Below are 72,089 nucleotides of genomic sequence, written 5' to 3' on the forward strand. Positions count from 1 at the left end.
GATTTATAGAAGATTAATCGACTATGATTGCTTAATTTCTTACAGATTCCGGCATAAGTTAGTGGTTACGGCCTGCATAAACCAGGCTTAAGAATTGATCAATCACAGTTGAATATTCTCTTCATATTCGACTGTGATTAGTCAATTTTTATGGCTTACAACTTATGCCATCGACTAATGGCTTATTGTAGGACTCATAATGACAAGTTTAATGACGCCATATGCTAAAATCGTTCAATTAGAATTTAGAAATAGAGCATGTTTTAGAGCATTATTAATCCAACTCGGGTTGGGTTAAAACCCGCTGCAATCGAAAACGCTATTAGCATTTTCAATTATTTTTAGATATTTCCGTGTTTCATGAGCGGAAGCTTACAGCGGAACAGAACAACGCGATCAATTACAACCGCAGAAAAGAAAACCAAGCAATTATTGTACAATTGTGATTGGTTACGCTATTCCTGTAAATTTCCGCTCGTGACACATTAGCCTCAGTGGCCGGTATTCATAGTCGATTCTTATTTCAAGATTATCTTAAGTAATGTCTTAAGATGCTGATACAGCTTTCTGATTGATTGATGACACCTTAAGATGATACTTAAGACGATCTTAAATATAGGAACGGACTATGAATACCGGCCAGTGATTGGTTCTACTTTTTCTTATTGTGAATGCGCTCTAATGCGTTCTATGCGCTGAGGTGACACATGTGTGAGCCACTATTTACATGAGTGATCTTCGGTGATTCTGTGCGTGCGGAAGTTTATGTTAGGTTAGATGTTACTTGAGGCTGCGTGCATCCAGAATTTAAATACTGCACCTGTAAAAAGAAGGATATTGGGTAAGTAAATTGAGAAAAGCTTTCCAGCAAGTGACAGCGGCTGAATTCAGAGAATTCGCACGTTATCAGGAGTGCGTTCAGAATAAACGTCCGGGTGCAACCAGGTATCATTTTCTCCTTGTTTAATATTCAATAAACAAGAAGAATAAAATGATCTCTGGGTGCAACCGGACGTTCGTTCTGAACGCAGTCCAGCGCTCTCTCCAAAGCCAGCTAGGGTGCCTAAAATTTACAAATCAAAACATTATAGCAAGAAAGTTCTTGAAAAATTAAGTAAAATATTATTATTTGTACAGTTTTATTTCATGCTGTAGATACAACGAAGCTAGTCAATCGCAGACCTTAGACGATTGCGCGTCATGCAGTTATAAATATTATCGAGTGACTCACGGAGTGTCTAAACGTAATACTTTGCAAGTTGGGTAAGTTAATATTTTTTTAAAAATTTGCAAATAACTTGATTTTCGAAAAAATTCCTTAATATTAAATTTTTAATTTCGGGACATCCTGCACATAAAAAATAGAAATTTTTATTTAAACGTCATTTTTATTTAAACTCACCATTTTTTTCTATGTTCCACAATAAGATGAAGTTAATTTGTAGCTATTTTTTTAGTCTCTCGCTACCCTCTCTCTGTACTTCATCTTCCTACTGCACAAACGCCATTAAAAGATATGCAGAACTGCGTGCATCTCCAGAGTGAGGAAACAGCATCTATAACTGAGAAAATAAGGTATGAATTATTTTGTTACTTAAGTTATTAAGAAGATGTTAAGAAGAAATTCCTTTTATACGTAACTTCTGTGATACACATTGCAACCGCAAATAACATACAGCGTTTAATCATCACAGCTCGTGATTTTATTACATTCTTTATTCTTTTTTTTTTAGTGGACGTAGAGGTAGCACGCTAACCCACAAGTGGAACCCACGAACTTGCAGTATCTTTGCGTAGCATTTCCGTACATCCCCCATCCTCTTAAGAGATTAGGGGTTCAGGACTACGCACTTCCCGGAACGTCTTCGAAGCAGCCTCTGTAATTGAGAAAGAAACAATAAGGTAAATTACTATTTTTTATTACTCAAATTTAATGCTACGAATGTGCTACAGTACATTCAGAAATTTTGTGTGTGTGTGTGTGTGTGTGTATGTGTATACATACATACATACAAAATTTCCTATAATTCTTTACAAACATATATATATATATGTATATATATATATATATGTTTGTAAAGAATTGTCGCTAAAGAGTTACAGAATAGGCCTACTGAAAAAAATTTTTTATATACAATTATATTTAATTATACATAAAGCATACATAATTATAAATAATTATATGTATATAAAAATGTATTCCCGGGTAGTCATTACCCAAACTTTTGTGTATGAAAAAAGAAAAAATATTTTACTTACATGAATTAATCCTCTTCATCATGTGAGCTTATAATAGATTCTGCATCATCTTCTTCTACTGCATTTTCTAGATCGTCGTCGCGCGAGTCTTTCCAAAAATCGCGTTCTGTTCTGGCACGTTGTTGCCTGTCACGCTGTACGTGGGTAGCCATCCTGTGTCTTTGTTTCGCCGAACGCAAAGCCTCTCTCGCGTACGCTTGGAATTCTGCTCGAGTCGGTCTATTGAAATGTCGACTGTTGCAAGCAGCATCTACATGCCCGTGAGGAAAAGAAGAAAGTATGATTATTAGAGCGAAATAAGTTGTGTGCGTGCGTGTGCGTGTGTGCGCTTGTGTCATATACACGGTTGGATAAGTTGATATTTTTTTAAAGTTAAATTTAATGGCATATTAAATTAACACAAGCACTCATATCGTACCCCTTCATTTTATAGAATACCCTCACTACAGCTTTGCTCGCACAAGTACACGGTTATTGGTAGACTCGTGCTGTAGTCAGAGGTATTCTATAAGTTTGGCATTCCGCTCTTATCGCCGCATACGGTCAAAGTTGAGAAAACTCTACTGTACTACCCAACCCTGATCGTGTGTGTATATGCGGACGTACAAATTCTTTATATTATTAAAATTAATTAATACACATTCAAAGGGTCTAGCCGGATAAACATGTGAATAAGCATTGAACTTGAGAAGATCAGATCAGGGTTAGGATCTTAATTTCAGATAGGAAGAAAAAAATTTTTCATCAAGTTTCGGCCCTTTATCCCTATTATTTATTCCTTTGGAGCGTTTAACGTGTTTTTCAGTTTTTAATTTTTTTTCTGCTCTTCTAGTTAAGTGATTCGTATGGTAAAAATTTATAATATAAATATCATTAACATACATTTTAACATCATGAATATATAAAATATATAATTAAAAAACTTTTGAATTTTTTTAAATATGAAGACAAGCTTTCAGAGAAACCAAAATATTTGTTAAAATATATGTTGATGACAATTATATTGTAAATTTCTTCCATGAAAATCGCTTAACTACAAGAGCAGAAAAAAATGAAAAACTGAAAAACACGTAAAACTCTTCAGAAAAATAAATAATATGATAGAGGGCTGAAACTTGGTGAAAAATTTTTTTCTTTCTATCTCAAATTTGGGTTCTAGCCTCGATCTGACCCCCTCAAGTGCAACTTTCACATGCTTATTCAGCTCGACCCTTTGTGATATTACCTATTATATTAAACTTTGAGATGAGACTAAGTTTAAAGAAAATAGAATAAGTTAGAGTCGTACCATAAATTGCCATTATTATACGCGTCTTGTATAAGGGCTGTAGACCCTGTTTAGAGCCAAACCAGGTGTATGCCACCATTAAACCGTCTTTGATCTCTTCTTTAAAGGACATATTAATTGCTTCCTTTACCGCAAATCCTCCCACATATTGAAGATAATTCACCTATGTTACAACACGACACGTTAATTATTGTTTAATTGCTGAAAAGATATGTGCGAGGATAACTCTAATAATTAGTCGTACTCTAAAATTGTGGCTATAATATTATAACATTGATTTATAAGCACATAATTATTCATTTTGACTGAGAGATAGACAAACATTTTTTGCTCTAAAGACATTAATAAATTTGTAAAACATTTAATCAAGTATGCATCGAGAGAAAAGACTTTTTCATACAAATACATTTAACAATATTACTTTCTTATGTAAACTGTTAAATTGACGTTTTAAATAATTTTTGTAATCACTTTGTAACGCGGTTATTTATCAAGTCATTCTCCTGTAGTACTAATTTATTCTCTCGATATGTAATTGTTGCTATTGTAAATTGAAAATTATTTTATATGTTATTGTTTTTTCGTAGACTTACAACTTCGTCGTATTTTTCCTCGTCAATCGATTCAAAGGTTTGCATCTCTATCTTAGTTGAAATTGGCAAACATTTTGGCTTTTGTAATGCGCGTCGTCGGTTTTCTCTCACCTGTACACATTTATGAATACGTTCCATAGTGCTATTCAACTTTCTGTAAATAAAATATAAATGTACAATTAAATATATGTAAAGTAAATTTAATAAAATCTTTTTTACATTACATACGCATATAGATATGTATGTACTACCTCAATTCCATGTCTATACGATCCAATCGTTCCTGAGTGCTATAAAAGTTATACTTAAATTAAAAAACAGTAAACGCGTATATTTTAAAAGATGTTCAGCTTATCGAACGTATTAATTCCCTGTAAGATAGAACGACATAAAATCTCAACCGGAAAGAAGAGTTCCCAAGTCTGTAGAAATTTTCTATCCTGCAGCAAATTTACACGTTTGATAAATTTGTCGTACGACAAATGATATCTCAGCCTTAGACTCACCGATGCTCAATATTATTTCGTTCTGCTTGCGCTCTATATCCTGCTGTTGCCTCTACCGATTCGCCTATATTTGAATAAGGAAGCTGAAACTTATTATAAGCATTAATAATATTGTCAAACGCATTATGTTCACTCGGTATGAATGTTGTCGTAGGTCTGTGTTGTGCATAAGGAGTGTTGTTTGTAGAGTACGATATTGGATGTGGTTCTGCATTACTTGTTGATGGTGTGTGTAAAGGATACTGATAATCAATTTGTTCCACTTGATGTACCTGAGTAGATGTTAGCATAGGTGTTTGCGGTTTATTATGTATTTGAGAATTTGTGTTATTGTATTGTGTTGTTAATATATTATGAAGATTATGTTGTGTGTTAACGTCATTAATAGTCGAGGAATTGTCCTGTATAGTTCCTCTTAACTCCCTCATATCTTCTTCCATCGTTGTCGCCGTATCTATCTCCTGCCCGCCAGTTTTAGATGTCTTGCTGAAGGGAGCTTCTTCAGAAGACGTAGTCTGGTACCTCGATGGTTTTACTATCGGTCTTTTTGGACGGCTTTCTTTCAATGTAGTGGACATCCTTAAATACATTTTTAATATATACATAATAATTATGTAAGATAATTGAAGGGTTTTTCTGCGCGAGCGTGCGACAGTGTACTTTTTAAGTGTACATTTTTTAACAACAATACAATAACACAATGAATACAATGAAGATAATGAACTTTAAAGTTAATTACGACAATTAACTTTAGAGTTTATTTTCTCCAACCATCAAAAGCAATTTATACTTAATACTTTAATTATATTTTATATAATTGGAATGTGAATTTTAACTTTTATTATGTATTAAAGCAGCTACTATATATTGAGAAGTTTGCGTATTATTTTCGTCATCACTACTGTCATCATGAAATCTATGATTCCAGAGAGGCATCCTGTAACATTTCACACGTATTTCACTGATGTGAACGGAAAAAATGTCGGAACTCAATTCAGAACATTTAAAGATACCTAACGCAGAAGATGAAATACCAATATCATAAAAGTCATGTACTTGTAAAAATTTATTTACTACCAAATAATAAGAATCATTGGCCATAAAAATATTAATAATGGTGCAAATAGATCCGTCATTCAAAATGCAACAGTTATCACGTTTGTCTAAAGTGAACAAAATTCCTTTAAATGTAATTTTACGGTACTGAGAAGGATTATAATCGAGATTACGTGGCAGAGGACCTGAATTATGCTTCATGGATACAGCAATATTAGAATTGTTGTTGCCACGATCAATAATTTCATGTGCTTCCATTTCAGCAATTCTGTTTGCAAATTGTTGAAGAGGAAGGCCAGGTTTCCTGTACAATTTTCTAAATACTGTCATGTTATTTTCGTATGGAAAAGCAGAAAATGAATCGAGAGGACCTAATTGTCGCACGTCATTAGTAAGATGAATGAGACCGTGTACATTGTACGAATTAAATGTTGGACCATAAAAATTTTCCGATCTAATAACAAATTTTTGCAGTGCACAATCTGCGAATTTCAAATACGCTTCCGATGGTGATGTGGAAGCTAAAATTCTTATTGCTGCATGCAAAAATAAGAAATGTACGTACATTTCCTGTTTCAATATACCGTTTGTTACAACTGGACCTGTATATAATAAAAATTGACGAAACTCTGTCGCTTTATATTTTATACACGCATTGAGTGATCTAGGCCGTCTGACAAAATTGGATGGACAGTAAGTTGCAAGTGTCTCCAATTGTTTAGACATAGAAAGAATAGCTCTTGCTGATAATTTTGAAACTCGTGAATATTTTCCATGTACCCATGCAATTAATAATTTTTTCATGACTCCTAGGCATACGAGATGCATATATTCAAACGGAACCTGTGTAACCATTCCTATTGGTAACGCCGACAACGGACTCTTGCCATCTTTATGATGATCCTCATCTAAACACGCGACATATTCCTCATTTGTGCGAAGAGAATGATTAACACCACGAAAAATATAACGGCTATCACATCGTATACCACAAATTTTACATTTGGAGCATGGTTAGCTGGATGTAAGGCCAACGATAGACTAAGGAGGGAGGTGGACCTCCTTAGGACGGAGCTGGCTGCAGTGAAGCAGCAGATTGCCAACGTGGGCCGACGAGAAATGGAGGAGAAGGCTACACCCCCTGAACCTAAAGGGAACATGTGCGTAGCTGAGGCACCCCAAATGGGGAGGAAAAATGCCAGGAGGCCCATCATCAGCTCGTCGGAGGACGAGTGCGATGAGCCTCCCCCTTCAAAGCAAAAACCCCTGCCGCCGTCGGCTACCCCGGCCGTGCCCTCCCGCCGGGAGCCGGTCAGGGTTGGCAGGGCACAGGCGAAGGCGCCTCTAGACCCTCTTCCGGGGGTCCCTAATGAAAAGGACGAGTTTATAAGGGCGGTTCTCGTCCAGGTCGGGCAGGTGCTGTCCGCAAGGTTCGATGCCCTGGAGGGCAGACACCTCCCAGAGAAGCCGCTGAGGCCCCCTCTGGGAGTGAAACAGCTTGGAAGTGGAGAGCCAAAACCCACTGCTCCAAAAGCGGGCTGGAAAAAGGTGCCGGCGCCTAGTTCGTCCTGCGCCACCGCACACCCGATCCCCTCCGAAATGGAGGGGTGGACCGAGGTTGTAGGGAAGAAGGCCAAGGCCAGAAAAAAGAAGGAGAAGGCCAAACAAGACGCTACCCTGGCAAAAAGCCAAGGTGGGTCGGTGGCTAATGCCGCTCGACGCGCAAAAGCGACTCAGAAAGGAGGGTCCGCGAAGGCTGCCCCAAAAGGGCAAAATGGCCAAGGAGCCACCGGGAAGGGGAAAAAGATTAAGATCAAAGTCCCCACGAGAGCGGCTGTCGTCTTATCGGCGGTCGACAGCGAGAAGACGACAGTAGCGGCTGCCCTCTCAAAAATAAGGGACAAAATCGGCCTTAGGGTGCTCGGAATTGCGTCCCTACGCCCCAAGAGGGCCCAGACTGGGGCCATCATATACGAGGTCCCAGGGGAGAGAAGCCAAGAACTGGCTGAGCAGCGAAGCTCCGTGAGGAGCTTAGCAGTGAGGAGGTTAAGTTAGCAAGGCCTGTCAAGACGGCTGAGCTCCGTGTCTCGTGTCTAGACGACCTCACCGGTACCCGGGAGGTGTCCGAGGCGATGGCGGCCGTCGGCGGCTGCAAAACGTGGGAGGTGACGGTCGGCACTATCAGGCGGTCGCGGATGGGACTCGGATCGGTATGGGTCCGCTGCCCCGCTGCGGCCGCTCGAAAGCTGTCAGAGGCGGGCAGGGTGCAAGTAGGCTGGGTCATGGCAAGGGTGGAGGCCCTCAGACCCAGGCCTATGCAATGCTACAAGTGTCTGAAGACAGGCCACACCATTGGTGCCTGTGACTCCCCTGTTGATAGGGGTAGCAGGTGCTATAGATGTGGCCGCGAGGGGCACACCGCCAGCCTCTGTGAGGGGGAACTAAACTGTCCCCTGTGCGCAGATCTGGGCAGGCCAGCCGGTCACAGATTTGGTGGACCGGCCTGTACTCCTCCACCGGAGAAGAGGGTCGGTCGAAGAGGAGTCAACGGCGCGGCTGCGAAGTCCCAGAACATAGCCGCGGACAAAGCCCCCATCACAGGGGACAACATGGAGATGGAGGCCGCACCTGCGGCTAGTTCCCTACAACCCGGTGATGATGGACGTAGCCTGGAGGAGGCGATGGACACGGCTCTTTAATGGCCTGTCTTAGCCTTCTCCAAGCAAATGTGAACCACTCCGCCAGGGCACAAGACCTTCTGGTTCAGACCATGGCGGAGTGGAACATAGACCTGGCAATAGTGGCTGAGCCCTATGCCGTCCCTCCTGCAGACTCCAGATGGAGGGGTGACACGGCGGGGCTGGTCGCTATTGCGTCCGGGAACAGTGGCGCCAACGTGTCGCTGACTCCCGGCGAAAGAGGCGTAGGCTATGTCGCCTGCCTCTGGGGTGGTCGGGCCGTTGTGGGGGTCTACGTGTCCCCCAACATCTCGCTCGAGGATTTTGAGTCCAAACTGGACGAGATCGGGGGGGTCGTCCGCCGACTGCGCCCAGAGACAAACTGGGTCGTAGTCGCGGGCGACTTCAACGCGAAGTCTGCGGACTGGGGTTCCCCGGTCTCGGATGCGAGGGGCGAGATGTTGGGGGACTGGCTCGTTGCGTTAGACCTCCACATCGTCAACCGAGGGTCGGAGCCCACCTGCGTGTCTGTTGGAGCTCCATTGTGGACTTGACCCTCGGCTCAACGGTGGCCCTCCGGGAGATAAACGGATGGATGGTCTCGGACGAGGAGACCCTCTCGGATCACAGGTACGTCGTGATGGAGGTCTCCTCTCCGGGATCAGGAGGGCACCGGCCCGGCCGTTCCGTGAGTGACGAGGGGGCTCCTCCCAGATGGGCGCTAAAGCACCTCGACATCGACATGGCGCTCGCGGCTGCTGTCGCCAAGTCCTGGGAGGAAGCCCCGCCAGAAGGGCAGGGTGACGTTAGGGCCGAGGCGGCATGGTTTGGGGAGGCCCTGTCGCAAATTTGCGACACGGCCATGCCCCGCTGCCGGTCGTCTCCACGGGAGGGAAAAAAGGCGGTGCACTGGTGGACGCCGGAGATTGCGGCACTCTGTGAGGCCTGCAACTCCGCGCGTCGCTGTTACACCAGGCACCGCCGTCGTAAACGGAACCCGGATCGAGAGACGATGGCCGACCTGTACGAGGCTTACAGGGCGGCCAAGAAATCCCTCCAGGCGGCCATCGCTGCTGCGAAAGCCAATGCCTGGGGGGAATTTCTTAATACTCTAGATGGAGATCCGTGGGGGCGCCCCTACCGGCTGGTCAGAAATAAACTCCGGCCAGCGGCGCCCCCCACGACAGAAACTCTCGATCCGGGATTCCTGCGCGACGTAACGTCCGCTCTCTTCCCGGGAGACGACGAAGAGGAGAATCGCGCTCGGGATGACCCCGCTGCTATACAGGCCAGAATAGCCTGGGATGAGGGCCTCGGGGTCTCCAGGGAGGAGCTCGACAGGGCGGTAGACAGAATGAGGAGGAGAAATTCCGCACCGGGCCCGGACGGCATTCCTGGCAGGGTCCTTGCTATCGCCCTGCGAGCTCTGGGGGACCGCCTCAAACAACTGTTCAGCAGATGCCTGCGGTCTGGGCGGTTCCCCACCCCATGGAAGGAGGCCAGGCTGGTCCTCATACCCAAGGCGGGTCGTCCCGCGGGCGACCCCTCGGCCTACCGCCCTATCTGCCTATTGGCGGATGTGGGCAAATTGTTGGAGCGGGTGGTGGCGTCTCGCCTCATGAGCCACCTGGAATCGGGGGGCCCCAACCTATCGCCCAATCAATTTGGGTTTCGGCCCGGGAGATCGACCGTCGGAGCCATCCGACGGCTGAGATCCCGGGTCGAGAGGGCGGTGTCCCGGGGCAGGGTAGTGCTGGCTGTTAGCTTGGATATATGCAATGCCTTTAACACCCTGCCCTGGGGCAAGATTAGGGAGGGACTTAGGAGATTCAATGTCCCTCCCTATCTAGAGGAGGTGATCAGGGCCTACCTCGGTGACCGGGTGATCACGTGCCGCGACCGGGATGGCGACATTACGCGCTGCATAGTCAGCAGGGGGGTGCCACAGGGCTCGGTCCTAGGACCGATCCTATGGGACGTGGGGTACGACCGAGCACTCGATCACCACCTCCCTGCGGGGGTGTCGTTGGTGTGCTACGCCGACGACACCCTGGTCGTCGTCACCGGGGACGGTTGGGGCGAGGCGAGACGCCTGGCCAGGTAAGGCCTCGGTCTCGTGTTAAGGCGCATTCGCCTCCTGGGCCTAAAGGTGGCCCTCGAGAAAACCGAGGCCATCTGGTTCGGGAGGCGCGGTGAGACGGGACCGAGGTTTCGGTCTCTAGTGGTGGAGGGGACCCGGGTCGAGGTGAAGTGCCAGATGAAATATCTGGGGCTGATCCTCGACTCAAAATTGAGTTTCCGGCCCCATTTCGAGAAGCTGGCCGTCAGACTGGGCGATGCGATCTCCAGCTTTGGACGCATCATGCCCAACCTGAGGGGCCCGTGCGAGAGGGTCCGCCGCCTCTACATGGGGGTGGTGCGCTCAATCGCCCTGTACGGTGCACCCGTGTGGTGCGACGCCCTGGTGGCCTCTGCAGAAAACTGCAGGCTCCTACACAGGGGCCAGCGGAGAATGGCCATCAGGGTGGCGAGGGCGTACAGCACCGTCCCCTGGGAGGCGGCGTGTGTTTTGGCCGGCTCGACCCCTTGGGTGTACGTGGCTCAGACGCTCACTGAGACGTATGAGTGGAAGGAGGAGCTTGCCCGAGGGGGCGGGACGGTCACGCGGGCGATGGTGGCGGCCAGGCGCGCGATATCCCGCAGGGATGAGATCCGGCACTGGCGAGAGCGACTGCCTCACGCTAGGGCTGGTCTCAGGGTGACGGAGGCCTTCGGGCCCGTACTTGAGGAGTGGGTTGGGAGGGGGAGCGGGGGCCTTTCCTTCCACACAACGCAGGTGCTCTCCGGGCACGGATGTTTCGGAGAGTACCTGCATGAGAAGGCTGGGCGGGAGGCCTCTACCAAGTGCCACCACTGCCCGGAGGAGAGGGACACGGCGCAACACACTGTTGAAGTGTGCCCAGCATGGGCTGTCGAGCGCCGTGCCCTCACCGACGCGGTGGGGGCGGACCTCTCCCTCCCCACTATAGTCAGGAAGATGCTGGACGGGCCCGAGGGCTGGAGCGCTGTGACCTCCTTCTGCCTCAATGTCATGAGGCGGAAGGAGGAGGCGGAGAGAAGGAGAGAGGAAGATCCCTCGGTTCCGCCGGAGAGGAGGAAAAGAGGGGGGAGACGGAGGAGGGTGTACCTACAACAACATCAGTAGGTCCTCCTCCCTCTCCCGTAATGGGAAGATCTGGGGGAGAGAGGGGGCGCTCCCCCGCCCTCCTCCCACCCCCACAGGAGACTCGCTGGCTGCCCTCCCCACCCCGGCATCGGCATCGACTTCGTCGGTGTCGGTGTCGGGTGGGGGGGGGGCAGCCGGCGCGATGGCTCACACATGCTCCCCACCCTCGAGAGGATTTGACCTGAGCCGAGAAGGAACGGTGGGAAGGGGGGACCCTCACAGCGCCGGCTAGACCAGACAGAGGGTCCTACCCTCCCCACCGTTGAGGAGGTACGCCTCGGGCGGAATCAGCGGCGGGGTAGTTGCCCGGCTGACCCGTCTCGGGGCTTGGGACGCGGGAGTGCGTCAGTAATAATAAGAATATTTAAGGAGAATAAGATATAAAGAGATATAAGGAGGAATAAGGATACTGGACTGAGGATATTATCGAAAAAAGGAATAATATACGTAACTATATGGATTCTGTTTATTTAAAACGTTCAATTTTGCGTAAATGTTTTTATAAATTATGTAAAAGGCAACGCAGAAATATAATAAGTGAAATTCGAAATAATATCCGCAGCAAAAAATTGGTAAGAAATAGCACTAAACAACATTGTAAAATTGATAACATTTTAGATTTTTGTAATGCTTCTAACATTCCTAATAATGACAATGATAATATTAACGATAATAACAATATAAATGGTAATAATGATATTAACGATGGTATTGGTAACGATATTGACAATGATAAGGAGAGTAATACGTATATAAATGTTGAAAGTAACGAGATTCCTTCCGATAATAATTCATGTAACAATACTTCCGATACTTCATCTTCTGTTAGTGTTTCCTCGCATGAATCATCATCATTTCGAGTCACATTCGCATCCTGTATTGTCGAAAATAATTTGAATCATGTGCAAGCTAATAACGTTCTATCTCTTCTTCGAACACATCCTTGTTTTCATAATTTACCTAAAGATGTAAGAACACTATTAAATACTCCGCGAGGAAAAGTCATTGTATATAAAATAGAACCAGGTGAATATTTACATTTTAATTTAGAAGTAGAAATTTGTAGAGTTCTCTCGCGTTTTTCGGTTATATCACTTCCCAATCAAATAAACATCGATTTTAATACCGATGGTTGTTATTTAGATAGATCAGGTAGTATTCACATTTGGCCAATTCAATGTCGGCTAGTAAATATCAGTCATTCAAAACCAATAATAGTAGGAATATATAAGGGTTCTACAAAACCAAATGATCCAAATTTATTTATTTTTAAATTTGTCGCAGATATTGAAAGAATATTGAATAAGGGGGGTGTATCTTGCCGTGGTAGCAAAATAGCAATCCGTCTTAGATGTTTTATAGCTGACGCGCCTGCTCGTGCTTTCATTCTCAACCATCGAGGCCATACATCCAGCTAACCATGCTCCAAATGTAAAATTTGTGGTATACGATGTGATAGCCGTTATATTTTTCGTGGTGTTAATCATTCTCTTCGCACAAATGAGGAATATGTCGCGTGTTTAGATGAGGATCATCATAAAGATGGCAAGAGTCCGTTGTCGGCGTTACCAATAGGAATGGTTACACAGGTTCCGTTTGAATATATGCATCTCGTATGCCTAGGAGTCATGAAAAAATTATTAATTGCATGGGTACATGGAAAATATTCACGAGTTTCAAAATTATCAGCAAGAGCTATTCTTTCTATGTCTAAACAATTGGAGACACTTGCAACTTACTGTCCATCCGATTTTGTCAGACGGCCTAGATCACTCAATGCGTGTATAAAATATAAAGCGACAGAGTTTCGTCAATTTTTATTATATACAGGTCCAGTTGTAACAAACGGTATATTGAAACAGGAAATGTACGTACATTTCTTATTTTTGCATGCAGCAATAAGAATTTTAGCTTCCACATCACCATCGGAAGCGTATTTGAAATTCGCAGATTGTGCACTGCAAAAATTTGTTATTAGATCGGAAAATTTTTATGGTCCAACATTTAATTCGTACAATGTACACGGTCTCATTCATCTTACTAATGACGTGCGACAATTAGGTCCTCTCGATTCATTTTCTGCTTTTCCATACGAAAATAACATGACAGTATTTAGAAAATTGTACAGGAAACCTGGCCTTCCTCTTCAACAATTTGCAAACAGAATTGCTGAAATGGAAGCACATGAAATTATTGATCGTGGCAACAACAATTCTAATATTGCTGTATCCATGAAGCATAATTCAGGTCCTCTGCCACGTAATCTCGATTATAATCCTTCTCAGTACCGTAAAATTACATTTAAAGGAATTTTGTTCACTTTAGACAAACGTGATAACTGTTGCATTTTGAATGACGGATCTATTTGCACCATTATTAATATTTTTATGGCCAATGATTCTTATTATTTGGTAGTAAATAAATTTTTACAAGTACATGACTTTTATGATATTGGTATTTCATCTTCTGCGTTAGGTATCTTTAAATGTTCTGAATTGAGTTCCGACATTTTTTCCGTTCACATCAGTGAAATACGTGTGAAATGTTACAGGATGCCTCTCTGGAATCATAGATTTCATGATGACAGTAGTGATGACGAAAATAATACGCAAACTTCTCAATATATAGTAGCTGCTTTAATACATAATAAAAGTTAAAATTCACATTCCAATTATATAAAATATAATTAAAGTATTAAGTATAAATTGCTTTTGATGGTTGGAGAAAATAAACTCTAAAGTTAATTGTCGTAATTAACTATAAAGTTCATTATCTTCATTGTATTCATTGTGTTATTGTATTGTTGTTAAAAAATGTACACTTAAAAAGTACACTGTCGCACGCTCGCGCAGAAAAACCCTTCAATTATCTTACATAATTATTATGTATATATTAAAAATGTATTTAAGGATGTCCACTACATTGAAAGAAAGCCGTCCAAAAAGACCGATAGTAAAACCATCGAGGTACCAGACTACGTCTTCTGAAGAAGCTCCCTTCAGCAAGACATCTAAAACTGGCGGGCAGGAGATAGATACGGCGACAACGATGGAAGAAGATATGAGGGAGTTAAGAGGAACTATACAGGACAATTCCTCGACTATTAATGACGTTAACACACAACATAATCTTCATAATATATTAACAACACAATACAATAACACAAATTCTCAAATACATAATAAACCGCAAACACCTATGCTAACATCTACTCAGGTACATCAAGTGGAACAAATTGATTATCAGTATCCTTTACACACACCATCAACAAGTAATGCAGAACCACATCCAATATCGTACTCTACAAACAACACTCCTTATGCACAACACAGACCTACGACAACATTCATACCGAGTGAACATAATGCGTTTGACAATATTATTAATGCTTATAATAAGTTTCAGCTTCCTTATTCAAATATAGGCGAATCGGTAGAGGCAACAGCAGGATATAGAGCGCAAGCAGAACGAAATAATATTGAGCATCGGTGAGTCTAAGGCTGAGATATCATTTGTCGTACGACAAATTTATCAAACGTGTAAATTTGCTGCAGGATAGAAAATTTCTACAGACTTGGGAACTCTTCTTTCCGGTTGAGATTTTATGTCGTTCTATCTTACAGGGAATTAATACGTTCGATAAGCTGAACATCTTTTAAAATATACGCGTTTACTGTTTTTTAATTTAAGTATAACTTTTATAGCACTCAGGAACGATTGGATCGTATAGACATGGAATTGAGGTAGTACATACATATCTATATGCGTATGTAATGTAAAAAAGATTTTATTAAATTTACTTTACATATATTTAATTGTACATTTATATTTTATTTACAGAAAGTTGAATAGCACTATGGAACGTATTCATAAATGTGTACAGGTGAGAGAAAACCGACGACGCGCATTACAAAAGCCAAAATGTTTGCCAATTTCAACTAAGATAGAGATGCAAACCTTTGAATCGATTGACGAGGAAAAATACGACGAAGTTGTAAGTCTACGAAAAAACAATAACATATAAAATAATTTTCAATTTACAATAGCAACAATTACATATCGAGAGAATAAATTAGTACTACAGGAGAATGACTTGATAAATAACCGCGTTACAAAGTGATTACAAAAATTATTTAAAACGTCAATTTAACAGTTTACATAAGAAAGTAATATTGTTAAATGTATTTGTATGAAAAAGTCTTTTCTCTCGATGCATACTTGATTAAATGTTTTACAAATTTATTAATGTCTTTAGAGCAAAAAATGTTTGTCTATCTCTCAGTCAAAATGAATAATTATGTGCTTATAAATCAATGTTATAATATTATAGCCACAATTTTAGAGTACGACTAATTATTAGAGTTATCCTCGCACATATCTTTTCAGCAATTAAACAATAATTAACGTGTCGTGTTGTAACATAGGTGAATTATCTTCAATATGTGGGAGGATTTGCGGTAAAGGAAGCAATTAATATGTCCTTTAAAGAAGAGATCAAAGACGGTTTAATGGTGGCATACACCTGGTTTGGCTCTAAACAGGGTCTACAGCCCTTATACAAGACGCGTATAATAATGGCAATTTATGGTACGACTCTAACTTATTCTATTTTCTTTAAACTTAGTCTCATCTCAAAGTTTAATATAATAGGTAATATCACAAAGGGTCGAGCTGAATAAGCATGTGAAAGTTGCACTTGAGGGGGTCAGATCGAGGCTAGAACCCAAATTTGAGATAGAAAGAAAAAAATTTTTCACCAAGTTTCAGCCCTCTATCATATTATTTATTTTTCTGAAGAGTTTTACGTGTTTTTCAGTTTTTCATTTTTTTCTGCTCTTGTAGTTAAGCGATTTTCATGGAAGAAATTTACAATATAATTGTCATCAACATATATTTTAACAAATATTTTGGTTTCTCTGAAAGCTTGTCTTCATATTTAAAAAAATTCAAAAGTTTTTTAATTATATATTTTATATATTCATGATGTTAAAATGTATGTTAATGATATTTATATTATAAATTTTTACCATACGAATCACTTAACTAGAAGAGCAGAAAAAAAATTAAAAACTGAAAAACACGTTAAACGCTCCAAAGGAATAAATAATAGGGATAAAGGGCCGAAACTTGATGAAAAATTTTTTTCTTCCTATCTGAAATTAAGATCCTAACCCTGATCTGATCTTCTCAAGTTCAATGCTTATTCACATGTTTATCCGGCTAGACCCTTTGAATGTGTATTAATTAATTTTAATAATATAAAGAATTTGTACGTCCGCATATACACACACGATCAGGGTTGGGTAGTACAGTAGAGTTTTCTCAACTTTGACCGTATACGGCGATAAGAGCGGAATGCCAAACTTATAGAATACCTCTGACTACAGCACGAGTCTACCAATAACCGTGTACTTGTGCGAGCAAAGCTGTAGTGAGGGTATTCTATAAAATGAAGGGGTACGATATGAGTGCTTGTGTTAATTTAATATGCCATTAAATTTAACTTTAAAAAAATATCAACTTATCCAACCGTGTATATGACACAAGCGCACACACGCACACGCACGCACACAACTTATTTCGCTCTAATAATCATACTTTCTTCTTTTCCTCACGGGCATGTAGATGCTGCTTGCAACAGTCGACATTTCAATAGACCGACTCGAGCAGAATTCCAAGCGTACGCGAGAGAGGCTTTGCGTTCGGCGAAACAAAGACACAGGATGGCTACCCACGTACAGCGTGACAGGCAACAACGTGCCAGAACAGAACGCGATTTTTGGAAAGACTCGCGCGACGACGATCTAGAAAATGCAGTAGAAGAAGATGATGCAGAATCTATTATAAGCTCACATGATGAAGAGGATTAATTCATGTAAGTAAAATATTTTTTCTTTTTTCATACACAAAAGTTTGGGTAATGACTACCCGGGAATACATTTTTATATACATATAATTATTTATAATTATGTATGCTTTATGTATAATTAAATATAATTGTATATAAAAAATTTTTTTCAGTAGGCCTATTCTGTAACTCTTTAGCGACAATTCTTTACAAACATATATATATATATATACATATATATATATGTTTGTAAAGAATTATAGGAAATTTTGTATGTATGTATGTATACACATACACACACACACACACACACACAAAATTTCTGAATGTACTGTAGCACATTCGTAGCATTAAATTTGAGTAATAAAAAATAGTAATTTACCTTATTGTTTCTTTCTCAATTACAGAGGCTGCTTCGAAGACGTTCCGGGAAGTGCGTAGTCCTGAACCCCTAATCTCTTAAGAGGATGGGGGATGTACGGAAATGCTACGCAAAGATACTGCAAGTTCGTGGGTTCCACTTGTGGGTTAGCGTGCTACCTCTACGTCCACTAAAAAAAAAAGAATAAAGAATGTAATAAAATCACGAGCTGTGATGATTAAACGCTGTATGTTATTTGCGGTTGCAATGTGTATCACAGAAGTTACGTATAAAAGGAATTTCTTCTTAACATCTTCTTAATAACTTAAGTAACAAAATAATTCATACCTTATTTTCTCAGTTATAGATGCTGTTTCCTCACTCTGGAGATGCACGCAGTTCTGCATATCTTTTAATGGCGTTTGTGCAGTAGGAAGATGAAGTACAGAGAGAGGGTAGCGAGAGACTAAAAAAATAGCTACAAATTAACTTCATCTTATTGTGGAACATAGAAAAAAATGGTGAGTTTAAATAAAAATGACGTTTAAATAAAAATTTCTATTTTTTATGTGCAGGATGTCCCGAAATTAAAAATTTAATATTAAGGAATTTTTTCGAAAATCAAGTTATTTGCAAATTTTTAAAAAAATATTAACTTACCCAACTTGCAAAGTATTACGTTTAGACACTCCGTGAGTCACTCGATAATATTTATAACTGCATGACGCGCAATCGTCTAAGGTCTGCGATTGACTAGCTTCGTTGTATCTACAGCATGAAATAAAACTGTACAAATAATAATATTTTACTTAATTTTTCAAGAACTTTCTTGCTATAATGTTTTGATTTGTAAATTTTAGGCACCCTAGCTGGCTTTGGAGAGAGCGCTGGACTGCGTTCAGAACGAACGTCCGGTTGCACCCAGAGATCATTTTATTCTTCTTGTTTATTGAATATTAAACAAGGAGAAAATGATACCTGGTTGCACCCGGACGTTTATTCTGAACGCACTCCTGATAACGTGCGAATTCTCTGAATTCAGCCGCTGTCACTTGCTGGAAAGCTTTTCTCAATTTACTTACCCAATATCCTTCTTTTTACAGGTGCAGTATTTAAATTCTGGATGCACGCAGCCTCAAGTAACATCTAACCTAACATAAACTTCCGCACGCACAGAATCACCGAAGATCACTCATGTAAATAGTGGCTCACACATGTGTCACCTCAGCGCATAGAACGCATTAGAGCGCATTCACAATAAGAAAAAGTAGAACCAATCACTGGCCGGTATTCATAGTCCGTTCCTATATTTAAGATCGTCTTAAGTATCATCTTAAGGTGTCATCAATCAATCAGAAAGCTGTATCAGCATCTTAAGACATTACTTAAGATAATCTTGAAATAAGAATCGACTATGAATACCGGCCACTGAGGCTAATGTGTCACGAGCGGAAATTTACAGGAATAGCGTAACCAATCACAATTGTACAATAATTGCTTGGTTTTCTTTTCTGCGGTTGTAATTGATCGCGTTGTTCTGTTCCGCTGTAAGCTTCCGCTCATGAAACACGGAAATATCTAAAAATAATTGAAAATGCTAATAGCGTTTTCGATTGCAGCGGGTTTTAACCCAACCCGAGTTGGATTAATAATGCTCTAAAACATGCTCTATTTCTAAATTCTAATTGAACGATTTTAGCATATGGCGTCATTAAACTTGTCATTATGAGTCCTACAATAAGCCATTAGTCGATGGCATAAGTTGTAAGCCATAAAAATTGACTAATCACAGTCGAATATGAAGAGAATATTCAACTGTGATTGATCAATTCTTAAGCCTGGTTTATGCAGGCCGTAACCACTAACTTATGCCGGAATCTGTAAGAAATTAAGCAATCATAGTCGATTAATCTTCTATAAATCGATTATGATTGGTCAATTTCTTACAGATTCCGGCATAAGTTAGCGGTTACAGTCTGCATAAACCAGGTTTTACGGCTTACGACTTATGACACCGACTAATAGCTTATTGTAGAAAGCTCATTAAGCGGCACAGTTCTGACAGTGAATTATTTTATCCTTGTTGTTTGTTAATATTAAGTAAGGATGAAATGAATCACTGTTGCTACATTTATAGTTGTTTTATAATAGCCGTAACCATGAGAAATTAACCAATCATAGTCGATTTATAGAAGAATAATCTACTACGATTGGTGAATTTCTTACGGTAACGGCTATTATAAACCAACCCTTACGCGTCATTAATCGGGTTTATCAACATTCGTAGTTATAAAATTGCCCAATTACAGTCATTCCATTCTTCAAAGGAATACTCGTGATTGGTCAGTTTTATAACTACAATTATTATTAAATCCGATTAATGGTGAAGCGTAAATCGTAGTATGTGTTGCACTGTCTTTTCGTGTCTCTCGCTGGAAGGTTTACTGTGCGCATTGTAAACAGACTATTAGGAGTCAATTCTGGGGCCCTATTCATGAAAACATTCGAATAATTTTCGTATACCAAAGTGGCAGAATAGCAAATGGAATTATTCAATGGCATTCTCCCAATGATTATTTTGCCATTTTCGTATGTACAAATTATTCGCATGTTTTCAAGAATAAGGCCCCTGTCTTAAGATATGTTATTAAGATAGGTTATTGTAATATATTGTACAATATTATATTATTGCAATGTGTTTTTGTAATATGTACCTCATCAGTAATAATTATATGTATCTCGTCGGTAAGATTATTGTGATGCATATTTTATTCAAATTAAATGTAATAAATTATGTTTATATATTTTTGAGAATATATAAATAAATAAATATATATATATATATATATACATATAAAAATCCTTTCACATAAGAAACATTTATATTTATTTCCCTAATTCCTAATTAAGGTTAAATTTTAATTAAAAGCTATTAATACGTCATTTCTTGCTCAATTTTTGCTTCATTTTTGCAATTACTTCTGACAGCAACTTGTGTTCGATATCTGTTGCGATTTTGCCGTCTATTACTGATTAATCAAATCGTGTTCTATATCTGTCGCGTTTTAGCTGTCATGTCGTGACGGCACACTGTGCTCGATTTCTGCAACAGTTTTGCAATCAACAACTGATAAAGCAAATCGCGTTTCATATCTGCCGCGTTTTCCTCGTCACGCCATGACGGCACGTCGTGCTCGATTTTTGCTGTATTTTTGCTCTCAGTACTTAATGAGACATATCGTGCTGCATCTTTGCCGCGGTTCTGCTTTTATAACGTGGCATCGTTTAATGCTGTATTTTTGTTGTCTTTCTGCTGTTAATTCCTGATATTGCAGACTGTGATCGATATTTACTATGTATTTGTTGTCACGACGTTGCAGCAGATAATGCTCGATTATTGCTGCGTTTCTATCGTCGTTCTATGTTGACAAATTGTGCCGTTAGAAACTATGCTTAATAAGGAAGCAGCAGCTTGAAATCTGCTGTTAATTCGTGATCAAATTTGTTGGCAAACTGACGGCAAGCTGCTGGCATTTTGCTATCTGGGTAATTAAGATGTTAAATTGCGGAATACATGCCCGGATAAACGGTATGTGGTTGAGTAGATATTACAATTGCGGGATTGCGAAGAAATTGCGAGTGTGGATTATATGTATGATATTGTTATTATTATAGAACAATCGTAATAAAGCAAGCTTGATAGTAACGCGCTTATATACAAGATTGCTAGGTTACATTTAGGCTAAAACTCAGCGTGGGAATCGCTGGAATGTTGTAATATCTGTTTAGTTAATGCTGATTTTAAATCTTAAGGGAATCTTTGCGGTTACACTAAGACTGGTAGTATCTTGGTACAGACTATCGACCACATAAGGTACAAGTAATGCTGTAACGTATAAAGATATAAAGTAGATATCGAAAATTCTTGGTACATTAAACTAACAAATAAGAAAACAGCATAAGATTAAGAGTGAGTTGTGTTATATACATTTTGTAGAGTAGGAGCAGTCCGATTTCTTTATAAATCAGCATTTAATGTTTATCAATGTTAAGGGTGATAGTATAAAGTACTCAGCCTGCAAATGCCACTGGGCGTTGGATTGCTTGTGGCCTCAACATTGCAAAATATCATTAAAAACTGCTGGAACATATATACATGTATGTAGGGTTGGGTGCGGGAAAACACAGGTGTGTGCGATTTAGTATAATATATATCAAAAGAAATAACATTAAAGTGGTTTGCTCGCTTATTAACACACGTGCTCGCCCGTTACCCGCTACAGCGGTTGTTCCTCAACTAACTCTCTTCGCACGCGACTCGCACGCCCCCGCTCGGCGCTCGCCCTTTCTCCAACTAGTGTGGCGGCTGGGTAATCCCTAGGCGCGCGTATGTTAAGATCGCCATTCCTACGTATGTATGTAGTACTTGTAATTTTAGAGGTAACGCGACATAATTGAGTCTACTATTGGTTGCACTACATTTACAAGACAACATGTGGTAAATTATATATCTGTGGTATTTGAAATCCAAATTGTGTAGATGTTAGATAAAAACACGTCGAGTTGATTTCTTTTTTCTTTTTTTATTGCTGACGTGCTAACGCAGGGTAAGATGTTCTTTAACATGAGGGTTTGAAAGACCATTATATATACATATAAATTGAGGAGTTTTACGTGGGCGTCCAATTTAGGTTAAAGAAAAGTGTAATAAACACTGAAATCCGGCGGGTTCACTAACTTATGTAACGTCGGTTTAAGGCGGACTGGTATGAGAGTTCCGAAACCCATCACTCGAGTACTCTCAAAGATCTATAGAAAGCGTTCCAAATAAACCTGGAGGAATTTCTAATAATATTAATAATTTTAAGTATCATGTGACATAGATCTTTATGGGTGTAGTTATATGTGGATAATTTGTCGAACGCTTTGCGTACTTGCGGATTAGGCTGGAGGGAAGTATGTTGAACGTGTGTTCAATGTGTTCGTAAATCTATGTAGCGTCGATGCGAAGCGGGCATTTGCGAACGTTCTGAAACTCATAACTTGTGCGCGTTCTAAGTCTCGTGGGAAACGTTCCAAATAAACCTAGGCGAATTTCCAGTAGTATTAATAACTTTAAGTATCCTGTAACAATAGACCTTAACAGGTGCACCCACATGCGGATAATTTGTCGAATGCTGTGCGAACATGCAGATTAGACTGGAGAGGAGCATGTTGAACATATATTCGATACGTTCGTAAATCCATGTAGCGTCGGTGCGAAACGGGCACGGACTTAGGAATAGAGGGACGATGCATAACCTACAGGGTATGGCACGTTCGCAGCGGGGAAGGGGCGCCATGTTGGTTTCAAAGATCGCACACATTAAAACATGTACAGTGTATGTGTGAAATAAATAGTACAGAATAATAAAGTTTAAAATTTTGTTAATCTTTTACATTAAATTTTTCTTTAAATATTTAATAACATATAATACGTTTAGCAATGTAATAAGCTAGTAGAACAAACATATTAAATAATATTTTGCATATAAAAACGAACTAAAAAATAAACTATAATAAAATAAAAATAATTTAAAATAATTTTTTTTGCTTTAAATAAATAAAGTATCAACAAACACATACATTAATTGTATCAACAAAGAAAATATTTTTTTATATTTATAAAAATAAAATATTACGTATTAATAAGTTTAATATAATTTTTTTCCTGTGGAAACTAATTTTTATATTTTGTTGCAATACTTTCTGAAATTAATTTTTGTATCTGTCTAAAGAATTTGTCGTGAAACATCCTGGTACTATGCATTTTTATTTTAAAGTGAATTAACGTTGATAAATAAGACGAATGAGTTCGACTATCTAACCTAACTTTATAGCTGTCACACTAACCAGCGCAAACGGGATGTCACTGACACGTATCTATGTATAAGTTTTTTGAAACCAAGATGGCGGAGAACGGTTTCCCCTGCATGCTTGAGAGAACACCCCCTCTTGCCTAAAGTAGGGCTTTATGCTTCGTCCCTCTATTCCTAAGTTCGTGGAAACGGGCATGTGCAACCGTTCCGAAACTCATCACTTGTGTGCGCTGAGATTTGTAGGAAGCGTCCAACATAAATTTTGGCGAATTTCCAGTAGTATTAATAACTTCAAGTATCGTGTAACAATAGATCTTAATAGGTACAGTTACATGCGAATAGTTTGTCAAATGCTGTACGAACGTGTAGATTAGGCTGTAGAGGAACATTGTATAAAATAAAAGTCTGATCAACAATAAAATTTATATTTACTCGTTCCTTCACGGTCGCCATGTAATTTTACCTGCTAATTACCAAGGATGATTCTCGATTTTCGCCATCTTTCTTTCTTCTTCCGTTTTCTGGACGCTGATTGGCCAGCTTTTGCCTGTCATCAACCGTCGTCGTAACCGCGTCTCGCGGCAGTTATAATTTCGTTGATTGACCGTTGATTGTTAATTTTGTTTTACGCACGTTATTAATGTTCACTTCGCGCGATTGTAAGTTTCACCGTCTGTTCCGCGTATAAGGGACGCGTTTGGGTTGGTGCGCAAGTCACTTTTTCACAGTTCGTTTACAAAATTATCGTTTATTACTCAATCACACAAATCACAAATAATAAATTTAAACAACTTTCCTTTTCTTGATTATATTGAATTTCTTACAGTTCTTTCTTAACGTAATACCAAATAAAATACATTATATTGACGTTGCGCGATTTTTGCCCGCTGATACAATTATTGCACCACCCTCTCTGATGTCCGAAGACATCGACCTCTTATCACCTCGGGTCTTCACCAGGCCCAATGAACTCTTATGGGAAAATTTCGTCTAGTATTTCAGCGCCATCTAATAGTTTACCCTCTATAATTGTGAACTACGTATCCGGCCATGCGGTGCCATGCGGGATCATTTGGGATCATTTGGAATTGTTTGGAATCATTGTGCAGTGCGGTTGTGTTGTGTTGTGCAGTGTAACGTGGTGTTTTTAATTGCCCTGGCAGTTACTGGTGTATTGAAATCGACTGAATCGAATTGAGCGTTAACGATTATTAACGATTGTTAACGACATCGGTAAGTATAAATGAGCAAATGGATTAATTTAAAGAATAGGTTACATATTTGTATTTGTTGATTTTGACACGAGCGAATTATGTCTTAATTATTTATTAGTTGATTTTTAGTATTTTTAGTATTTTCATACATAAATTTCTTCATATTTTTAACATTTTTATTCATGCATATGTTAATTTTAGTCATATATGTTTAAAAAGAAATATATGAATTTGATTCTTTAGATTTTTGGATCTTGGAGTACAAAGATTCTTCAGGGAATCTTATTTTGGAGATACCTAATATCTACTTGGATAACTAATAGCTGTGGAACCAGATACAGAAAAAAATTGGGTAAGTCATCATGCATAATTTTGTTGAATTTATTATATATTGAAAATTATATAGAGTATATAAAACCATTCTTCTTCTGCACTAATTGATTTTTTTATTGTTTATTTATAAAAAAATTTATATCTTTTGTCTTTAGAAAAATGGTGAAAGCTTGTTGCGTTCCTAACTGCAAGTCAGGTGTTAAAGTTCCTTCGCATAAATTTCCCAAAGATGCAGAAAGATGCTCAGCATGGATAAAAAATTTGAAATTGTATGACTTGCAGAATTATTGTGCTAATGAATTGCAAAAATATAAAGTATGCCATAAGCATTTCTCGGAGAAAGATTATAGCTGCTCTCAACGTAACCGATTTCTGCTGAAAACAGCAGTACCTGCTTTGATAATGGAAAATAATGATGTGGACAATATTGCAACGGATAATAATGTGCAATCCGTACCACCACAGATTGAACAGGCAGATATTGAACAGCCGCAAAGTGAACAGCCACAGATTGAGCAACCACAAATTGAACAACCACACATTGGTCAACGTGTAATAGACATGGAAAGAACATTGCAACAGCACAATGAATTATTAGTGCATCATGACGGTCTGTTGCAAAATGAACAAGCATCGTTAAACCAAATGTTTGAGAAGAGGATACAAAATTTGGAAACACAGTTCGCAAATACATCCAAAGGAAGAAGACCAAATTTACGACATATTACACGTGTTGTTCATCTCAGTCCGAGAGCAAAGTCATTGCATATTATGAACGTAAAATTGAGACGTAAAAATAGAGACTTGAAGCGTCTTGCAATAAATTATAAAAAAAACAAAGGCACAATTTCTTTCACACATACAAACGCAAGTAATACTGTGAAAGAGAAATTCGTCAATATGATTTTAAGGAATAATGACGTTCCTGTTCAGGTACTTAACATTCAGTATAACAGCTAATATCCTTTCATGTTCCTTTACCTAATAATGTTTTATTATAATTTGTATACACACACACGTTTTATTATAAATTTGATCAGTTTGATAAAATCTTTTTCTTCAGGCCCGAAGATATACTATTGAGGATAAAATATTTTGCATAAATATATATAAGAGATCCCGTGCATGCTATACTTTTTTAAGTAAATATTTAAGTTGCCCATCTATTTCCACCTTGAATTCACAACTGAACAACATTCCTATTAGAGCTGGATGTACTCGTTTAATAGTAAAGTATCTGGAACAAATAGCGTTGGATCCGAAAGACAGCAGAGACAAATATGTTGCTCTCATTTGGGACGAAATTTCATTACAACCAGCTTTATACTACAATAAAAAGCAAGATCGAATCATTGGCTTTGAGGACTGGGGAATGAGAAGAACAAGAAAAATTGCTGACCATGCTATAGTTTTCTATCTTCGGTGTCTTAAATCTGGAAACAAGATGCCTTTGGGATACGGTTTTTGTGAGAGCACTACAAAAACGCATCAACTCATTCGATGCGTGAAACAATGGCTAGTGAACATTTCTGCATCGGGATTAATACCTGTGGCTGTTGTATGCGATCAGGGTGGTACCAATATGGCTGCAATTAACAGTTTAATTTCTGATTCCAATAAAATTCGCATTATGAAGAATTTACCTACAAGTAAGTACATAATTTACAAGACAATGTACACTTTTCTATTACTTATATCGCTCCATATTTATGATTTTTATTAAATTTGTTTCTAATATGTAATAAAGACTTTGAATATTTTCGTTTGTTTCAGGTAATAGTTTTATGATAAAAAACCATAAAGTAATACCTGTGTATGATTACGTACACTTGATAAAGGGTACCAGAAATAATCTTCTCACAAAGGATTTAGATACTGACACAAGAATATCGTGTGCTTTAAACAAAAAATACGCATCTTGGGATGATATTCAAAAAGCGTACGACATTGATAAAAATTCTCTTATGAGATACCGACAAATGGAGAAAATAACTGAGAAGCACATTATTCCCAAGCTAATCCCCAAAATGAGGGTTAAATACGCAACTCAAGTATTTAGTCGCACAGTGTCAAATTTTATGGATGTTATATTAAATGTAAATGGAGGTAAATAAGTATATGAATAAATAACTATAAGTAAATTTTAAAATAATATCAAAAATATCTAAGAATAATTTTGTCTGTATTTTGTTTGTTGCAGGAGTTGTCCCAACACAACAAGGAGACATGATTATGTCCAAAAGTGCATCCACAACTTGCGAATTTGTCAGATTTATGAATGATTTATTTGATTCATTCAATGGCAAACATCAGCAAGGATTAAGTAGTATAATAACGGCTACTAGTGGACACTGTGCATTTTGGCAAGAAGCCTGTAAAAAAATCAAAAATATGCGTTACGTTGAAAAACTGACTAAAAAAATTCCTAGTAAGACTGCACCTAATTTAAAAAACTGGATTTGGACTATGAAAGGCACACAAGAAATATGGAAAACACTTCGTGCTGCTAAATTTGAATCGCTCAATTTAAAATTTTTGAACCAAGACCCGGCTGAAAATTTTTTCAGCCAGATAAGAAGCAACGGATTTGCTAACAGAAATCCAAGTTGCGAACAATTTGAAGGTGGATTTAAAACATTACTTATTTGTAATTTATCTTCCAAACATTCCATCGGAGCTAACTGTAAAGATACTACAGAAGGCTCGACATTGGCTTTGACTCATTTGATGAATCTGTCTCAGACAATGAAAGAAATGAACGATTCTGAAAACACACAATATGAAGAAGTAGAATGTAATGAGTCAGCAATACCAAGAAGTGATATAAATGAGAAATTACTTAACGAAAAAAAAATCATTGACATTATTAGACGCAAAGAACTTGTTGCGCAATGTGAGAAATGTGCCAAGAATCATACAAACGCACAAACTTTAATTGAAATTGAAAAGGCTATCGAAATTTTAGAGCAGCAATTTCCTGAGATATGCCATAAAATTAAAATACTAGAAAAAACAAGAAAAATTCTAGAAAATCAATGTTTTCTTACGTGTTCCGTACAATGTACACACTTAAAAGAAACATTAATATTGATAACCGCAGAAGAATTTCTCAAAGCTTGGTGCAAATTTATGAATAATATTCTGTGCCGAAAAATCAATGTCCACTCTGATAATTTCATGTATAAAATAGCTGCGAGAATGTCAAACAAATATGGAAAGAAAATGAAACCCGAATCTAGAATATAGATAAATGTTCCAATGTCTATATGATTAAATATACAATCAGCATAGTATCTTTGGAAAGGAAAGGTAAGTTAAATTGCACGATTTATCTAAGAGTATATGTTACATATATTACAATTTACTAACAATCTTGGAATATGTTGACAGAATCCTAAATATAATGTGAGCGTAATACTTAGCGGAGATTTTAACATCGGATCGGCCCATGATCGAAGCTACCAGAGACAGTGATAATTGGCCCATGATTAAAACTACCAGAGACAGCGATAATTGGGACATGGAGATTCATGAATCAACGAGATTAAGAAGTAGGTAGAATTCGCAACAGATTACGTAATTGTGTTATAAAATACAATTTTTTAAAATACAATTTTGTCTTTAATAATAATAAAGAAAATTGAGAGCTTAATGAATTTGTCATTTTGAGAATACAAAGAAGGATATTCAAAATTTTCAAATATAATTTGGTTGAAAACTACAAAATATTCCATGTTTTCCATGACACATTACGTGTCTGTCTGGATCATAAATTTTTATTAATTTGTGTTTTCTTTTTGCAGAGCTGGACGTATTATTACATTTGGTACTGCAGCATGGTAATAACAGCCTGTCGACGGAGAACCCACGCGATGACACGCCAAGGCGAAACGAGGACGCAGAAAAGAGAATATTCCGGAAATACTCAGTGGGGCTTTAAGAGTAGTTTTTTTAGTTTTACCTAAGAGAGAGAGAGAGAGAAAGGACTAAAGTTACACGAATTAAATAAAAATATAAACAGTCAAGTATATTTAAATTGACATACCCAAGTCGCTGGTTTGTACAAAATGCATTATGTTATCTCATAATTTTCATAAAGATTTTGGTTAGATTTCTTTTTAAGGAATACGTTAATTCTTTTTCTTTTTGAATTATTATACTATATAAATAAAATGTATTTATAAATTTATTACGTGTTTTTAATTTTACCTGATTCACTAATAATTTTTATAATTTTAATAACAAAAAAGGGTAAAAATGCCATGCATTTTTATCGACTATTCATGCTGTTTTACCTTGTAGTTCACACTTATAGAGGGTAAACTATTAGATGGCGCTGAAATACTAGACGAAAAAATAACACGGGAGTTTGACGACTCTGGTCTTCACCGACTAACTCATGTTTTATTATCTTTTCCTGCTTCCCTGTTTTTACGCATGCGCCTAATGCTTCTTTCTCATTTTCGTATATACGCCATTTTTTGGCGCAAAATATAAAACTGCTTATTATTGCTTTAACGCCCTTTATGGCTAATGAAATAAGATTAGACTATGATAAAATAACATAAAATTTGTTAAACATAAAGTTGGTATAAATTAATAGCGTTACTCTAGTAATGGAATAAATGAAAATGTTCTGCCTTATGGCTATAATCATGTAAGCGATACTTGGTTCATCTTAATTTTAATTGATGTTGTTGCTCTGCGGTGACCTCGTTGGCGCCCTCCTAGGTTCCTCGAGGCTGCTACCACTCCCCGGGATATTCCCTCGATTGGAGACCACCTCTATCGGTTGTCCGCTCAGGAGCTCGCCTTCCTTGTCTGAGTCGACCCTGTCCAACTTTTGCTGCTCAATCAGAAGCCGATCCGGTGTTGCTGCACGGCCAAGCCTCTCCAGCGCCACTGTGATCCTCGGTTGCAACATGCTGAACATAATGCCCGGTGCGTTCGTAAGCTTATTAGTGCTGATGCGGGGCAGACTTATGAGCAGTGTTGCTAGATGGGTCGCTTTTTTCGCGCATGCGCAACAGTAGAGGCATTTAATACAGTACCGTATAGTAATACATATGTATAGGTGGGAAATCTTGGCAAACTGTTGCTGCAAAGGTTAAATGTAAGCTATATTTCAAAACATTCCTTTCGAGAAAAATTTTACTCAAAATAGTATAGTATACGTTACGTGTATTATATATTTCAAGTAAAATTTTTTTCTAAAGGAACGTTTTAGAATCTAATCTTAATAGTGTAAATTATTTTGTACATCAATTATTTAATTTTTTTATAATTATTTTTGGGCACGTGCATGTAAATCTTATTAATGTCTAAATAACTAATATTTTTTCTTTTTAAGAAGCTTTTTTTTATTATTATTGAAAGACAGGCTCTAGTAGTACCCTTTTCCGTATGGTTATAATACTTTACTGAGGCTGAGTTTTATGCGCATGTGCAAAAAAAGCGACCCATCTAGCAACACTGCTTATGAGCGCCCTGAAATTCATCGCTCGGATCCGCTTGGAGACCTATAGAAAGCGTCCCAAAATAAAGTTGGATGAATTTCTGATATTTATGATAGTTCTGGGGGCACTGAGGCATGACACTTTGATAACTATGGTTGTAGCCATATATGGAAAATTGCTGAATTCTATACGAATATATAGACTGGGATGTAGAGAAACATGCTGTGCGTGATATTCGGTGCCTTCGTGAACCTATACAGTGTTGACGCAGGGCAGGATGTACGAGTACTCCGAAATTCATCACTCGGGTATATTCTAGGGTCAATGGGATCAGAAACTTCATTTGAATTTACGACCACTCCTGCGACCTTACGACCCCATTGTAGACGCCGCTTTAGTGCAACAAAGCGTGCGTTTCGAGTTGCGCATGAAACGCGTTAAAGGGCCTCGCACATGAAATGCATAACAGAGCATAAGCGTAGCATAAGGCCTCTGGACCAATGGGAATCTTATGTAAATCAATATGGTGACTTTATGCTGTATGCTCATTGGTTCATCGGTCTTATGTTATGCTTTGTTATGTTACGCATTTTATGTGCGAGACCCTTTTTGCATAGCTGCATAACCGTATGCATAAAAAAATTGATTGGTCTATTTCCTTATGCATGTGCTAACGAACCAATCATCTTCCTTATGCATACGGTTATGCAGCTATGCAAAAGTCTGTGTCGCGGCCTTAAGGGCCTTGCACATAAAATACATAACATAACATAAGCACAACATAAGACCGATGGGCCAATGAGCATCCAGGATAAAGTCGCCATATTGATTTACATAACATTTTCATTGGTCTGTCGGTCTTATGTTGTGCTTATGTTATGTTATGCATTTCATGTGCGAGGCCCTTCAAGTTTCGAGGGCCTAGGGTAAATGTTAATAATTGAGTCAAGATAATGATCATCGAATTTAACTATGTACAGTCGTGAGCTAAAAGGTTGCAACACATTTTCCTCGATTGTTTTTGAAATGTAGACTTGCTCATCGAACGGCGAACGTCATTGGTTCTTACCTGTGGATCCAACCAATTACGTTCGCCTATCGATGAGCAAGTTTACATTCCAAAAACCATCGAAGAAAATGTGTTGCAATCTTTTAGCTCACGACTATACAGTGAGATATTCATTTTCTATTCTAGATTCCAAAGTAATGAAACAAATCATACTATTGAGTCATATTTTGCCACCAAAGAGAAGACTTGTAATAAACAAAAAGCATTGGAAATTTTCGATCCAAGAATGTATAGATTTTATTATAATTCACGCAATTATGAGTATTGTCAGATATTACTGAAAATTATTTTGTTCTCTGAAATAATATTTAAGCGAATATTTGAATGTTTCTTATCGTATCAGAGTGCAGCTGATATTAAAGCCGAAATTGATTTGCAAAAAAAACAAACGAGCAAAAAAACGGAACCTACCTTTACAACCATTTTATTTTAGTCAAAGGTCCAACATACACTGATATTCATAAAAGTTTTATTGTCATAAATGAAGTACGAATACGAAAATTGTCTTAAAGTATTAGATTTATTGCTCAAAATTTTTCACGTTATGGGTATTAGCTATCCTCCACAAAGCAAACATAATTATGAACTTATAGAAATAATGATCTTTAACAGCCAAAGAAAAAGTTTAAAAAATATCCTAATATTCAAGATATTATTCTAAATATAAAATTTGATCAATAATTTGATTTTTAAACAGCCAAGAAATTGCATTATTAAAATTGAATTGTCCTGATTGTGGTATTAATTTTAATCATATTGAAAAATATACATTTTATTTAAAATACGTTCACAAAAAAGATATTTTTATTTGCCATATTAATAATTGTCTTAGATCATTTCATAGAATAGACAATTTTGCAAAACATATTTTAACTCATGGATTTGTTACATGAAAAAAAAACTGGTAGTACGTACCTATTCCAATCACAATACAAGTGCCCATTTCTAATACTTCCATTCCTAATACTTCTATTCCCAACTCGGATACAACATTATGTTTTGAGACAGAATCTTCTTCAGAAAATGCAAAATATACATTAAAGAATATTACATCGTTTCTTAAACAAATTGCTATAACAATTTAACATTTAGTTGCTCAATTATATGATAATTTTTCTTTAACAAAATCTGATATTCAAAAAATTATAGAAATGATTCAAAATTTTTGTTGTTCGAAATCATTAAATTGACTTGAATAAGTTATTTTAAATTGTGATTTGAATGAAGTTATAAGTTCTTTTAAAATAATTTCTGAATATTTTAATAATTTTAATACAGAGTATAAAAGAGAATTTTTTTTTAATTTAAAGTATTTTCTTAAGCCATCACAGACTATTATAGCCACTTCACCTGATGAATCCAGACATCATAATAGAATATCAATTAAAATAAAAGATTGAGTAAAAGATAGAATTTGTTGTTATACTCCGATCCAAACTCAATTACAGCAATTTTTTACACTGCCCAATGTTTTACAACAAATTTTGGATTATCAGAAACATTTGGAGATTAATGATTCAGAATTTTATAAAAATATGGTACATGACTCTTTGTGGAAATCCATAAAAACAATTACAACTTCTAATAAGATAATTTTACCATTAAATCTATATTTTGATGATTTTGAAGTTTTAATCCATTTGAAAGTCATGCTGGTTATTATAAAATTGGGTGTTTTTACTATAGTATCCCACTAAAATATAGTAGTCGCTTAGAAAATGTATTTATCTCTACATTATTTTATAGTACAGACAGATGCCTTTATGGAAATGGTACTATTTTAAAGCATTTGTTAAATAAATTAAAAGTTCTGGAGAAAGATAGTTTATACGTAGAAAATTATAAAAAGCATGTATATTTTATAATATCTTTTGTAATAAGCGATAATTTAGGAGTTCAATACTTGGGTTAATCAAAAATTTTTCTTCTAATTATTATTGCAGATTTTGCTTAGCAGACAAAACTGTAACAAAACAATTGATCACAGAGCAATCAAAACTAATAAGATCACAAGATCAATATGTATTTCATTTGGAAAACAAAGATTTTGGAGTAAAGGACAGATGTATCTTCAATGATTTAAAATATTTTCATATTTATGAAAATCAATGCGTAAATATTATGCACGATTTGTATGAAGATGTTTTAAGATACGATATGGCAAATATTATATCAAAACTAATATATTCAAATTTTTTTACATTAAATTCTCTTAATTTCAAAATCAAATACAACTTATATAATGCACATGAAAAAAACATACCGCCAGCTATTAAAGAAAGTCATCTAAAAAATGGAAGAATAATCTGTTCAGCTGCTGAAATAAATGCATTGGTAAATCACTTTTGTTCTATAGCCGGTGATATTGTTCCTCAAGGCAACAAAATTTGGAATTTTATTAGCTTTGAAAATAACAGAAATTTGTTCCAGTTTATGTATATCTAAAACAGCAATTCAACAACTAAGTTTTTATATTTCTGAACACAACAAATTATGTGTATCTCTTTATGATAATCTTAAACCAAAATATCATTTTTTGACACACTATCCACGAATTATTGAAAAAATTGGACCTCCTCATTACTTATCATTTATGAGATTTGAAGCGAAACATAAAGATTTAAAATTGAATGCCCACAGTTGCAGAAATCGCATGAATTTGCCTTTTACACTTCCTAATCGAATCCAGTTTAAATCTACGTCGATATTTGAATAAGAAAGGATTTTCTGATAACACATAGTAGGGTCATATAAAAAATTTTAGAACTGAATTTAACATTCAAAAATTTTTTATTAACTACATACTACAAAAAAAAAAATTTGTTATAAACCTTTCGTGAGTAGAATTGCAAATAATATTTTACCACAATTCAGTAAAATAAAATATGTTTTAAAGAAAAAACTGATAATAGTTGTAACCTGTATTGTGAAAAATCAATAACATTGAATTATAATGAACACTTTCATGGTTATGAAGTAATTAATGATAAACAAAAAATTTTTACGTTTTATTCTGTTTATAAATTGAGTTATCTTCTTCCACTAAATTTACATATCATTAACACGGGTCAAATGATGCTTTATGTTCCAAATCATTAAATGTGGACAATTTCTTGGCTGTCTATATAAATATGTGTAGAAATAATTTATAATGACTTCAAAGCATAAAGATTTCTAATATAATATTTCTAATATATCTAATACTATTGTATGTTCAGATAATTTTATATTATTATAAAAGTTAATAAATATTTCTTTCAAATATTCTATTTTTATTAATAAACCCCAACTACGATTTCTATTATATATCTGTTTTTAAATTAATACCTGAATACTATACTATTTCAAAAAAGGTATATACACATATATATATATATATATATATATATATATATATATATATATATACACGCACGCACGCGCGCACACACACACACAGGGTGTCTCAGACTTTGCATCACATTTGTTAATAACAGATTCCTGAGATGACTTTGTCAAAACGAAAATACCAATATCAAAATGTTGAAGCTACAACAATTTTCAGATGAAAAGAGTTTAAACGCGCTTAGATATGGCACATTACACAATAGTGAAAATGTTCTTAAATATAATGGTTAATTTTCTAATTAAATTTGCATCCTTCTTCACAGTACAATTTATTTAAAAACTTATAGCCTCGCCATTTAAAAATGAGCTATGATATTTGGATTTTTGTTTCAAATTAATCTCAAGAGTCTGTTACTATCGGTATCATGCGAAGTTTGGAACAGTCGTGTGTGTGTGTGTGTGTGCGTGTGTGTGTGTGCGCGCGCGCGCGCGCGTGTGTGTGTGTGTGCGTGTGCGTGCGTGCGTACGTGCATGCGTGTGTGTGTTGCAATATTAGTATTTATTTTAATTAGATAAAAAATAACTTATATTTGTAGCAAGAATAACATTCTTGCTTCAAATTAATGAATTACTCATTCTGAAAAATTAATACTTTAGCACTGAAAACACATTTTCTTTTTGAAGGTAAATAATTATTCTCTTTTAAATTTAAAAAGTGAGCGGGGGATTAATGAAGTTTTTAATAATATTAGTAATATTTTAATTTTATAAAAAAGATTTAATAATTTATATTAATTTGTAACGATGCACCTCCGCACCGTTTCTCCCTGGGGCCCTACGAACCGCCCCCCCCTGTCCGGCCGAACACCCGCCGGACAGGCAAACAGGTGCTATGCGTCGATAAACGCCTCTTACACGCGCGCGCGAACGGTCCAGCGAACGCGCCGTTAATCGTGCGAACTTCGCGCGCACGCGCATTAAGCCGCACGCTCCTGGCGTTGGAGCAACATAGAGGCGTACGCGCAAGCGAGAGCGCAATACCAGACCGATCTCGGAGCAGTGGAGATGCTGTATTCCGAGAAGAACCGAATTCCATCCGAACATCCTCGACTCTCCGAGATCGAGGTATAAAAGGCGGACAATCTCGTAGAGAGATCGACTCTTTCCCGGTCCAGCTTCCGAGCCAGACCTAGGAAATCCGTGTGGTAGAGCGAGCTCTCTCACTGCTGAGAGATCTCGGCGATTTCCAATCCCGCTTTCCTGGTACCCGGGGAATCCGAGCGAGCTCTGCCACCGTTGAGAGATCTCGACGATTCCGCCAAAATCCGTCTCCACCCGAGAGTCCGCGGTGACGACTGCCACCCAGGGGATAGAGTGATCTCTGCCTCCATCGAGAGATCTCGAGGCAGCCGGCACCGGCGCACGAACAGGGATTCCCTACTAAAGGAATCCCACCGAGCACCGACGCGACGACGTAAACACAGCGAAAGATACGCGTCGAAATCAAACGGGCGTGACAGGGACAACGCTACCATGCCGTTCTTTCGCACCGGCCGCGAGCCGAGTACAAAAGGCCGAACCTGTGTAAATAGATATCACCGTTCTGTATATACCGCGTTTCGCTATTATTAGATCACGTCACCGTGCCGTCTTGTATATACCGCGTTTCTCCGAATCGTATACGAGGTGTGTTCAAAAAGTATCGCGAATTTTGAATTTTCGCGGGTTACGTATATTCGAATTTCGATCTTTTTGTGGCGTTATGTTGGTACTCATGTCTCTCACTTATGCCGACAAGCTCGGCCATTTTGAATGTTCACTTAATTATTGACAGCTGCTTTGCTTGCACATGTTTTGGATCGTCTTCGATTTTTACCTATTCAAAAAAATGGATCAAAGAACCTGTATCAAATTTTGTGTGAAAAACGAAATTAAGTGCGCGGATGCATTCCGAATGTTGACTGTGGCATACGGAGAAGCTACCTTGGACCGAAGCAACGTTTATCGGTGGTACAAAATGTTCTCAGAAGGCCGAGAAGATGTGAACGACGAAGAGCGTGCCGGACGCCCGAGCACTTCAACAACAGACGAAAAAATTAATGAAGTGGAGAAAATGGTATTGGCCAATCGTCGAATCACCGTTAGAGAAGTTGCTGAGGACCTAAACATATCGATTGGCTCGTGCCATTCGATTTTTATCAATGATTTGGGCATGAGACGGGTCGCCGCGAAATTCGTACCAAAATTGCTCAATTGCGACCAAAAACAGCATCGCATGAACATTGTTAATGAAATGTTGGACTCTGTCCGCGACGACCCAAATTTGCTCCAGAGGGTCATAACTGGTGACGAATCGTGGGTTTATGGTTATGACGTGGAAACCAAAGCTCAATCATCTCAATGGAAGCTGCCGCACGAACCAAGACCGAAAAAAGCGCGCCAAGTTCGGTCGAATGTGAAAGTTTTGCTGACAGTTTTCTTCGATTGCAGGGGCGTGGTGCATCATGAGTTCTTGCCACAGGGTAGAACGGTCAATAAGGAATATTACCTGCAAGTTATGCGCAATTTGCGCGAAGCAATCCGCCAGAAACGCCCGGATTTGTGGAAGAACAAAAATTGGCTTTTGCACCACGATAACGCCCCTGCTCACACATCGTTGCTTGTGCGCGACTTTTTGGCCAAAAACAACACACTAATGATGCCGCAGCCACCGTATTCACCAGATCTGGCCCCCTGTGACTTTTTCTTGTTCCCTAAACTGAAGAGGCCCATGAAAGGACGACGTTACGCTACGCTTGACGAGATAAAGACGGCATCGAAGGAGGAGCTGAACAAGATAAAAAAAAAAATGATTTTTTGAAGTGCTTCGAAGATTGGAAAAACCGTTGGCACAAGTGTATAATATCTCATGGGGATTACTTTGAAGGGGACAAAATAGATATTCATGAATAAATAAATAATTTTTGAAAAAACACAAAATTCGCGATACTTTTTGAACACACCTCGTACTCATGTAGTAGGAGTATAAATAAGTTTCCGCCGTTTTTTATCAAAAATTGAGCATTTATTGTGAAAGAACGGTACCTAATATTTTATTCGACGTATTGTCCATCGCTAGCCACTACTTTTTCCCATCTTTCTGGCAGCATACGGATACCGCGTCGGAAGAACGCTTCATCTTTTGAAATTATCCACAAATCGACCCAATTTTTTGTATCTTTATATGATGTGAAGTGTTGCTCAGATAGGCCATGCGCCATCGATCGAAATAGGTAGTAATCAGAAGGAGCAATGTCTGGTGAATACGGCGGGTGGGGTAAAACTTCCCAATTGAGTGTTTCCAGGTAGGTTTTGACCGGCGCCGCAACATGTAGACGAGCATTATCATGCAGAAGAATGACTTTGTCGTGTCTGGAGTAGTAGTGGGCACGTTTTTCCTTGAGTACTCGGCTCAATCTCAGCAATTGTGTTCGGTAGAGAGCCCCAGTAATGGTTTCATTCGGTTTGAGCAACTCATAATACACGACACCAAGCTGATCCCACCAAATACACAACATGAGCTTTTTTCCATGAATGTTCGGCTTGGATGTCGATGTTGTAGCATGGCCAGGTGGTCCCCATGATTTCTTCTTTTTTGGGTTATTGTAGTGGATCCCTTTTTCATCACCAGTGACTACACGATGCAAAAAACCCTTTCGTTTATGCCTGGCAAGCAGCATTTCACATGTGAAAAATCGTCGTTCAACGTTTCTCGGCTTCAGTTCATATGGAACCCAGTTTCCTTGTTTTTGAATCATTCTCAATGAGTTTAAGCGATGTGAAATTGCTGGTTGAGTCACTCCTAATGTAAGTGCAAATGCTTCTTGCGTTTGGCACGAATCTTCTCATCTAATAATGTTTCCAATTCCGCGTCTTCGTACACTTTCGGCCTTCCGCTACGTTCTTTGTCTTCGGCGTCAAATTCACCGTTCTTAAACTTGTGAAACCACTCACGGTAACTTCTCTCACTTAAGGCAGCCTCACCATATGCTTCTACAAGCAATCGATGCGCCTCGGCTGCAGATTTCTTCAAATTAAAGAAGTAAATCAAAAGCTCCCGCAAATGACGCTTATTCGGCTCAAAACTCGACATTTTCGTATGAAAAAGATATATGATGCTGATACAAAATCGCTAATATTTTAAGGTTATGTTATTGCCAGATGTCCAACCTTACGATATAACGTTTTACAACAGACAATTTCAACCATAACATACTAGTGACGCCATTTTTTGTGAAACGGCGGAAACTTATTTATACTCCTAATATATTGTCTTCATTTTGCTACAATAAAGTTATACTCTCTTTAACGCACTCCCGATCTCAGATTTAATTAACCCGGCAACTTCCCTTCGAGCCCTGGCTTCCCTGAGCTCGTCCGCGCTCAGACAAACACAGGTTGTTACAAATTTAAGTGAGTAAATATAATACTTGATTCAAAAAAAGGTATAGTTTTCTTTCAAAAAAGAAAAATTTCTTTATTAAAACATAGTTTTCTTCTCTCGACTCTATATAATAAGTAAATCGAATTTTTTATTTAATTAAATATTCTTGATTGAAGTATGAAACTTACTAGAATTTAGAACATATTTTGAATAAATATAATACTTATGATGAATTTACGATAAATTTGCGGATATACAAACTTATGAAATACTTGAGATAAGTAATATTTAAATGTAGTATGTATTTTTCTGTGTAGTTTTATACTTCAATCATGTAAACTAGGCTTATAATTACATATTCATTCTCATCCAACTCATGTTTCGCTCTCCTCTCTAGTCGTGGCACTTTTCTCAGTCTCTTTGTCGAAGCATCATTCTTCCGCAAAATTTCACTTGTTTCTCGTTCTTTACTATCCGCTTCACGTATTCCGCGCACCAGTGTCCTTTCGCTACGCGACAATGTTAAAATCTTATCGTTCTCGTTTCAGCAAACAAAAAATCTCTTTATTTTATTCAACTTGGCCGACAACACGTTCTCGCTTATCTCTTCCTCATCGTTCACACAATTACCATTCGTCGTCGTTCTAAGATCTCTCAAAAAAATCTGTCAATAATGACTGTTTTTTTTTCCTCTTTAGTGTCCTCATCCGAGCTTCTCTCTCTTTCCTTTTTATCTCCTTCATTTTTTTTCTTCGTCTCCCGAATTGTAAACATGTTCCTTCTTCATTACAACGTATTTACCTTCGTTGGAAGTTCTACTAAATAAATTTAGCACTTTTACTTTGCCGTTTTCTCGTTTCACTCTCGGTAGTAAGGAGCTTCTTGGTTTTGTACGAGTTTCTGGCTCTATTTCTTCGAGACCCGATTCCTTTATTTCTACGTTGCTTTGTGTCACCTCACTTAAATCACCGGAATCACTTTCTACATTTAATTTTCGCTTTTTAGCAATTTTATCTGTTTCTTTGCTTTGCGTCACGTTTGCAAACAAGTTATGCAAGTTTACTTTCTTTACTTTACGATTACTTGATGGTAACGCCTTTTTAGCAGCAAATTTAGAGTTTTCTTTTTTGTAGTTATACTTTTCCATGCAGAACCTTTAGAAACGCCTTTACCAAACACGCTATACAAGTTCACTACTTTTGTATAATTAAATAACGCCTTTTTAGCACCAAAATTAGAGTCTTTATTTTCCTTTTTTGTACTTTTAATCTTTTGTGCAGAACTTTTGAAAACGCCTTTACTTTTCTGTTTCAAAATATACGTGGACAAATCCTTTAATATTTATAATAACTCTGAAAATCGTTATAAACGCTCTCTGCGAGTATATGCTGCGGGTTCGGAGTTGTCTCCCATGCCGGAGTGGGTCGGCCCTGCATCGAGGGAGAGAGCGGAGGTGATTCCCACCACCGCTTCGAACTGGCGCGGGGACAAACGTTTTCTCCGGCGTGGAAATGTTATGCCTCTATGGAAGGAATCATCAGAGGCCATGGGTAATGAAACGGGAGGGCGTTCCTGGGGGAGGGGGGGGTGGGGACTTCCCCGCATCTCTCTCGAGAGTGTAGGGGATGGTTTTCTATTATAATTTTTCTATGGGACTGCGGCTACTGCGCGTTGCGCTTGTACTCGCCTTGACTCTTCGAGTCAACGGCGAAGCGGTAGTATCCTGCGCTTGACCGACTGCCCGTGGTGGACAAATAATGGTCTGCGCGCGGGCCAAGATAATCTAGACGTTTTGGTTCCTTTTTGCTTTTCCTTGCTTGTCACGTCGGACTTTTAATGTGGATGCTAGCCTAGACACTGAGATTGATATTAAACAAACACCTGGACAGGTCGCACGCATGGCATCCGGGATGACTACCCGCAATTTATTCGTGTCCCGGGGATGTCATGGGCTGCTATGTCAGGATATAGGAGCGTGATGCAATACACGATAGGATGGTATTTATGTATCACTGCTATACATTATTTATGTATAGCTGTGACGTAACTCAGGTTACACGCCAGCTGCTCCATGCTAGTGCTATACACCCCAGCTGGGGTGTAGCTTTTCGTAATTTCGGCAGGGCTGCGTCTGTCAAGACGAGGGAGTCATAATCGACCTGCCTGACCTTTTCTCCGGTCCTCAGGTTAGGCAAGGGCTGAATCGGATACACCTAGCTATAAGCCGGAACAAGGGTGGGAACTTCCCTCGTCTATAAATAAAGCCACATTAACTTGAATAAATATGTCTGTTTTATTAAAAAAACCATCCCCAGGTGATCCTTGGGGCCCGGCAGTGAATGGATTTAGCCTTCGTCTGCGCGCGGTTGGCGGTCATACCGAAATCAAGTGAGGGGGATGCAGGGGTGTTAATGGAGAGCACTCCTGCTGGCATGGCTATCTCCGGATCTAGCAGTAAACAAGGAAATGACGTCACTGGTGTAGATACAAGTTTGAAGCCAAAAATTATTTCTACGGAAAGCATTTGTAGAAAATTCAAGATCGTAATGCCTAAATTAGTTGGCAAAAGGAGAGCGATCTCTCCCGACACGAATGAGGATAACTCAAATGAGATTAGAGAAGATGTCGAGGTGGTGGAGTATGACTCATCCTCCCCCCCGACAAATGAATAAGAAAAGCGTTAAGAAAGCTCCGCTTAAAAGGACAAGGATGTTTAGGTCCTCTTCTACTTCGGAAGTAGAAGAGGACCTAAACAGGGAAGAGGAGGAAGGAGAGACAAATCCGGATACTTTCACGCAGACAAGAAATAAAAGAAAGAGCTTGTCGGCAGCTCCAGTACCTCCTCTGTCAAAAGAAGAAAAAAAAGGCAAAAAAGCCCCAACTAAGATTGGCAAATGGAAAACCGATTTGAGTGACGACGCATGGGAGGATGTCTTCTCAGCGGCGAAGATTCAGAGGAAAGTTCCTAGAAAAAAGAGAAAAATAGGGATTACGAAAGCTGAGAAGAAACTAACAAGAAGTCAAAAACAGACAGTCAAAGCTATAACAGGAAATTTTAATATTATGTCGGCGATCGAAATTGCAGCGGAAGCAATAAAGTCAGTAGATGATGGAGAGGCGGCCAGAGACAAATGCACTAACATCAAAGGCGACTTGGATAGAAGGATTAAGTTGGTCGTGTCGCGGCTCAGGAGCTGGCCATTCGCGCTAATTTGGCTGACCTACCTTCGCCAAAAATAAATGTCTGGAATTGCAAAAAGAAAATGAGGAACTTAAAAAGGAACTTGTGAGGCTCAAAGCGGGTAACTATCAAAGTGTTATTCAAGCCTAAGTTAACATTGCAAGCTCCTAAAAGAAAGATGCGAAAATGGCCTTCAAGGGAACGAAGAACAACTCATTAAGTAACAATAGAATCGACTTAACGTCAACCGTAAATCATAAGAAGAAATTGCCTCCACTGAGGCATTCGTAACAGATGGGAATCACCTGATGGGGACCCCCATCCCCTTCGGGGGACCCGAAGATAAATGTATTTACGAATGTCGAGGAGATCGAGGAGTATCCTCCCTTTTATAAGGGCCAGGAGGGAATGACCTTCTTTAACTCTAGATTATATTCGCAACACTATTCACTATTGGAAACGCAGGGCACCGGTAACAGGGACCCTTATTGCTACGGAATAGAAGTGGGAGAAACGAACAAGAGGGAGACGAAACATACCTCAAATTTAAATGAACAACTGCAAGATTATGGTAGCTCCACCTATCTCTGCTCTTCCTCGGTGGAGGAGAATTGGCAGGAGGCTAGAGACAATAAAAAGAGGAGGATACGGAAAAAGAGGAGCTCCGTGCCAAAGGAAAATTTACACGGAGATTAAAAAACGTATAATTTGGACGCAAGCTCGCGATTATATATGCGGAGTGTGGGAATGCCCCCTTCGCAATGGGATGTCTTCCCAAATACAGGAAATGGCAACACGACGGAAGACGGACACGCGATGCATGGGACTGCGCACACGAAGAGGGAAGAAACAAATAAGAGGCCAAAACGGCTTTCCCAGGATACTTATAATGTCGGCAAGACAACCGCAGAAAAGATCGCTGCAGCAAAAAAAAGAAAATTCCCAGGTCGACAGCGATCACTATCACAAGGGGTGTGAATGGTCCTTCATATGCCATACTAAGAAACGCTAGGGACAAAAGCTCACTAAAAGACAAAGACCTTGGTATTCAGCTCACATCTATTAAAAGAGCGGTCAATGGGAGTTTGATTATTGAAATCCCGGGTGAGGATATGACCGATAAGGCGGACGTTCTTATGGAGAAACTGAGGCAAAACTTTAACGACAATGATGTGCGAGTATTACGCCCTACTAGGACTGGGGACATACTAGTAGCGGGTTTTGACGATTTGGTAATACAGTATAAAATCGGGATGGCGGTATCCGCGAGGGGAGGATGCCCTTATTCCGACGTGAGAGTGGGCCTAATTAGACCCATGAGGAGTAGCTTATACTCAGTATGGACGAGATGCCCATTGGCCGCAGCGGGTGGAGTCGCCGAGGTTGGCAAGCTTAGCCTTGGCTGGTCCGTTACTGGTGTATCATTACTGGAGCGACGTCCATTCCAGTGTTATCGTTGTATGGCACTGGAACATACGAAGGAGCGATGTCCGTCAGCGGTCGACAGAACAAGTAATTGTTCCAATTGTGGCAGTGATACAGAAGAGAGTAGATACTGTAGAAATAAAGCATCCTGTACCGTATGCGAGGAGAGAGGGCTAACGTATGGTCACACGCCGGGGAGTAAGGATGTGTGTAAACCAGTCCCCCCCCCCAAAAGCATATTTGGTAAAAGCCCAGAGAGAAGAACGCCTCCCGCTTTCAGACCTCGAGCGCAGAAGGTGAAAAGTGGCGGTTTAATTGAAAGAGAAGGGACTATGAATACGATGGAATAAAATGGACGTAACATTATTAAACCATCTAGGAAGAAACGTACGTCTCCCTCGGCAAGCGCACTGGGCTTAAACATGGATGATGAACCAGGAGGCTCTGGGACGACCAATGCCACTCAGGGACATAATGAAGAGAAAAGTGAAACGGACGGGAAAGGTTATAAATCCCTAATTGAAGAGTTTTCCCAGCCTTTGGAACAAAGGGCAAGTGCAATGGGACCGGAGAATTTCTCTACACCTACCGGAAGAATGATGAAAGGGGTTAGGACTAGTAGCCCAAAAAAAGTGGAGATGGTTAACGTTGAAGTCTGGGTGGACTCAGCAGCAGTTGGGGTGGACACATCCTTACAGGAGAAAAACGAAATCCTTGCAGAAAATGGGAGGACATATGGAAACATCTCCCGAAGTAAGGGCGAGCGGAAAGGAAGTACGGGAAATTTCCAGCAATGAAAGTACACTGTAATGGAAATAATAGCACAGGTCAATGCCAATCGTAGTGGTGCAGCACAGGACCTGCTGCTTAAAAAAATGGTGGAGGGCGGAATCTCCATTGCGGTGGTCTCGGAACCGTTTATAGTTCTAAAGGACGATTCGAGATGGCACTCATCGACGAATAACCCATCGGTTGCGTTGACTTGGCAAGGGACAAAGCAGACCATGACTTGCTAAAACCTTGATGCAGGGACGAGCTTTGTGGCTGTCAGATGGGAAGGGGTAGTTGTTATTGGCTGCTACTTTTCTCCCAATAAACCACTGTCAAAATACAACGACTTTTTGGAAGCTCTTAGCCTTATTTGTCGGAAATATAAGAAGGAACCCTGTTTAATACTCGGAGACTTCAACACTAGGTCCTACCAATGGGACTTATCACAGAACTTATGGGGTGTCGCACTGACGGAGTGGGCTGCAGATCTAGGTTTATTCTTGTTAAACATTGAGCAATCACCTACGACGTATCATCCTCGAGGCCTCTCGACGGTTGACCTGTCGTGGGCTAATCAGAAGATGTTTGGTCTGGTGTTGGGCTGGAGAATAGAGTATAAGGAGGATCCGCACTTGGATCATTTTCATATTTATATTAATGTTAAAACTAAGGGTACGGCAAGGAACAGGCTGAATCTTGCAAATACCGTGTTTCCCCGCTGGTGTGCCAAACGTCTGGACAGGAACTTCCTGATAGCAACTGTGGCTGCTAGAACCTGGTCCGAGACGGAAGAAGATAAAACAGCCAAGCAATGGGAATACATAAATTCGATTCTCGTCGAAGCAACTAATGCAGCAGCGCCTCGTGCCCACTCCAGGCACCGTTCATCATGCTACTGGTGGAACGATGATATCGCGGAGAAGAGACGTATCTGTAATATCGCAAGAAGAAGAGCCTTTAGGGCCAAAGGTAAGGTCAATCCTCAGGTTCAAGAGGAATCCTACTAAAGAAAGGTAATAAACCGGATGGCATCCCGTCATCCTACCGACCGATATGTCTGCTGGCGGAGGCTGGGAAGTTGTACGAACGGATAATAGCCGAGAGAATTAATGCTCATTTGGAGGAAAATGACAACGGACTCTCGGACCTGCAATATGGTTTCCGTCGCGAGATATCAACCATCAATGCGATAGAACAGGCCCGGGAGTTAATAGTGGAGGGAGTGGAGGTTGAGAGATTCTCAATAGCAGTGAATCTTGATATAAAAAACTCGCTGCCGTGGGATAAAATCTTGGAGGCCATACGGGATAAAGGGATACCCAATTACCTATGTACAGCAGTGAGCAGCTATCTCACGAACCGAAGTTTAACATATATCAACAACGAGAACAGAGTTAAAAAACACATTATGTCGTGTGGGGTTTCTCAGGGCACGGTTTTGGGTCCGCTTTTCTGGAACGTAGGATATAATGCTGTCCTGGATGTTGAGCTCCCAGATCTCTGCACTGCCTTATGTTACGCGGACGATACTCTCCTGATTGTAGCACACGAGACGACAGAAGGAGCCATAGCGCGAGCGGAGGATGCCCTGGCGTATCTGTGTAATAAAATCGGGAGCTTGGGGTTGCAGGTTTCACCCAATAAGTCGGAGGCAGTGATGTTTCGCATAGAAGAAGGAAAATACCGAACGACTTGGCAGTAGTGGTTAACAGATATCTGGTTCCTATTGAATATAGTATGAAATATCTAGGCCTAATTATAAATAGAAATTGGTCCTACAGTGAACATTTCGAAGCAATTATACTCAAGGCTGAGAGAATGGCTTCAGCGCTGATGCGCCTCATGCCAAACCTTCGTGGTTCGGGAGAGAGAAAAAGACGCCTATATGCCAATGTAATAAACTCGGTCATCTTGTACGTACTAAAACTCTTGACGAAAAAAATTACTTGAATAAACAGTAACTCGACATGCGATTTTCAAAATACAATAAAATCGACTTATGACATTTATTGTTAGTTATGTGAAGTGAATTAAACATTTTAAAAATATTAATTATTTATAGGGTAAACGCGAGTAAGATGGCCATAGTTTTTTAAAATGCAAAAAACATATTTTTATTTTTGTTATTTTTTAATAATTTTTGATATATCACTTTACTGAAGCTTTAAGTTAATAATACTATCGAATTTAAAGACAAAATATTTAACAGAAATTTAATATTATCAAAATATTAAAACATATACATTGGCCATCTTACCTGACTTTTAAGGAAAAGATGGCCATGATATTACGGGACAGTTGGCCATACGTGTTTTATGTTAAAAATAAGTGTAAAATTTTGCAAAATGGTAAATAAAACTTCATATATTTATTATATATATATATATATATATATGTTTATAAAAAAATTACAATTGTTACGTTATTATTGCAGTATCAGATTTTAATTTTAATGTATTATTTTTTATTTTGGCAATATCGTAATAATTAAGTTATGTGTAATAATATATACATTTATTTTAGATATATATGTATATAAAATTACATATAATTTAATCATTATGATATTGCAATAATAACATAAAATTTACAAGTTTTCAAAATAAGGAAACAGATTTCTGTAATTGAAAGAAAAACAATGAATGTATGTTGTTAAACTTTTGATATAATTTTTCCACACACTTGACAAACATCAACAAATGGTGTACACGTTTCATGCAGCCACCGCTTGCAACGAATACATTGAATCCAATCCACTTTTTTTGCTGTCAGCTCATAATCTTCCTCACATCCAACACATGTATTTGATAGATTATCGGATACATGCAATGTATTAGATTAATTTCTTGTAGTAGATTAATTTCTTGTTTCGAACAACTTGGAACAGCTTTAGTATCAATTAGCGTTTTTTGAATTTTATTACATGTTTTTCTCATAGTTTTCTTAGGCGCATTTTTTAATTTTAATTTTTTAATAGTTTTAGAAGACGTTAGGTTAATAGTCTGATTATTTTGACGTTTCAACCTAAGATCTTTTACAGATGGTATTGGAGAAATTTTATTAAAAATTTTTGTAGGAGAAACAATAACAGGTTGTTCCTTTTGATCAACAATATCAAGTTGAGCATTAACAATATTAGAATGGTCAAGAATATCAATGTTTTGTATACACTCTACTGAATTAACCTCAACTACGTTATGAGAATTAACAATATTAGAACAATTAAGAATATTAATGTTTTGTATATCCTCTATTGAATTAACCTCAACTACGTTATATTCATTTTCTAAAGGAATTGTAAGTAATGGAGAAATTGATCTCGCCGGAGTAGAATTTGTTGCTGTATTATCATCAAATTTAACGTACGCATACTCAGGAATTGCATCAGGGTTGAAAGGATAAATACCAGTAGCTTTAAATCCCGAAATAGCATTTGCTGGTGTTGCTGATTTGCCCCAAGTCTCATTTAACAATTCTCCAAATTGTAATCGTGTAAGTTTTCGGCCAGGATGATTTTTCAGCCATTTAGAGGCAGCATTAAAATAATTATTTTTTCTTCATACCTCGGTCGAAAGTACGCACTTTCGTCCCTAATAGCAGGGACAAAAGTTTAACATTTACTCCCTGTGAGAAGTACACGCGCGCCCTCTATAACGCCGGGAGAAAAAGAATTTCTCATGCGCATTTATACTCGTAACTAGGAACTATTTCTTCTGTCGCTACAACAAATTGTTAACCGCTGTCATTACTGTTGCTACCTCTAACCTTAAAAATCATTATCAATATTGTGCTGTCGTCAGTTAATTTAATATTCAAGTATTATTAAAGTCAATTCAATAACCCAGCAAAAATGAACAATACGTCATCTGATGAATCCGTAGACGAGGAAGATGTTATACGAAATTTCGATGCAGAAGCGCGATTGATAATAAATACAGATACGTTACCAAAGAAATCTGTCGATCGATACAATCTTGTTTACGACACGTATAAAAAGTAGCAGATAGAACACAAAACTTTACTGTCAAACTCTGCAGAAAATAATTTGATTGTGTATTTTAAGGAACTATCTAAAAAAATTAAAGCCGTCAACTATATGGAGTGTTTGGTCAATTTTAAAAAGTACATTAAATACAAGAGACAATGCTAACATAAATAATTTTCTTAACTTGAAAGCTTTAGTCAAAAATAACTCTAAAGGATACAAATCGAAAAAGTCCTCGGTCTTGAAATGGGATGAAATTTTAAAATTTATTAATAATGCACCAGACTATGTTCACTTAGCTTCAAAGGTTAGTATTTATATTAATTTTTATTTATTGCTTAATGTTTCATTTTTTTAATGCATACTTTAATTAATAATAATTAATTAATTCATCATGACATGTAAATCGATTTACTATAATAATTGCAGGTTATTTTAATCTTTGGCATATGTGGAGCTCTTAGATGTGATGAACTTACGAAACTTAAAATTCAAGATGTAGAAAACAACGGTAATAAGTATCTTGTTTCTATTCATGAATCAAAAAATGACATGCCTCGACAATTTATTATTGGAGACCTTTTTTATAAGAAAGTTACTCAGTACATGTCACTGAGGCCTAAAGATCAATTTACTGATAGATTTTTTATCCAGTATCATAAAGGGAAGTGTCAACGTCAGGTTATTGGCAAGAATAAAATTGGGGAGACACCTCAAATTATAGCTGCATACCTTAATTTAGAAAATCCAAAACAGTACACCGGTTATTGCTTTCGTAGAACGGGTGCTACGCTTTTATCCAACTCAGGAGCAAGCACTACCATGCTTAAACAACCAGGTGGATGGAAGTCACTTACAATAGCACAAGGTTACTTTTTTATTTATTTAATTAAATTATAGATATTTCCTATCATTTACTAGTTGTATAAATACATAAAAATTTAATACTCTGTTAACTATTCAGATACTACACATTTTAATCTTAAATATCTTACCTATAAATGATTTAATTATTTACAGGTTACGTCGAAAATTCGTTAAAAAATAGAGAAAAAATTTATGAACGTATTACTAATGCTACTGTATCTAATGATCATCTGAATCCACAACCATCGACTAGTAAAAATTATTCTAGTGGCACAATAACTGCAAATAAAAATTTGAAATCTACTGAACAAAATGATAATTCCGATAATTTTTCTGATGATTTTATAATAAGTGAAGATGATCTAGTAGCAATTGATAAATTAAATCAGTTAACAACAACAAAACCTCCAATAACCTCGGTTACAACACAGACAAAAAGAAAAGTACTAACAGAATCTAATAAACCATTACCTTCAACTCATTTTATGTCATTACCACCAATTCCATCACTCTTTGTTAAAAAACAAGAAAATGAACCACCGTTAAAAATGAAAAAACATTATGAAACTAATACTCATATTGGTAAACTATCATCAGAATGCTTATCTACAAATTTAAATTTTAATAATCAAATTATGAATTTTCAAAACTGTATATTTACCGAAGATATTATTTCTAACTGCTCTAATATTAAGTTTGAAAACTGTGTTCTTTATGGAAATTTCATTAATAATTGTGATAATTCAAATGAAAATGAAAACGATAAAAAAAACGCAATAAGAGTTTTTAGGTTATAATATGTTTTGTTTTATAAATTTTATTATAATTAATATAATTTGTTAAACTAAAGAAAATAAAGACATCTTTGATAAAATGGAATTAATTTATTTTTAAAAGATATGACAGGACTTGACTCTTCGAATGTATTTTATGCCTGCCCCCCCAACCAGCAGCACTCGTTTCGCTCGTGCCGCAAATGTCGGGGGCAGGCATCAAAAACATGCTCATCAACATTTAAAGTGAAAAAAAATAAAATTAATAACGTACTTTCGACCGGCTATGAAGAAAAATCGTATACACTACGCGGGCCAAAAGTTGAAATCTCGGTCCTGCGCGTCATGATGCCCTCGGCTTCGCCTCGGCGCATCATGACGCGCAGGGCCGAAAATTCAACTTTCGGCCCTTGTAGTGTAATATACTATTTACTGACTTAAAAACAGCACGATCTAAAGGCTGAAAATAATGTGTGGTATGACTGGGAAGACAAATTAATAAAATGCCTTCAGATTGTACAAATTCAAGCATTTCAATAGAATTGCAATGAGAAGAATGTCCATCTAGTATCAAAACTACAGTCCCTACTGGCTTTCGGGGAAGAAAATGGCATTCTAAGCCAATCAAAAAATATTGTTGTGTTCATATAAACTGATTTTTCAGACATATAAACAATAGATCCTGGAGGCATACCATCTTCAAATTCTGGTTTTTTGTTTTTTCCTATCATTATACAAGCCGGAGGAAGAAATATACCCTCTGCATTACAACAAACTATTACTGTTATTGTTTCTCCTCTTTCTCCAGATGTTACAGAAAAAACAGATTTTGTACCTTTCTCAGCAATAATTTGACCAAGACGATTATTTAATTGTAAACCAGTTTCATCCATATTAAAAATAGAAGCGGGCTTATTAAACAATCCATTTTGTTCAAAAATGTTATCAAGAAGTTTAAAATACTCGCTTACTTTTTGTTTATTCATACTAAGACTTCTTGCAAGAGATAAACTTTCTGATTTACGTATAGAAATATCAGGATGTCTAGACAAAAATGAATAAAGTCACTCATATCCAGCTTTTTGAGTATCATTATTGAATCTGTGTTTAATTTTAAGTTGATTGGCAAAATTATAAGCTAGTGTACGAAGATCATCTCGAGTAAGCGGAAAATCATGTTTTTGCATTGCTTTAATATGGTTCACCATGCTTTCTTCATTTTTCTTTCCAAGTGTACATGTAGGTCCCATTTTATCCTTTGTTACTTTGCCAGATTTAAATCTTTTTTCAAGAGTTTTTCTGGGAATACCATTTTCAATGCTTGCTTGACGTACAGAAGTACCTTTTTGAATGACTTCTAGAGCTGCAGTTAATTGCTCTTGCGACCATTTACCTGGCACATGATTTGCACCCTTATTTTTGTTTGGCATCTATATTATAAATACAAATACCATCAGCATTTATGCAACAAAATGTGAAAAATATTTGATAAATATTAAAATACAACGACATCAGAAATGCGAGCACACTTCAGTACACACATACACGGTGTGTACACTCGTGTCAGCTTGTGACCATGCTACCAGGAGCCGCGAACAGGATTATGAATTTACAGGGAAAGAAGTAGACTAGATTTTTTGTAAATAAGACAGATTTTATAACCTCATCTTCTATCATGACAAGATTCTAACCTTACAACACTTACAAATATTTATCGTAATATTTGTGACCATGCTACCAGGAGCCGCGAACAGGATTATGAATTTACAGGGGAAGAAGTAGACTAGATTTTTTGTAAATAAGACAGATTTTATAACCTCATCTTCTATCATGACAAGATTCTAACCTTACAACACTTACAAATATTTATCGTAATATTTATCATAATATTTAAAGCTATAACAAAATGAAAGTAAAAAACTCTAATTACTTACTTTTGTTGCATATATCTACAATAATTGCTTACAAAAAGCCAGTGTCATAAACTATGTGATAAGCACTTATAGAATTCTGACAGCTCTGACAATGAGATTAACTCGCTGCCGCTGGCTCGCGTAAGAACACGCGCGCGGATTCCTTGCGTTGCGCGTTTACTTAGCGCGAAATAGTTCCTCGTATCTTGATGTCGACGATAGACGCATTCCACTTAACGCTTGCAACACTTGCGATCGTTATTTTTCTTTGATTAATATTTGATAACAAGGATAAAACAACAAGGAAATGATTCTAAGAGTGTTGCAAGCATTAAGTGCAACACACCCAGAATTGGCTAACATACCTTAAAAAAAGTGGGCCATCTTGCCCGAATTGTAAGGAAAAGATAGCCATAGTATATATAAAAAAATAACAAAAATGAGAGTACAAATTATAAGTCACATTACAATTTATGTATCTTTATTATGTATGTAACGTTGATTATAGTAGCTTAACTGTAATTTATTCGATGTTACAACAGCTTTCAGAAGACACATGCCAAACTTTGCAGGCAGTCAAAAGTAAAAATATTATATAATATTCAGAATAAGATTATTTCAAATACTGAAAGCATATAAATTACCTTAAATATTGATCATGCTTCAGAATGACTATAAAAATGCACTATTTAACCATTATTAGAGAAATTACAGACTATGGTCATCTTTTCCGTATGGCCATAATACCCGAGTTTACCCTAACCGCTAGCGTTAGTGTTACCCGAGATGTACTGCGCGGAGTAGGATTTACATCTTTTTGGAGTGCTTGATTAGAGTGAGTCCCCTTGCCTGTCACTATTTTCATGTACATCTCGGGTAACGCTAACGCCAGCGGTTATAAACAATTAATATTTTTAATATGTTTAATTCACTTCACATAACTAAGAATAAATGTCGTAAGTTAATTTTATTGTACACTGTGCAACAAAATTATCGCAACACTCATTTATATCAAAATTTCGCACAACTTCAAATAATCGTAACTTCGTTAAAAATTATCGTACTTAAAAACATTTTTTTTTATTTTAAAGCTTAAAGTCTCTACTTTAAGATGCATTTGGCCAATTTTGAATTTCTTCTTTCCTCCTTCCGCCGTCTTTTTAAAAGTAAAGACATGTTTTGTCTCCGAACATTTGCAAAGTTTGACGCACTCCACGGAGTAGGACGAATTTTTTTCGCAAATGTCACAATAATCATCGTAAAATTTGGACTTTTCGCTGCAAATTAAAAAAAAAAAGAGGTTCGTACGATTTTTTTTTGAGGAGTTAGGATGTATCAAAGTTATGTATGCATTTTGGTCAGTTACCGTCAGCATTAGCATTACCCGATGTGTACCACGGGGAGGTTGCTGGTCGGATTTCGCACATCGTGTGTGTGTGTGTGTGTGTGTGTGTGTGTGTGTGTGTGTGTGTTACAGCAGAGATGAGGACCCCACGGTTCGTCACTTCCGCAGTATTTTATGACTCCAAACCCTCTCTGCTGTGTGTGTGTGTGTGTGCGCGCGCGCGTGCGCGTGTGTGTGTGTTGCATAAAAAATGTGGGTGCTCTCGCATTTAATATGAGGTATTCTCACCTCGTCTTCGAATGACTTCTTGTAAACGGTCATGCATATTAATGCATGACCTAATTGTGGCTTGAGGAATTTCGTGCCATATTTGCTGTAATATTGCTCCTAACTCCTGCAGATTTGTTGGTTGTCTCTCCACATCTCGCAATCTTCTTCCCATCATATCCCAGACATGTTCAATGGGATTCAAATCCAGGCTCATTGCTGGATGTGGTAACACCTCGATGTTGTTTTGTTCGAGGAAGTTAAGAGCAATCCTGGCAGTGTGTGGGCGAGCGTTGTCATGCATGAGAATAAAATTGCGCCCCATTTGACGACGCATAGGTATTATGTGAGGACGCAAAATTTCTTCTACATAACGTTCTCCTGTCAATCCAGGTGGTGGTATGATGACAAGATTTGTGCGTTCATGCATCGATATTCCACCCCATACCATGACAGAGCCACAACCAAACGCTCGAACAGGCTCGACGCAGTTTTCTTCAAAACGCTGTCCATTACGACGCCAAACACGTACTCTTCCATCGGAACGGAAAAGACAAAACCGTGATTCGTCAGTGAACAATACATTGTTCCACTGTCTCAGAATCCAATTCTGATAAGTGCGTGCATATTGCAAACGAGCACGTCTATGAGCCACAGATAACATTGGCACTCGAGCACGAGCTCGCGACCGCAAATTTCCTTCGTGCAAACGCCTCCTGATCGTTTGAGCACTAATTTGTCTGTGCGGAAGAACTGTATTTGCAATTACTCGTGCAATTCTTGTTGGATTTCGATTTGTCTCATTGATGATGCGGCGATCTTCTCTAGCTGACGTTATTCGTCTTCGACCTTGTCCTCTCCTTCGACGAAATCCGCCTGTTTCTTGATAACGAGCCCAAACTCGAGAGATGGAGGATCGATGAACACCTATTCTCCTTGCAACATAACTTTGATTTAATCCTTCTTCCAAAAGAGCAATGATTTGCGCACATTGAATTTCGTTCAAACGAGGCATTGTTACGACTATCGTTTGCTTCTTGAGTGTAATGGGAATAGGTTTACGGTTTAGAGTTTTGATGTTGTACGACTATCGTTTGCTTCTTGAGTGTAATGGGAATAGATTTACGGTTTAGAGTTTTGATGTTGTTCGTCGAAGGAGAGGACAAGGTCGAAGACGAATAACGTCAGCTAGAGAAGACAACATCGAGGTGTTACCACATCCAGCAATGAGCCCGGATTTGAATCCCATTGAACATGTCTGGGATATGATGGGAAGAAGATTGCGAGATGTGGAGAGACAACCAACAAATCTGCAGGAGTTAGGAGCAATATTACAGCAAATATGGCACGAAATTCCTCAAGCCACAATTAGGTCATTCATTAATATGCATGACCGTTTACAAGAAGTCATTCGAAGACGAGGTGGGAATACCTCATATTAAATGCGAGAGCACCCACATTTTTTATGCAACACACACACACGCGCACGCGCGCGCGCACACACACACACACACAGCAGAGAGGGTTTGGAGTCATAAAATACTGCGGAAGTGACGAACCGTGGGGTCCTCATCTCTGCTGTAACACACACACACACACACACACACACACACACACACACAGCAGAGAGGGTTTGGAGTCATAAAATACTGCGGAAGTGACGAACCGTGGGGTCCTCATCTCTGCTGTAACACACACACACACACACACACACGATGTGCGAAATCCGACCAGCAACCTCCCCGAGGTGCACATCGGGTAATGCTAATGCTGACGGTAACTGACCAAAATGCATACATAACTTTGATACATCCTAACTCCTCAAAAAAAAATTGTACGAACCTCTTTTTTTTTTAATTTGCAGCGAAAAGTCCAAATTTTACGATGATTATTGTGACATTTGCGAAAAAAATTCGTCCTACTCCGTGGAGTGCGTCAAACTTGCAAATGTTCGGAGACAAAACATGTCTTTACTTTTAAAAAGACGGCGGAAGGAGGAAAGAAGAAATTCAAAATTGGCCAAATGCATCTTAAAGTAGAGACTTTAAGCTTTAAAATAAAAAAAAATTTTTTCAAGTACGATAATTTTTAACGAAGTTACGATTATTTGAAGTTGTGCGAAATTTTGATATAAATGAGTGTTGCGATAATTTTGTTGCCCAGTGTATTTTGAAAATCGCATGTCGTGTTACTGCTTATTCAAGTAACTTTTAAAGTTTTTGTTCGCCATATTGAATCCGTCATATTGAATTTTGAAAATCTTATTTCAGATTCGGATTCAGCGACTTCAAAAACCAATATATTAAACAGATCGTACAGTTCAAAAGTATAGTTTTACAAAGTGTTTCATGCGCAATGTCAAACAAGCGTGACAATATAGAGGTTATTTACTCCCTAAATATTTATATTAAAAAAAAAATACATGTTTCTTAATTAGTTTTCCTTTTAAAGTTTTAATAGATTTGTCTTCGATCAAAACTGTTTTTTTGCAGCAAAAAATTGGTTATTTTAGGAGTAGTTGGCCCCCTAATTTTCACTTCCTCTTCAACATACCTAGGCCGATTTTCGTCTTCTATCAAAAGATACTTTCATACCAAAAATCATTAAGATCTCTTTACTGAACTCAAAAATGTCGCAAATTTTCCATTTTACTTCCTATTTTCGGGGAGTCGTTTTACCCAATAAATATGTTTTTTCGCCGCTAAAAAAAATGTGTCTATTTTTCATGTATTATAACATATCCAAATTTCAGAAAAATCGGAGAGTGACACTTCCGTAGGTTTACTTGTTAGAGAAAAGTTACTAAATTTTTGTATTTGTTGGAATAGTGCCAATGAAATATTTACTTGCGGTACATAAATATTTACTTAATAAAAAAATGCTGGTTAAATTAATGGTTCCTGTAATAAATAAATGTATATTTACATTTAGAAAATATTCCTTTGGCATTATTAAAACAAATATTTATCATATTTTTCTCTCAGTGTGATATTGGATATTTTAATTTCCTCCCGTTCAAAATTTTTTTATAAAATCAAATTTCAATTGACTGTGTCTGGACTTGTTTTAGGATACATGGAAGATTTTAGTTTTGATTTGTAGTTCGATATGGTTCTGTGCACACATTAGTCATTAGTCATTAATTATTTAATTACCAAATGTCATGCAAACTATAACATTTACTTTCTTGGTTTAATAATGCTCTCCAAGAATGTAAGATCCTTGTACAGTTCCCAAGTTGGTATATATGTGGGCTGATCTGCCCCAGCTCCAGACCTTGATATAGACTGAATAATATTTCCTACGTTCTTTCCCAAAGCGCTGCCTCAAGGCATAAAATCTTTTTTCAGCAGCAGAACCTGACAAGTAAATTACGTTTCATTACATTAAAATGTTAGTTATCTGGAGTTACAATTCTTTTCCTTAGTCGAAAAAAATGTATAACTTAATCTGCATTCTTTCAAAATGTCCTGTAACGATTTATTATGTGACACCTTGTTCGTTGATTATATTGTAACAAATCACTGAAAAACCGTGCCAACATTTTAAAATAATCAAAATAAACTTACCTTCTAATGGGTTATTGAGACTTGCACCAATTTGCTTCGGCTTTCACATTTGCATTAGCGTACAACTTTTCGGTCTTATCGAACAATAATCGATTAAATCGCACCGTGGCAATTAGCTCTTAGTCAATAATGTCATCAAGCTCAGTGCTGGGCACATTTTCCAAAATAAAATCTGAGTCCAACGTAATTGTAGGTTAGCATACAAAACAGCAGCAATTTTTGTTGCGCGCGTTTTGGTATTACTTGAGCTGTCATTGGCTAAGAGTAAAAGAGTAGATCGTAGGAAATGGATTTTAATCATTTTGCTTACGGATTTACTCTACGCCCTACTACAGCGTAAAACCAGCGTCTTACATCCTAATCCACTACTACTGATGCCATTGTAACCCACGCTTAAGACAATTTACGGTCGTTCGTTTTTAGATACGTATACGTATCTTTTGAACGAATGCAATACACGGCAACACTGAATTGGTGTACTATCTTTATTAAAAACATGACGTAGTTTCCAGTAACACGTGCTTTATTTTTCAACGTTTATTTTGCATATTTTATAATTTTGTATGTTGATTACAAAAAAAACCAAAAAATAGATGCAAGAACACGTGGTGTAAATGTAACGGAAGAACAAAAAACACTATTATTACTGTTCGCGAACTGAGCTCCGTTCGCTCGAGTTCGGCGGAACGAACGGCTGGTTCCGTTCCGCAAGAACACGGGGTGTTGGCGCGAGACGAGGAGCACGGCTTCGATGCGTGGTTGAACGGAGAGCAAGCGCCGTAGCAAGCGCAAGCAAGGAGAGTGAGCGAGAGAGTATGCGAGTAGAATGCGGGAGTGTGAGAAAGCGAAAGAATGCAAGAGCGGTTCGAGACTGAGTAAGTGGAGAAAGCGATAGAGACGGAAGGAATAAGATAAGCGAATGAAGTGATGGTGGATCAAGCAACACCGTTAATGATTGCACAGTCACACAAAGTTTATATTTTGTAAAAACAGGTTGTTGTTAATTGTCAGGTACAGTTTTAAATTTAAGTTGCAGTTTACAGAGACGCCGATTCGCGCCGCACTCACTCACACCACTAGGTGAGGCTACACTCCGATGATCGAGTGACGAACGGATTAGTTATACAGTTTTACACAATTTTTAAACTGATAGTCGGTTTTAATAAAGTCGTGTACACTGTAATCACGTTCGTAAATTGTACGACGCTCCTTAGTTCGCACAAGAGTTTTTCGCATAACCACGGAAATTCGGCTAAGTCTGCTCTATCGCAATTATAATGATACGTCTCAACCGCGCGTTTGCTAATTCGCTTCTGGTCTCTGGGTTTGGCAGGAATTCTTATCCGCGCCCGAATTTGCCTATTCGATGGTGGGGCAACCGTTAGCTTTACAATATCAGGCGAGATCGCCTCCTAGTTTTCGGTATGCGAACGCGGAATTTGAGCAAACACGCAAATACGCGTTGTTGTTGAAACCGTGTCTTGAGCTCAGATATAATGCCACGAACGAAAGTCGTAGCCAAATATAAAATTTATAGAATGCGAGAAACTGAAGCGACAAACGTTCGCGTGATATTAAATAGAATTATCGGAAATATATTTCTTACGATTTTTAACCATTACAATTTATGGAAAAAAATCCGCGTTTGATGTCCGGTAAATTTTCCGCTGATTTTACATTTAAAGATGCAACTATTTTGTGGCAAAAGCTTGCAGATATCTTAAATACTTGCAATGATGTAAGCAAGGAATGGAAATCCTGGCGAAAGATAAATATATATATGCGTACATATAGAAAAATATGAAATAATTTCTCTATTACCTAAGTAACGATAAGGTTAAGATGACATTATTTTTGTCTTAATCTGGTTATTTAGGTATAATTTATTTATTTATTATTAATTGAATTTGTAATAATATATGTTTTAATGCTGGCAAGATTTGTGATCACGTAGTACAGTGCTCGGAGTTAGTTGCTCATTTCGAGCCGATTCTCGAAGCGACGCCCACTGTCCCTCCACTACCGCTCGCCGCTCGACTGTCAAGCCGGTGATCATGCGGCAGGAGTTCTGCATCAAGAGCGTGAAGTTTCCCTGAGTGAAAAATATGCTGGTAGCGTACCATTCGAGAAATTTGTCGTAAAAACTTAACTTAATTCTAATTATCGTATATTATTGTCATTTATATTTTTGCAAAAAATATATATGTATTATAAATAACAGAAAATTTTATTTATAAAAATTATGTATAGAGGAAAATTTTTTACGACAAATTACTCGAATGGTACGCTACCAGCGTATTCACTCAGAGACGCTCCTGATGCAGAGCGCCAGCCGCGTGATCGTCGGCTTGATCATCAAGCGGCGAGCGGTAGTAGGGGAACAGTGAGCGACTCTTCAGGAATCGGCTCGAAATAAGCAACTAACTCGGAGCATTGACGTAGTAAATCAAAACAAAGCAAAATAAATGCAGAACGTAGAAAAACTGGTGGAGGAAATAAATCTAATCATAAATTAAGTATAACGGAATAAGCAACATTAAATTTAATTTTTCCTATACGTATTGATGGAAAAACAGAAGTTAAAGAAAGTGAAGTACAAATAGAATTAGATACTAAGGTAAAATTTTACAAGAACTTTATAATTAATTTTAGAAATAATAGATTTTTTCTTTATAACAGTATTATAAATTTTTCATATCAAGTTTTTTTAACTTTTTATTATTTCATTTAGTTCTCTTTTTTTCACTTTATTAGCTTCATTCCTTGTAACATTAAAGAATATTTTATCTTGATTACTTATCTATTACTTGATTACTTGTAAACTTATCTTGATTCTTTATTTTTAGATAAATTTCGAGACGAATGAAGTGGAATATCTTGATGAAGATGTAGAAGATTTGAAATAAATTGGTATAAACAGTGCAGTCTACTTTAACATGGGAAATGCAAAAACCAAAGACGATAATAAGGAGAATACATTAATCGACAATGCTCCAGGCAATTCAGATGAAAACGGTAATAGTAATGATTAGAGCTCGGATTTTCTGCTGGCCGTCGCGACGTACCATTTTAAGTCGACCATAGCGAGTTCGTCACAGCTCATTTCACTTTGTCAAGGGAAGATCGTGGTAACTAAAGAGCGTGACTCCTGCATTTTGTTTTTCTTTCAAAATCAAAATTAATTTTTATTTAGGTCTGTTTCCGTTTTATTTATAAAAATAACATACAACAAAAAATTTTTTATTCTAAAAAGTAAAGCTTTTTCGTCTTTTGCTCAAAATATTTTTATAATGGAAAAAGCTGCGTTCTATGTTACGAAGTGATATGCGCGTACTTAAAAAGTTTCACGTCCATTTCCAACCGCGGATCAAGATTTTTACAGTCTTTCCTTTTAGTATACGTTGAATTGTGCAAATCGTGGAAAATTCTGATTTCTTGTGTAAAACATTTTGTAATTTCTCTGATATTTTTAAATATTTATTGTCTTTATTAGGAATTTCATGTTTGCTTGATGTCACCTAAAGTTGAAACCGAACTCCGACGGAGTTGCAGCGCCGTCTGAACGAAATTAAAAATGTCGATAACTTATCAACATTTTTAGTTCCGTTTCCTATATTACCACTCAATATATGTAGAGTAGGTCTGTTCAAATTCAATCTCGACAGAGTGAAACAGTAAACAAACAAAAAAGATAAATGTTCTAGTGTTCTAATGTTCTAGTTTATCCTTTTTTATCTCTGTCTCTAGTGAGACGGCAGAGACGTGGAAGCGCATTCACGAGTCAAATGAGACAGACATGATGTAGAGGTTGATATACAAACATACACACATATGTATGTGTGCGTGCGTGCGTGCGCGCGTGCGTGCGTGCGCGCGTGCGTGCGTGCGCGCGTGCGTGCGTGCGTGCCGGGTATATATAGGGCCGCGTGCTCCGATAGAGGCACCTGTTTCCCGTCAACCAGCATCACCCGCTGATCCGCTGCGTCTGACAATCCTGGAAATAAAAGTGGTCGAAGAATGCTTGGTCACGGCGGAGGTACTCCGCAAATTTCCGCACCGCTCCTCATCCTCCGCGTCCTCGCGAGCCCGAGCGTCCAACTCTCGTCAAGGTCCTTGGCGAGGGGAGGACCCCCGACCAGCTCTCGAGCCGCGGTTACCTCCGTTCCTCTACGAAACGCAAGCAAGCGGAATCGCCGACACGGGGTTTCGGCCGAGGTACTCGGCACGTTTCGTGGCATCCTAGCCGCCATCGTCATCGGCACGCACGCGGCCGCGGTCGCCCTGCCGATTCGCGCATCGCCACATCGCGTCGCGAAGCTCCGCCCTCGCGTACCGCTATACCGCGGGAAAGCCGCGCCCGCATCCAAGTGTCGCTCGTATTCCGTCGCCTGGCGACACCTTGCGACCCGTATGCATATACCGACCTGTAAATAGCCGCGTCTACAAGTTCCGTCCGTCCGCGCGCCGTTTCGAATTCATGTATCTTGTCCGTCCCAGTGTTGTTAGACGGGCTCGATTTTTCACGCATGCGCGTCAAATAAGGCTTCAGTAAAGTAAATCTTAGTGACAGAAAGGAGATCTTTGGTAGCCCATACTAATTTTGAAATTCTGCAAACTGACGTTTTTTGATTGCTTCTTTTGTCTCTGAATTTTATAAATCTATATTAAAATAAATATATTTGTTCGCGCTGCTTGAAATCTTTAAAAATTTGTGTACTTAAAATAAAATGAATACACATTTAAGCAAATAAAAGAGATATATAGAAAAGATATATAGAAAAGGGAAACAACAAAGATATTTAGTGCAAAAAAAAAATATTTAGTGCAAAAAAAATATTGAGTGAAAGCAACGTGAACAAACCGATGTATATTTACCTTAACCTATCCTAATCATATGACGAGCCCGCCACGCGCCCATTTCTCGGTATATATACCAGTTACAGCGCTGACTGTAGCCACGCATGCGCGAAAAACCGGGCTCGTCTAACAACACTGGTCCGTCCGCGCGCATCGAACTGTTGTACTCTGTCAGTTCCGGGAAAACTTAATGAATAAAGCACACGTAAATTGTATCATACACATACCGCCGACTCATCATTTATACACGCACGACTCTTTCCTCTCTTCCCGTTCGAGCCCTTTCGATCGCACCGCTCCGACGAGCTAATCCGCGCGAGAGAAAAACGGCAACATTACACTTTCTATAATTTTTATAAAGTGTTGTCTCATACACTTTACATCCTTGAAATATTTTACATTACAAGGATTATCTCCTAAGGCTACAGTTGTGGCAAAAGCTGCGGAATATATATCACAACTTAGACCATCAGGTTGTGTATCAACTTTTTCAAAAATTATATCACTTTGTCTTATTTGTGGATATCTACAAAGTATATAATTTTTTTCTTTGGCCACTAATTTATCATACGTACAGCCAGGTATACTATCATATATGTGAAGTTCGATGCCATCAAAAAATATACATCGCCAGTGTTTAATTCCCTCTCCAGTTCATTGATTTTTTCCTCCAATTATTTGTAAGCTCTTGTTGCTCTGACTAGCGTCAATATAATTAAGACATCCTTGATATTGCACACTTTGCGTTTCAAAAAGAGTAGTTTCTCTTACAACGCGTAAAAATGAATCTAATGATTCGTCGGACAATAAGTTGTTAGACAAGACATTCTTTTTTACACACTCTATAGGAATATTAATTTAATCTAAATTTATTTTTTTTGTTGCCTTATCTTTTTCTGTTATCTCTTGCTTGTAACTCGTTTTAATATATATGCAGTCATCATCCTGCTCCATGTCTTGAACAATCATAATAACAGTTGCCTTTTCTATAGGCACAATGTCAGATGACATTTCCTTTTTTTCATTGATGACATTTTTTTTCCATTGTATTTCGTTACGTGGTTTCTTTACTCTAAATTTTTTTAGCTGCTTTTTCTTTTGGTTCTTTGATATATCTTGGATTTTTAATTGGCATATGCCTATTATAGCGACTGTCCAAGATTTTTGGAAGCATGTATTCATAATAGAAACGTGTTAGGAAAGGCAACATTTTATTTTTCCAAAAAGCATTGTCTCTATTGACATGTCCTATCTTCATGCTTTTTGGTGTCCAAACAGCAAAAACGCAATATTTTCGTTTTGCAATATTTAACTGACCTTGAACTTGATAATAATATCGGTGCTTTTCATTCATTTTATGCGGACTTTTTTTTATCAAAGATACCTTTCAAACAAGATGTAACGACCGTACTGCGCGCACAGACGGTTGGCGGTGCGAGAACGGGCGCGAAAGGTCGCCTGAAGGAACTAGACGTTGTTTTATGGTGATATGAAACAAAGAACGTTTATTCAGAATTCAAGACGCGGTGAGACCTGCATAAGTCTCGTACATATATAGTCGGTAGTACGCAGTAATGTCGGCGGTGAGACAATCCAAAAATTCGGAGACGCGATCGGGCGGTAATCAAAACGCGGAGCTTAACTAGTAACAAAAACGCGCGGACGGACGTGACAATGAGCTTCGGGAATCTATTTACATGATCGGTGAACGCGGTACAGAAATCTATTTACAGGCTATTTGTATAGCGCACCTGCCGCGCAAGACGCGGTTTGCGGAACGGCGTTGGGTTCTTTTCTCGGAACCCCAGCGGCCTTGTTATTGTGACCGTGAAATCAGTGCGTGGTGTGCTGTGCAGTAAGCGGGGCGCGGCGCGTACACAGATCCGTCTGTTAACTTCGGTTTTTGCGCGGCCCATCGCGAGGCGGTTAATACCGCTAGTGATCGCCGGAAGACACTCCCTCACGCCAAGTGCGCTTGGTGGAGGCACGAAGCACCGTACCCCCGTACGTGAGGTGGCGTCGGACTCGGGAGGCTTAGAGGATGGAAGTCGTCTTTTCGTCAAGTGCCTTGGGGCCCAAGTTTTGTTTGAGCCCGATTCGGCGAGTCTGGAAGCGAAGTCGGGGTCAGAGGCAGAATCGGTTGCGAGCTAAGTGGCTTAGCGGAGACCGAGGCGCTCGATCTCAGTAGCAACCTAAGAGCTCCTAATCGACGGACCGACCAGAAACGGATAAGGTCTTTGCCTCCGTCGAACGTCGCCTTATATACCCGAGAATCGAAGCAAGGGGATGTGCGGCGTGTTACGGTGGAGCGGTCCGGCGGCAGCATCCCTGCCTCTCGATCTCGGGTCTCTCGCCTCGGGCCACGCGCGTAGAGCGTGGCTGCGGATAGCACGGGAACGAGAGCGCGTGCGCGCGGAGATGAGAGCATGGGAGCGATCGCTCGTTCGCTCCGATGTCGTGTCTCTTATTAGGCGCTGTGCTCCGTTAATTACCGTCCGGCGTGTGTTCGGCCGGACGGCTCGGACAGTTAAGCGGTCCAGGGGGGGGGGGTCGAAAGGCGGTTCGTTACAAAGATATTGTCTCAATGGCTTTTTCCGCTGTAGTATTTTCAGCCGACAAAGGCTATTTAATTTCCACTGGACCATTTTCATCAATAAGTCCGTCAGGTAAAGCACCTAAGTATGGATTTTCAGTATCAATAAATAATCCACAGTTTTATTTCTTTCTCTAATTTTTTGCTCAATTCTTTTCTTGCTATTTCTTCATTTTCATGACCATATGTCATGGCTGCAGTATCAATAAACGAAGGATATAGAATGACTTTTACCGTTGCTGCGCAAGACGTTGTTGGTCCCAAGCGACATACAATTCCAAAATTGGATGCCGTCAACATTTCTCGTTTCAAAGATACCAATAATTCTGATTTGCTTTGGTTTCTTGTATTGAGTTCAATTTTTTGCCAGTCTCTCGCATTTTTGGACAATTTTTCCAAATGATTTTGCCGAAATTGTTCAACCCTATCGGGTGAAAGATCCGGTTTCTGTGATTGTGGAACATAATGATGAGCGATTCCTGATTCTTGTTTAAATTTTTTAAGTCTTCCCTGTATTTCTCGAGATTCTTTGTTTTTTGCAATTTTTATTTGTCGTTCTTTTTCCATTTTTGTAGCAACAGGCGGAACAGTTTTACCCATGTTTTTATGTAATTCCGTAAGCACTTGTTGCGTATTATATTCTGCTCCAGCAACTCTGGCATTATAAGAGCCTCGTTTACCAAAATTAATTTGCTTTGCACCATTTCTTTGCAGATTATTGAAGTGAGCAATTCTGCAGGATTGTTGGTGATTGAATATTAGGCTTTCAGAATAACAGCTCAGATACTTAAATGCACTTTCTATTTTTCATATAGACCGTGCATTTTTAGTAGTGGTACGTACTTTTTTTCCACATTATCATTTTTCATACATTTTAGACCGCGTGCTTTGCATCGCTTATGTTCACCAAAAATATGGCTGGGAATGTTTAATATATCTTTTTGTAATTCCGCAGCTTTACAATGTAGAGGTTTTTCTTCTGTCCTTCGTACATTAATTGCCATGTTTATTTCTTGTCGCATTTTTAACCTTTTGTTTTTCACAATATTTTGCATTTGTACAAAGCCACGTGGTCTTTGCTCTTTTGGATGATTCATCTTTATTGCAGTATCTACGTGTTTAAATAAATTGCGAATCTTGTAATTTTTGCATTTTTTTTTTACTGATACCATTTGTTCGCGGTATGGATGTCACAAATTCTTTGGAAAACGCTGCTATCACCATCGTCAATAACCGTTTTGTAAACGAATCCATGCATTTCAAGGCTATATTTGAAGCCTTTTGGAATTATATCGCTCTCAATACTTGTAGAGCTTACGTTGCGATCAAAGTTCTTATAGCATTTGTGAACTTTTGGTTTAATATATTCTCGCTCTCTCATATCACATGTACAACAAAATTTATTTTGGACATCAAAATAAAGAATCTGTTTAGTATGATATCCAATTATAGCTGCCATTCCGGAAGGAGAGTTATAAGAATTGCCATATGATTTTTTTCAACTACCATCTACTATAACGGTTGTTACTCCATAACCGTTTATAATATCGTTTTTCTCGAAAACGAGTTGCTTTTCAGCTTTACTAGGTTTTTTCATATTTTTTATGGCTGTTTTTTGAAAATCCTCTACTAAAATATCTCTGATTTTTATGTAAGTTGGCTCACTCGTGCAAGTAATATTCATGGCTGCACATAGCTCTTTCAGCTGAGCATATCCAATTCACATTGTTATAGTTCCAGCTACAGCAGCTGTATTTATATCTAATTCTTGCGAATTTATTGATTCTGACCATATGTTATCTTCATAGTTACACATTTGGCACTTGAAGAACAACTGCGTCAGCAACCCGCGGCGATGGTAACTAATGAGTTTCCAATCCTTGAACTGCATTCTATTCCTTTTGCATGGTTATCAAAAGTTCTATGAAATTCATCCCACACAAAACTAAAATTGACAATGCAACGTCCTTCATGTTTGTCTTCTTGGATACGATTTATATCCAATTGGCCGGAGTTATCGATAACAAGAGTGTTGTTATCTTCGCATTGTTCGACAATCAGTTCCATCAAAGAAGACGCTTCTGATATTTTATCAGTACCGTCAGAGCAGATGCTTCTGATTTTTTCAATTTCACTACTATACGTACATTTATTTTTTAACAGACTTTTACTTGCTTCTTCGCCTAGTCTCATTAACATCTGCCGCCTGCAAGGGAAAATAAGCATATTAATATGCATAGTAATAAATAGAAAAATTTATTATAAAATAATGATATAAAATAACATGAAGAAAAAGATGAAATATATATATATATATATATATATATATATATATATATATATATATATGGGGCATTCTCCGTCAAAAAAGCCACCCCTGCTGCCCATTTCAATTTTTGAGATAAAATGTTCGAAAAGGGCTTAAAATTTTCGTTGAAATGTCTATTTTTCGATGCCGTTTGGCCTTTTGGAAAATTCAAAATGGCGGACTTAATATCACGGCTAGAATGAAAAAAGCCTTTGAAAAAATACATAATAACGTGAACAAATGTGCAAGATATGACGTAGCAGAGGTCTAATCCTTATGTGTAAGTGTGTGAGTGTGTGTGAGTGTGTGTGTGGGGGGGAGGTAGGGGCAGGGGAAATACGCGCGCTCATACGCGTGCGTGTATAAATGAATCACGTAAAAATCCTTGCTCAACATGGTCTGGCTATCAAGACATTTGCATACAAAATTTCGAATCATTTCATTATCCTTGTCTTGAAAAAGTACGTCACAAAAAACCTACGGTACAGAAAATATTGTTCTCTAAAAAACATTTTCTCCACAGAATAATAGTAAGATTACTTAAAATTACTTTGAAACTTATACTATACTTATATTCCTCTTTTTGAGATAGTTGATCTATATTAGTCACTTTAACTCTTATGTTTGAAATGCTTGATTTACGCGAATCCCTTAGCCTCTCACATTCGGGATGCTTGATTTACGTGAGTCCCCTTGCCTGTCACATTCGGAGTGCTTGATTTACGTGAGTCCCCTTGCCTCTCACATTCGGGGTGCTTGATTTATGTAAGTCCCCTTGCCTCTCACATTCGAGGTGCTTGATTTACGTGAGTCCCCTTGCCTCTCACATTTGGGGTGCTTGATTTACGTGAGTTCCCTTGCCTCTCACGTGTGTACGTGCGTGTATGTGTATGTGTGTCTGTATATGTAGATAGATGTTTCATGAAACATTTTTTTATTTTTATCCTATATTTCTTACTTTTGTTCTCATAACTGCCATAGTATTCCATTTGTATCATTGGAATACCTTTTGATTAGTACTTTATTCTCGTCCACAACTATTCTTAAGTTTTCTTTTTACCTTCTCATGGTCAGTTTTTTTTAAATAAAAAATCTTTATGTTCTTGAAATGTTTTTTAGCCCAATTAAAAAGAACTTGAGATATTAGTATTGCATCCTGTGGTTTAACAAGACTTCCTTTATATGCCTCTCTTTTGAAAGTAGCACCAATGCCATCATAAGCACTTTTACCGTGAGCAGTCGCACTGTAATGCCATTCTGCTTGAATATTGAAATCATGTTTATGATGCACTAAGTTAGCAATCTGAAATTTATTTTTAAAATGCTGTTTCGCCCCATCCGTCATGTATAATACTCTTTTAAGATTTTTGACATTTTTTAAAATCTCTGGAATTAATAGTGTTTGTACAATGTAAACGGCAGCGGTATCGTGTTTCAAACTCTCTAATAAAAATACATTACTCTTGTGCTTCAATTCAGAATTTTCTTTATAATAGTAAATAACAGGAAACACACTACACTGATCGTTGTTGAAGTGAAATGCTTGTGAGGCATTTTGACAAACATATGAATAGTTTTCAGAAAAATCAAACATGACAATTACTTCATCTTCACAAAGATTCTCTTTTTTTTCTGAAATGAAAAGCATTTGTTGTTTGGCGATAAATGAATGAGATTTCACAATTTGTAATTTGTTGCATAACTCGTTTATGAACTCATCAACTTTTAACTGTTGCGTTAATAGAGTTGATCGATCAGTTCCGGTCCATAAAGAATATTGAACATGGGAAATGCATGAATCGTCCAATAGTTTAGAAAGCTTTGTAGAAAGCTCGGTAGTACCTGGGCATTGATCACATTTATCAAGATAGCAATCAGGATTCGATTCCTTACATATAATTTCATTCAAACAATCTTTATAATTGGAAAGTGGCTTGTCTATATTTTCTGTTGGTTTCCGTACATCAATTGCATCAATCATTAACTTGACATTTTCATGGATTGTGCAAACACAAACGGAATGTGTTCCAGAAGCCCCAGGGAGTATGCAATTTCTAGGTCTAAGTTTAACAAATGTACTAAAGCTAACATCATATTTTGGGTTGGATTCTTTAAATAAGGCATGCAGTTCTTTTAAATTTAATAGTAAAAAACGTTTTTGCACTATTATCCGTTTATTATTATTTATTAAGGAAATGGCATTCTTCATTCCAGGCATTATCCTGCTGTTTATATCACTATTATAAAACTTAATTACTTTTTCAACAGTAGTTTGCGGTAAAACTTTCCCAACTCTTTTAGTAGTATCAGCTAATACGCCATGGTTGAATTTCAATTCCTTAGATTTTTTTGCTAAATATCGTGATGCACCAAATTCTTTTACTATTTTTCTCACACTCCAAGACGACAGAGCTATAGTGAGAATTCGCACCCTTAAAGGATCATTGTGTTTCAAGGTGGAAAATTTTTGTTTAAGACCATCAAGCATTACTTCCAGTTCAATTTCTCTAGGTGATTGAATGTTATCTTCATTATAAGAAATCTCTGAGTTATCAATATCCATTGTTAATGAGCTTCCATCACATTCCATATTTGTGACACAATCATTAGATTCATCTAAAGACATATCAATATATTCAGTCCTACTTTTTTTCCTACATGCACAACAAATTTTAGAATTAGCCGGTATCTCAGGAAATTTGTCCCGAATGAATTTTGGTATCACTCGTAAATCTTTACCACAATGTCCTTTTTCACCAAGTTTCTTGAATGGATTCATACATCTATCTGTACGAGATTTAGCCGACATTTTTTATTTTGGATGTGGTACAGGTAAGAGATAATTGGAATAATTGTAGAAAAAGTAAAAGTCGATAAAGAAGAGACAAAAACGTGAGTTGAATATTCTATTTAACATAAAAAAACTTATTGTTTGACTGAATTGCAAACTATAATTAATTAACTCGATAAATTCTGTGACTAATAAATGTATTGTGATGAGGTTCTCTAATCCAAAACAAGACGAGAAAATTTGAAAAATGAAAAAATATTGCTGTGCCTTTTATTCCATATGTGTAGTTTTTTATGTACGAGATATAAGCACTGCCACATCCATCTAGCGGCGATACCGCGTACTACTCGCAGGTGTACGACTTTAAAGATAGATCTTTTGGGTTCATGCAGTGAATATGTCGTCAATATATTCGATTGACTTGTTCGCTATCGACTGTCAATCTTATGTATTTTGATCAACAGATGCTGCTGCATTTTTACGTGATGTTTGCTAACACTATTTGCAATAAAAAAACTGCTTGGCGTTTGTTAACAGTCTGTCATCAATATGTTCGACATTTGCTTACTGTTAACCACTCTGTCATATATTTTACCAAGATTATTGCATATTAACAAAAGTGTGCTACCATAATTGACTATAACAAAGTATGTTTTCTGTTTGCGGTTTTTCTACTAACTAATCTGTTGCCAACATTTGCAATTGTAAAAAATGTTATGAAAGATAATATAAGTTTCAAAGTAATTTTAAGTAATCTTACTATTATTCTGTGGAGAAAATGTTTTTTAAAGAACAATATTTTCTGTACCGTAGGTTTTTTGTGACGTACTTTTTCAGGACAAGGATGATGAAATGATTCGAAATTTTGTATGCAAATGTCTTGATAGCCATGTTGAGCAAAGATTTTTACGTGATTCATTTATAAACGCATGCGTATGAGCGCGCGTACCCACTCCCCTCCCTCCACCTTCCCCCACACACTCACACACACTCACACACTTACACATAAGGATTAGACCTCTGCTACGTCATATCTTGCACATTTATTCACGTTATTATGTATTTTTTCAAAGGCTTTTTTCATTCTAGCCGTGATATTAGGTCCGCCATTTTGAATTTTCCAAAAAGCCAAACGGCATCGAAAAATAGACATTTCAACGAAAATTTTAAGCCCTTTTCGAACATTTTATCTCAAAAATTGAAATGAGCAGCAGGGGTGGCCTTTTTGACGGAGAATGCCCCATATATATATTAAATAAATTACATACAAAAATTAAAACAATAATGTAGGGATTCTAAATGATTAAAATAATTATTCATGCAAAATAAAATCAGCTCCTCATTCAATATTTATGCAAAAAATAAAATTATGCTTTTTAAATAATAAATTTTATAAGCTTCCTTTATTTTAAAAAATCATGCATAAGTCATGCAATTCATGCATCTCATGCATCACATTAAGGTTATTTCCAAAACATTCTTTCAGAGAAAAATTTTACTCGAAATAATGTAGTATACGTTATATACTGACCAAGTTTACACCGAACACTTGACACGCATACTAACAAGTAACTTTCTATTAAATTGTCTTAATTTCGACAATACGTGTAAATGTATACGTGATATCTATATTTAATTAATTATCTTGATTCATATTGTACCAGCTTAATATAATATTAAATTTATTACCGAAATTAAGATAATTGAATAGAAAGTTACTAAATATGACGCGTATCAAGTATTCGGTGTAAACAAAGCCACTGTATATTCCCATTTTTCTCAAAAAAAATGTTTTGAAACGTAACTAACTACTAACCTTTACACCAGTAGCGCCAGGAGACCGCCAACATTTCCCGCCTAAGTGTGTCACTACCCGGCACTGTATCAACTGCCTCGACCATTGCGCATGCGCGAAAAAGGCGACTCATCTAGCAACATTGCCTCGGGTT

The 72,089-nt window shown here is 38.0% G+C and overlaps 4 protein-coding genes across 4 annotated transcripts; all 4 read left to right on the forward strand.

Annotated features, from left to right (window-relative positions):
- The first annotated feature begins 7,834 nt into the window (after window positions 1-7,834).
- LOC113005881 lies at window positions 7,835-8,401 on the forward strand. Its single transcript, XM_026141790.1, has one exon. It carries the CDS (start codon window positions 7,835-7,837, stop codon window positions 8,399-8,401), a length of 567 nt encoding a protein of 188 aa, XP_025997575.1.
- Window positions 8,402-24,636: 16,235 nt separating this feature from the next.
- Window positions 24,637-29,409, forward strand: LOC105205070. The gene is made up of 4 exons (XM_039454294.1): window positions 24,637-24,906; window positions 25,131-25,239; window positions 25,376-26,153; window positions 29,056-29,409. The coding sequence occupies exons 3-4, from the start codon at window positions 25,380-25,382 to the stop codon at window positions 29,158-29,160; spliced, it is 879 nt and encodes a 292-aa protein (XP_039310228.1). The 5' UTR covers window positions 24,637-24,906; window positions 25,131-25,239; window positions 25,376-25,379; the 3' UTR covers window positions 29,161-29,409.
- Window positions 26,160-29,409, forward strand: LOC120358811. Its single transcript, XM_039454293.1, has 5 exons — window positions 26,160-26,869; window positions 26,994-27,326; window positions 27,421-28,529; window positions 28,611-28,771; window positions 29,024-29,409. Exons 1-3 carry the CDS (start codon window positions 26,593-26,595, stop codon window positions 28,464-28,466), a joined length of 1,656 nt encoding a protein of 551 aa, XP_039310227.1. The 5' UTR covers window positions 26,160-26,592; the 3' UTR covers window positions 28,467-28,529; window positions 28,611-28,771; window positions 29,024-29,409.
- Window positions 29,410-49,107: 19,698 nt separating this feature from the next.
- On the forward strand, window positions 49,108-51,169 carry LOC113004091. The gene is made up of 4 exons (XM_039453990.1): window positions 49,108-49,164; window positions 49,287-49,725; window positions 49,878-50,306; window positions 51,162-51,169. Exons 2-4 carry the CDS (start codon window positions 49,410-49,412, stop codon window positions 51,167-51,169), a joined length of 753 nt encoding a protein of 250 aa, XP_039309924.1. The 5' UTR covers window positions 49,108-49,164; window positions 49,287-49,409.
- The last annotated feature ends 20,920 nt before the right edge of the window (window positions 51,170-72,089 follow it).

Source organism: Solenopsis invicta, chromosome 10, assembly GCF_016802725.1.
Source record: "Solenopsis invicta isolate M01_SB chromosome 10, UNIL_Sinv_3.0, whole genome shotgun sequence".
Taxonomy (NCBI): domain Eukaryota; kingdom Metazoa; phylum Arthropoda; class Insecta; order Hymenoptera; family Formicidae; genus Solenopsis; species Solenopsis invicta.

What these genes read in the sequence shown, in the direction of transcription:
- LOC105205070 (XM_039454294.1), top strand. Translation starts at nt 25,380, where the DNA reads ATGGTGAAAGCTTGTTGCGTTCCTAACTGCAAGTCAGGTGTTAAAGTT. An exon ending in ATAATGACGTTCCTGTTCAG is followed by an intron (nt 26,154 to 29,055) that starts GTACTTAACATT and finishes TTGGTACTGCAG; the next exon opens with CATGGTAATAACAGCCTGTC.
- LOC113004091 (XM_039453990.1), top strand. Translation starts at nt 49,410, where the DNA reads ATGCCTCGACAATTTATTATTGGAGACCTTTTTTATAAGAAAGTTACT. An exon ending in GTCACTTACAATAGCACAAG is followed by an intron (nt 49,726 to 49,877) that starts GTTACTTTTTTA and finishes AATTATTTACAG; the next exon opens with GTTACGTCGAAAATTCGTTA.
- LOC113005881 (XM_026141790.1), top strand. Translation starts at nt 7,835, where the DNA reads ATGGCGGCCGTCGGCGGCTGCAAAACGTGGGAGGTGACGGTCGGCACT.
- LOC120358811 (XM_039454293.1), top strand. Translation starts at nt 26,593, where the DNA reads ATGAGAAGAACAAGAAAAATTGCTGACCATGCTATAGTTTTCTATCTT. An exon ending in TATGAAGAATTTACCTACAA is followed by an intron (nt 26,870 to 26,993) that starts GTAAGTACATAA and finishes CGTTTGTTTCAG; the next exon opens with GTAATAGTTTTATGATAAAA. An exon ending in TATATTAAATGTAAATGGAG is followed by an intron (nt 27,327 to 27,420) that starts GTAAATAAGTAT and finishes TGTTTGTTGCAG; the next exon opens with GAGTTGTCCCAACACAACAA.